Source organism: Leiobunum rupestre, chromosome 10 (assembly GCF_980474605.1).
Source record: "Leiobunum rupestre chromosome 10, qqLeiRupe1.1.hap1, whole genome shotgun sequence".
In the NCBI taxonomy this organism is placed as follows: Eukaryota; Metazoa; Arthropoda; class Arachnida; order Opiliones; family Sclerosomatidae; genus Leiobunum; species Leiobunum rupestre.
In genome coordinates this window covers 45,038,294-45,110,382 of record NC_143393.1, presented here as the reverse complement: position 1 = coordinate 45,110,382, position 72,089 = coordinate 45,038,294, and the positions used below count along the sequence as shown (strand labels likewise).

Sequence of the window (72,089 nt, the reverse complement as noted above, 5' to 3'; positions counted from 1 at the left end):
AAATTTATAAGATTTATCTGCCGAATTAAAATTTGTTCGGGTGGGGATTATTTTTTCCCGTTGTTTCTTTGTTGGTGTGGTTTTTTCCCGAGGCTTCCTTTTTTGGGGAGGGGGAAGATGTAACGGAGAGCTGTTTCGGGAAGCCTCGGTGGGTTTGTTTAAGTTTGCAGTGCTTTCATGAGTGGAGAGGTGGCGCCACCAGTCCGGTGGCGGTCGGCTTCATAGAGATAGAAAATAAATAGAGGAAAGATTACCGCGTTAAGGCAACCCTGTTTTTAACCGGGGGCATTCATCCCCCCACGCATGTATGAAAGCGGAGATGGGCAGAATTTGCAACGCCATCTATCCTTCCTTTGTTTACATCAAATGACAGTTGATTTTAAAAAAGGCATAATGTATTTCATTTCACCGCGCGTCGATGGCGCCACGTAATCTGCCCATCTCATGGCTTCGTACATTGGTGAAAAGGGGGTCGTCAACTTCGCCAGATACAATAGTGCCACAATTTCTTTTCTATCTCTGTGGTTGGCTTATCTGGGGTTCAACGGTCATAGACGGCAGGCACTTTCGGATGGCATATAAGGAACATGCAGGAGAGGCCGCCGGTCATTGTAAATCCGGAGGCCGATCAACGATTCATTTATCTCCAATATTCTACGAGTTTTTAAAAAGATAATTATTTGGTAAATGCGATTTTATTTCGGTTCGACACAACGAAACTCAACAGTCAAACCTTGACTCCTCGTACCTCTACCATCTAATAATTAATCATTAACGAACTAAATTAATTAATATAGTACAACAGCAGAGTAACAATTCCCAAAGGAGCAAAATTAACAAACCAGAAGAATTTCATATTACTAAGAAGCTTCTATTCGGATCAACATCATATGTTAAAGCTCGAATTACGACGATTGAGGAAGGTTTCTTTAGGAATCATTTTCAGTTTTTAAATAAAAGTGGCATAGAAAAAATGGGGACCATAGATACAACACATCTAAGTGATAATATGAAAGTTAGTTGTTCATTACCATATGAGTAAAGCTTAATATATCAATATTAATTAATCAACTGATTGCGAATCCCGACAAAGTATATTTTTCTGAAAAGTTATGGTAAGGTCACGGATCAAAGTACATTTGAATGTTCATTTGCGGAATTGGTTGTTAAAGAAGATTTTTCAAATGCTATGGAAGAGTCATTTTATAAATTACCAGTACTTGTTAGCCATTTTTTTAGATTTGAATTTTGATATTAATGTTATTTGTAATGAACAGGAATTTCAATTATTGGATGAAAATGAAAAGTACCAATTTGCTCATTGTTTGGCGAGGAGACTATTAAATGACGCAAAGGTGAAAAAAGTTGAAATTGCCAGTAAATGATTGGAGATTTAAATGGCTCAAGGAAACATTTTTGGGCTATTTCGATGAGATGAAATGACGAAGCCAGTAAGACAACAACCTAGGCTATACCCACTAATGACTATTCAAAAATCATTTGATAAAGAAGAAAAAGTTATTCATTACATTGGTGGTTATGTTGCACATAAATTAATCTTAAAACATGATTTTTGGGCAAGACATTTCGTAAAAAGCTCACTGCAGTTGGACAGTGCAAAGTCAGAAGACTACGCAAAGTGGACTGAAGAGCTCAGCAATGGAGGGTTATGATCTACAAAAACAAAGCATACCAGTTAATGAAAAAAATAAATGAACTTGGCAAGTTACACTTCAAAAACCAAGGCAACGTACAAAAAGATAGAGTGGAAATTGCCCTTAATAATATGGTAAACAACGTAGGTATTAAAAGTACGTTTTCCGAGTTATGGGGTGAGAATGACCAAAAAGATAGTGCAATTAAAATGACATCCAAAATATTTTTTAATTGTTTGGGAAACGGTTTTGTAAACAAGTGTAAAAGCGAAATGCAGGATATAAAAAGAGCTTCCTTCAAAACAGCTAGTCTCTGCAAAGAAATGAAAACACAAAAACCATACCAAAAATGCCATGAAAAAGGGTGCGAAACAAAAAAGATAACCTCACTAAAGCAAAAGTTCCTAAAACTAGACAGCCCCCAAAGGGATTTCTAGCATAAACCTCAACACAATATCAGTGTAATATGACTGTGATAGGTTAAGACTGATGTAGGGGAACTTGAGAGAGTTTCAAGGCTACTTTTTTATAGAGGCTTAGCCTGCCTGTCGTAATAAGATACTCTAAAATTTTAATAGTTTAGGCGTTGTAGTACAAATTTACACTCAATTTCCATTTTAGTACAAATAATGAGCTTCTCTCTGCCAAGAAAAAAATTAAAAAAACCTCCCAAAAAGGGTGCAAAACTCTTCTCTCTGCCAAGAAATAAAAATTAATAAAATATCCAAAAAGGGGTGCGAAACTTAAAAACCCATTAAAGCCTAAGTTGATATAACTATAATATGACTTGTGATATTAGATTGGTTTAGACTGAACTTGAGCGAGCTTCACTCCTTGAATCGCCAGCTAGTTTTCTAAGCCAGACTTAACCTCCCTATTGTGATATGATATTGGATAATCCTAATAGTTTATATGCGTTGTAGTACAAATTTAATCAACTTTCATTTCAGTACAAATAAAAGTGAATTTTTAATGAAAAATATTATCATGGGTTTTATCAAAACGGATTAATCTTGGGTAGTTTCCACCAACAGCCCTCCTAAAACTGTTACTTTTTTGGACTTGGCAGTAACCAGTGTTTCTTTCAGGCATCTCTCTACCGCCACCCCGGAGCTTCCCCTTTTTCCGACGCCACTGCCAGGCGAGCAGGCAGCGCTTCGCTCGCCACTGGATACCGGCACCCTCGAATGTCTGAGAAACCACCCCCCGAAGAAAATTTTCTGAAAGAAACACTGGCAGTAACATTTCCATTAATGGGAGCCTTGACATGTTTTCCGAGATACTTTGTTGATAATTCATAAGATTAGGATTATCATTTGATCCACTTGCTGCTCGCTGTTTCCCAAAGAATCATTCTAAAGGGTCTTGATTAAAGTGTTCAGTATAAACGAACTTTGCCCCTTTAGTGAGTAAAAATTTGGTGGCTTCAATGATGGTATTTACTGTAATTCTTAACCCTACTCGAGTTTCTCTACTTAACAACATTTTAGATTTATCAAAACCTTTAGGTACAACGAGATTTTCAACTTCGGCTTCCCACTCATTGAAGTAGCCCAAAAATGTTTCCTTGAGCCATTTAAATCTCCAATCATTTACACTTCGATATGCGTCTTGGAAGCTGTTCCTGTGATATTTTCCAGATGTGGAATTTCTAGCATTAACGGGGTCGAAAAAATGGTTAACCATCTCAATAAATCTCATCGTTTCGGAAGCGCTTTCTCCAACGAGTCTTTTCATTGCTTAAGAAAATGTCTTGCTCAGGACCTGAGCCGCATAATTTACCTTCATTATTGAAAATAAATTTAAGTGGATGTGATCATATCTCACTTTTGGAGCCAGTTTTAGTCCCGACTCTAGCTCACAGCCTTTCTTAAATGTTTCCGTTACGTGTGACAATAGTAAATGTTTACCTTTTTTTAAAAGTCTGGAATTTTAGGAGCTACCACTGGACTCGAGACCATTTCTTAAAGTTTTGATTAGGTGTGGCACATCAGAGATAAAATATGTATAATTTTATTTAAAATACCAACTTTTGGTCTTGTAACAAACTTCATCATTGCAACACATTTTAATTAACTTTTGTTTAATACCAGCCTAATCACAAACTACAGTTAAAATCTTGAATCCTCCTAGCTCAAAATTTTCTATCGCTTCCCGCAAAATGCTGTAAAGTTCATCAGCCTTCATCTTATCACACGGAAAATATGCATAAGGAAACTTAAAATTTCCAGTCAAGCTCCTTACCATAATTTGCATGACATGTGTTGCTAATTGTGGGGGTTTATTTATTGGGTAGTCGTTCAATACTTCAGTCAGTTTTTAAATTTTATTTTGGCTTTCATTTGAATTTGTGCTAACTTTTTAATTAAATCTTGTTTGATGCTCATTTCATCTATCATAATAGAAAAGTATTTTTGATGCTCACTTAGAGTGTCATATTTGATCAAGTTTCTCATTTCATGGATTGTCTCTTTTTTAAATCCGCTTTCAGTTTTAAGATCCTTCGAGTCAGAAGTGTGAACGCTTGTCTTAATGTCTCATAAGTATTAGTAGTAGTGGACATGTAAAATCCAAGATGGCCACCAAAAGGTTGTCTTCCCCCAGGGGAAAAATTAAAAAAAAATAATCCTGAATTTGACATTGAAGATGACTTTTGAACTCGACGCTTGACCCCTGACCACAACCCCTAAGCACAATCGGGCGAGACCGGAACGAGATATCGGCACTCGTGTCTGACCTCACCGTTACTGCTACTAATTTACTTCTGGATACACTTTTTTTTTCATTTTTCGCAATTTAAAATGCTAATTCCTTAATAACGAGATAGGGAAACAAATTCTTAACCTTCGATTTATAACCTTGGCTAATGTGGCCCCACCCAAAAATACTTAAAATATGATAAACGAGTCTAAACTGGCGAAAAAAAACTATTTCTATAAATAATAATTTATTTTATATTTAAAATCCGAACGGGATGTGTAAGCGCAAGACGTCTCAAAAGTCGAGCTCTTTAAAAGTTAAAAACAATGAAATTGTTTATTGGGAAACCAGAACTAAAATACAAATTTAAAGCTGACAATCCGTGTCATTTTGAACCAGCATGTCGTAAACACGCTTTTAATTTTTTTGATAATTCAAAGTTTAGTGTTAAATACTGGGTTTGTCAAGCTTTATTTCTGGAACGAAGAACATTTAAGATGCACTTGATGAACCATTTGACATCTAGTTATTCTAATAAAACACTTCTTGATATTGACGTTTGCGATTGTTCTCATTCAAAACAACCGGAACACACAACCGAAGAAGAGATATTAGACGATCAAACTATTGATTATTTGAACGAGTTTAACGTAAAAAATCAAGAATGGTTCGACAACTTTGTTAATGAGAATGGAACTCGAAAAAATCTACGTAAAAATAATTCGGCAATTACTATTAAGACTGAAGATGATTTAAATTCAACAATGAAACCAAACATTGTATTTCCACCTGACTTTAAAATGCCGTCTGAGGTGGAACTACAAGCGCTTATTTATTTTCAACAATATTGTGAAAATAATCAGATATTATTCCCCAACAACGAAGCGGAAACACCCAATGAAGTATTGGAAAATCTTGAAAAAAGTTGTAAAATGCTCGAAAATATTTGTATAAATCTGGTTTTTCTAATAAATATATTGTTATTATTTTTTCAATTTAAAATAGTTATTTTAATTATAATTATATCATATTAAGGTTTATCGTGGTAGATCGGTCAATCAAATGGTTTAAAGTTCGAGTCCTGAGCGTTTCGATCTAACACGCTGAATCTTTTATTAATATAAAGAGATGTCGCGCCAAGTAAGTTATCACTATAAAAAATGTCAAGTTTCGTAGTGTTTCTTCCTTCGAACGCCTCACCCGATATTTATCCGGAAAACACACCTTCCTACTTTAAAGTGCAGTTATCGAAGCCTTTAAATTTTAACAATGAGAAATGGTCTTGTGCATTAGCGGAAATAATTTTACCAGATACATATTCAAATAGAACAAAGGAATATTTCTCTTTTTTTATATTTTTTGTATAATTTATTTTTACTGTGTCTTTTTACTGTTCTTTTTTTCTTTTGTTTTGTTGTTGTAATGATTTGAAGTTGTCGTGTAAACCTAATATCTACGTGGGGGCACAAGTCGCAAGCTGACTTAGCCCCTATAATACCGCCTCATTGTATATATATTGAAAAAAAAATAAACAATAAATATTCGCATTTCCAAGTATGGCACGTGTCAGATATTATTTCACCCGAAGAAAATCAATGGGATTATATTAAAATTGAAATTCCCCCCAAACGTGACGAAGGTGATTTAGATCGTAATAAAAACCCTATTCCTATATCTCTTCAAAATAATATACATAATGAGTTTGCTAAATGTATTGAGGCAAATCAATTACTTAAAGGAAAAATTCCAATAAGCACGGTAAAAATAGATAAAAACGAGCCTAATTAAAAATTAAAAATACAGTTACAAACAGATGTTCAAATCAGAATTCCACAAACATCAGCTTTAGCATCTGTTGTAGTAGAGTTTCGGGAAAATGATTTTGTTGACAGTGACTATATTTCCAATTATCCACTCTCAAATCACACAAAAAAACATAGCATTGACCTACGCCACAAATTTTATTGAAGTTGGAATGAAAAAAGTTTTAATTGTAAATAAATTCCAACAAAAGTATTTGCCACGACAAATTCCCGTAGAAGAATTGAAATCACAACCCAGAAGCAAAAAACAAAAAATTAAAAAAATTGCAACTGAAACCAGAAGTGAAACTAGAAGTAAATCCAACAGTATACCCAGAAGATAATCCAGACATTATTCCACCAACAGACCATTTAATTACAAACATTAATGAAAATAATAACCAACCAGAAACGCCAAAACCTTCCGAAGATAATAATTTACCAATTAATTTTCCAACACAAATTAATCAACCTTCTCAAACTCTCAATAAACAGATACAATGGAATAATTTCCGCGATTGTGTTTGAGCCAGGAAGGTACGAGGGAGAAAGACAATATAATAATGAAATTCCACCGTTCACATTACACTTAATTATGCGTGATTTATTAGAACGATGTAAGCCGAGACAGTTTGATGAATTAAAAACCGCAATATCGTCCGATAATGAAGACAATTTATATTTTAATTTGGAAATACATGACTAAATGGAAATTTAATTTCAAAATCCATTAGTAGACCTTTATAACATTTCACCAGACACTTATTTTACTCGTATCCAAAAATTCGGCCCGTTAACTGATTATTTAAATAATATTACTTTTACTTCGCGTACCAATTTTGTCGACATACGTATTGAAAATACAAAAACACCACAATTTGAGCAAGAAGATTGGGCTTTCTACTCCATATCAATTATCCAACCCTTTCTATTTGAAGGTCAGAGAGATGATTCTGGAAATCTTATTCCATTATCTCTGCATAGGCAATTAAAAAATGAAATTCAACAAGTCACACACTTTCCTCCTTTAAACAGGTTTAAGATTAACTATGTTAACGAAGAAATAAATCGAGGTTTTTATTTAAGAATTTCCTTCCCTCCAGACATACAAGCGGCTTTCACCGGCCCCTTAGCGGATATTTTTAATATAAACGCGCCGGAATTTCAAGATGGTGTGATTAGCAGTCAAAAACCTTTAAAAGTGTGGGAGGAAAAATTTATGTCAACGAAGATTCGGTTATTGATTTTAGATATAATAAAAACATTCCAGTTGAACCTCCTAATTGGGAAAATGATAGTTATACATTTGAACGAAATTTTTATGAGGCTGATAAAGATTCAAGCGGGAATTTTGAACCGTTATCCATTAATTTTAAAATTTTAGCTGGATTTTTTTATTTTTAAAGAAAACGGGATTTTCAAATTGAGTTATTGAGTGGGGTGGAGATTAAAATATTTGGACCTTTATCAGAGCTCTTACAAATTGAGTACAAAATGGATTATATTTCCTCAGTTTATACAAGCAAACCACTATATCCCCTTCAAATTAGATTAGAATTAGATAATACAGTTAATTTTATAATTTTTCGAAAAGAGTTTAGCAGACTTGAGGAGACTCGTCGGCAAAAACGCGATATTGATCTGCCAAATTATCAAAAAATTGATAACAATAGACTAAATGTCGTATATAAATTCCATTGTCGAATTCCAAGTGGTGTTTATCACACAGTAAAAGATCTTTTGGGGGCTATGAAACAATCATTACCACAACAAAACTGGGCTAAATTCACGTTTAATTTTAATCCAAATTCGACAGTTTCTGTTAAAGGTTTCGGTGGAAACAGTTTTTTAACCTTTCCCTCTGAGTATCCCAAACTCGGCCAAATGTTAGGTTCGGTTCAAATCAAATAGGGAGACCACTTTTTAACGAAATTGGTAGCTATCCCGCAGATTTAAATCATGGAATATCCAGAATTTATGTTTATACAAATATTATACAACCTGTGATTACTGGGCACACTAACACACCTTTGTTAAGAATTATAAAATTTAAGGAAAATAAGAATCAAGCCCAGGTTGAAAGATTTCATATTTTAGACTATTTTCCCGTACTTTACAGACCATAGAAATTTCTTTGAGGTCAGATTACGGTGAGCTATTAGCCTATAAAACCGGAAAAAACATCATTAAACTAATATTTAGAAGACTTAATTCTTAATCTTAAGTCCACTTAAAATGGAATGGAATGGAATGTTTTATTAACGTGTACAACAACAGTTACAAATTTAACCAGCAAGGTTGAAAACGGAAGGTGTGATATAGTTAATGTTTGTTTTAACATAGGTTCGTAGGTTTAAATGGTATTTTACAATATTTTCATTTTAACAGTTTTTTAGAAGGTGTTAAAGAGCTATTTGTACAAGATCATATCTATAAATAGACATTTTATACAATATTAACATTTAAACAAAAATTTGGAAATTTGCACGAAATAAATAATAAATAATAATTCAATTCAATTCAAACTTTTTTTATTCTGTATAAAAACATGTTAGTACAACTTTTAAAATTTATACAGAGTTAGTTAGTTTTTTATATTAATATGTATTCTTACATTGAAAAAAACAAAATACAAAAACAAAAAAAAAACATATATAAAAAACAATAATATAAAAGTGAAATTGCACAAAAAGTGTTGCATTTGCTTGTCAGAGATTTTACTTAACAATAAGTATTTAAAAGTTTAAAAGTTTAAAAACAAGTTAAGTTTTAACGTTAATTTCTTTTAGCCGGCCCATTATGTTAGATTTAAAGGAGTGGAGGTTTTGATTATACATGTCTAAGGGGACGTTTTGGTTATCATTACACAATTTGTTAAAATTAATTTGAATGCGAGTGATCGGGTTAATAGATTTTAAATTTGTGATATAAAACATTTCCTTGTTACGCGTGTTATTCTTAGGTATTTTGAAGTTTAAACATGATATTAATTCCGAACAGCAAACTTGATTATTAATGAGTTTATAAATAAAAACAGCTTCTTGTAGGTTAAGTCGGTTAAATATCGTACTAAGTTTACATTTTAACAAGGTTTTATCATAATTAGTATCACTCGATTTACAAAAGTTTTTAGTATATAAGTAAGCAAAGTTTCGTTGGACCCTTTCGGCTTGTATTTTAATGTAATGACTGCATCCCCCCCAGATTAATGAACAATACTCTATTTTTGAACGGATTAGCGAGACATACAGTTGGATACATAGTTTTGGAGAGTTAATCGATTTAGCTAGTTTTAAAATCGCATTAGATGTGCATTGAGCTTTGAGATTATTAACATGAGTATTAAAATGAAGTTTTTTATCAAAAATTATTCCAAAGTTCTCTCTTTTTATTAGTACGTTAGCTAGATTATATGAATGATTAACTGTGTTATGTTTTCGAGTAAATGTCATTTGAGTGGTTTTAGCGCTGTTCAGGGGGATACGGTTGTTAATGCTCCATTTATTTACTTTTTCGAGATCGCTGTTCAGTGCCAGGCTGTCGTTAATCTTATTTATTTGTCGGTACAGTTTGTTATCATCAGCGAACCCCTTACGACCATCGGTGGTGGTGGTGGTGTTAACGTTGTTTATCTCCAGGTCCCAAAAAATGTCGTTAGCGAAGATTATGTACAGTAGTGGTCCCAGACCGGACCTTGGGGAACTCCCACTTTGGTTACGTAATTAGTGTTGGTTAGGACGCCGTTAACTTTCAAATGATTAGTTCGGTTAGCGAGATAAATTTTAATCCATGATAGTATACTCCCTCCAAGGCCGTAAGCTTCCATTTTGGTTAGTAAAATAATAATAATAAACAAATAAATATAAATAATAAATAACCTCAGCATGGAGCGCTATTATAATCATTATGTTCGAACGGGGCGTGGATATAACGTGTTTAGAGGAAGTCAATATCAATCGGGGCGAGGTTTCGGTTCAATTTTTAAAAGTTTAGTGAGATTCGTGGACGCATATACTAAAATTACTCCGGAAAATATTTTGTGAAAAGCAAATTATTAAAGTTTTGTACTTTTATCTTTTTCGAACCCTCTTGGTGGCCCTTGTAGGCTTGGCGCCCTAGGCCCAGGCCTTTTCGGCCTATTGGTTAATCCGGCCCTGATCAAAGGACCTCAACGCACCCAGAGTGAAGTTACCCAAGGTCATAATATGAACGAAGCGGGGAATAAGAAACATCCGCAGAACAGTGCTAGTCCACTACGATCAAAGAAAACCAGTAACGTTGGCATGTGGCGGTCTTATCTAGTGTTGTTAATTTTCCGAAATAATATAATGCGGAAAAATTTCCATAAACTTTTCCACAAATAGGAAAAATAAACAATTGAAGCATACATTACATTTTATAGGTTTTTAACGTTTTTAACTTTTTATCGATATAAAATGTCTAATAACAGTAAAAATACTACAGAACATTAAGAGTGTTACAATATTAATCAGTTTAAACTATTCTAGAGGATTAGTTTTACTTTCAGATCCCAAAAAATTCGGCGAAAATGCCGCTTTATTTAAATTTGCAAACAATATATTAGACTAATCATGGAAATGAAACTTATTATTTTTTTCGGAAAAATATGGAAAATTTTCCGGAAAAAAGGGAGAGGTTATTTCCGTGGAAACGTTTCCGACTTACAACACTAGTCTTATCACATCAAGACAAGAATTGGAACAAGTAGCCGATTTCATTTGTATCTAGAATTTTCACTAAAGCTTAGAAAAACTATCCACAGACAGAGCGAGAGCCTCTGGTCATTGTATCTGGAGTTACCAAGTTCCGAAAATATCTACCTGGAAGAAAATTCAAGCTGTTAACTTATCACGAAGCCAGCAATGTATAAAATTTCGTTAATTCGGAAAATCGAGGAGTTTTCTTGCTGAATATAAAATTCGGAATCTTCTTCTTGACCTTGTATATCTTCTGATCCTACACCCTGTATTTCTGAGCTGTCATATTCCGTGTAACTGCAAAGACTAGGAATTTGTATCATCCCGGGATGTGAAATTTCCGGTTATTGTTGGAGAAAGACGGGTTGCCAGAGATCTTTTGTATGCACCCTCAAACTGTTGTACTGTTTTGAAAAATAACTCCAAGTTTTCTCTTGAGAACTTGTAAGCTAGCAAATAACTTTTAAAATAAAAATTGTTAAATAGTTTTTTATTTTGATGACATTAACACAATTGAAAATTACTTTAACTGAGTATTTGATGTCGATAGGTTTTCTTACAAATCTCTAATATGCTTGTAATTGAAATTGCCAAACCCAATGCACCTGTCTACCGTTTGCCTTTAACAATAAGTTTACCCTCCAAATCGTTCAAATGCAAAACAAGTTCTTTGGCTTTCTCCAAACAGATACAAGAAGCATCAAATTTGTCCTTCCTAATAGCGGCTTTGTAGCAAAAGAGGATCGTGAGTTCACGACATCAATACACCTAAATTCTAAGTGATAATTATTGGAAATTTTTGTTAGTAAATGAAATACCTATCTATTGTTACAATGAAATTTATAGTTATGTAGCAACCTTGGAAAGTTGATGCTCCAAGAACATCTGTGATTTTCCCACCGAACTACCTAACACCTGTTCAGTCAGCTTTAACTTCATCTTTTGTCTTTTATAGCTTTTATGGAATTTCGATAGTTGGTTACCGGCCGTTAAAATTCTTTATTTTGGAAGTTATGTAGCAATTTTATAAACTTCCAGGCATTTTCCTGTTCCAGTAATTTAGAATTTATAAATTTATATATTTAGTTAATGGAAGTTTAAATTTTCCCTTACCTCATCAGTTAAGCCGTTGATTATTTTTATGAAATCAGCCCAGAGGTTGTGCAAAACTTCGACCATGTGGCATACATCCAGGATGAGGACACTTTTATCTGGATCTGATGGATTGGCAGGGTTAGGGGAAGCTGGGTCAAAGGCCTCTGGCTTCGAGTTAGCTCCTAGAATATTTGCCATGGTAAGGTTTCTGCTTAAACCATCACATACTAAAGTAATACATTTTACTCCAGTTTCTTGAATGCGAGAAAAACCTTCCTTGACTGGGTTTGTTAACAGCGACCCTAGGGTGTCATGCACCAAAAAATAGCCCAAAGGAATTTGACAATTCCAATTCACTGCCACTGACATAAACACAAGGACTGAAGAAACTATGGTTTGCTCCTCCTGTGCGTTGTCTGAGACTATTCCGTGGTTAACAAAACCAGTGTATTTATCCCCAAATCATGCCACATGTTTTCTAATTGACATTTCATCAATGTCCAGTGCCGCTTATGTTGAATAATAATTTTTATTTGCCTTTTGTCTTCGAAATTCGAAAGATTGACCTGTGATTCCAGGCTCCCCGTCAATTCTATTTGACCACTCTTGAATAGTATTTTCATAAGCCAAGCAAAAATGTTTTCGCAAGTATAGATATGCTTTTGGTGAATAAAAATGAAATAAGGCTTCTTCTTTCGGTTGTTAGAACGAAGCTCACTCAGATCGTAGAATGAAGTTTTGGATGTTCATGAAAAAATTTCATCGATTACTACAAGGTGCTCTTTCACTAATTGATTTTGATTTTATGAAATAATGCTATGAAAAACGCCCACATTAAGTACTACAGATAACTATTAATTACACAAACTAATCAGAGTTCTACGTGGAAAATTCTCAGTAACCCCTTGGGGAAAAAGCGTCAAAATTCTGATCCCAGAAATGCCATCCCAGATACTAAACAACAAATTACAATCCGCACAGTAGCCTCTCAAATACAAACATGAACCGTGAATACGAGAATTTAAATCAACTAACCAGTCTCCCAAATTCCTTGAAAACGAAATACTAAGTTGGGTTTTGTAACCTATAGGCCAAAGTTTTCTTCTGCCTGTCACCCTTAAATTTACTTTCGTTACAAACAAAAACCCTGGTGGTAGGCCAACAGCAGAACACGGCCTACCACCAGGGTATTTGTTTGAAAGGAAAGTATATTTTTAAGGTTGACAGGCAGAAGAAAAACTAGGCCTTTAAGACTAATTCAGCCCCCTGGTATAATGGATTATCAGTTAAAATTATTAAAAAAATAGCACTATACATCTACAAGCCGCTAACATCCAGACGCACTAAAAAACTATATACCAATATGTCTTCTGTCAATATTCTCTAAATTGTTTGATAAACTATTCTTCTCACGACTTCAAAAATTATGTGGATTTAATATTCTATCTGATAAACTATTCGATTTCTGCGGAAAATCAAGTGTTGAATCGGCTCTAGCCAGTGTTTATAAAAAAATAAACTAGCTTGATTCAAATAATTACGTCCTAGCCTCTAAGGTGTATTCTTGGACTTTAAAAAGGCTTTTGAATATGTTAATCATCAGCGACTCCTAGCCAAATTCATTAAGCTTGGAATCAGAGGTAGAAGCCACAAATGGCTAAGCTCATATCTATTATATATAGCACAATCGGTTTAGGAATATTTATATTTAGGGGCGTAACATCATTATTAAAAAAGTTGTCTAAAACGATATTTGGCGTTTCTGGCGGAAATGGAAATGCTATACGTGAATCAAGACATAGGTATGAAAGATATTAGAAAAATATTAAAAATAAAATTGGTTTCAACTTGCTATCATTCATAGTTTTTGAGATAATCGCAAGTAAGTGCCAAAATCCCAACGGCCGAAGACTTATTTAACAGACTGTACACCTTTTGACAAGAAAATACACCTGTTTGGAACAGAAACTACACCTTTAAATGTATGCAATTACACCCTTTGGCGGCAGAAACGACACCTTTATATGCATGCAATTACACCCTTTGGCGGCATAAAATACACCTTCAAAGAGTAATTTTGCACTAAAGAGTAAAATCACACCCATGAAGGAGTTAAAAACCCTATTAAAATAGTTATATAATACCTTTAAATAAAAAATTATACTTTTAAAGGTATAAATTGCACCTGGTAAGAGTTGCATATCACCTTTAGAGGTGTAAATAGGTTCTTTTAAAAAGTATAATAACACTTTCAAAAATGTAAATGCTCACTTTAAAACAGTGGAATCGCACTTGGTAAGAGATAAATAACACCTACAGAGGTGTAAAATCACACTTTTTAAGGTGTTAATGCACACTTTAAAACCGTTGAGTTGCACCTGGTAAACTTAAATCACACCTTTAGATGCATTAATATACAACTTTAAGTACTAAAATCACATTTTCAAGGTGTAAATACGCCACTTTAAGAGTGAAATCACACCTTTAATAACCAATAAACAAAAAAATAATGAAATAACACCTATAAAGGTGTTCAAATGTCCTTTTGAATGGTACATGACACCTATAAGAGCTCACTAACAATAGTAATTACGTCATATTAAAGTGTTCAATAAAACCTTTTTTAGTTAGAAAAACACCGTTGAAAGAGTGTTAGATTAATTGTGTTTCTTACAAATAATATTTTAAACACGCAATTAAACATTTTGACCAGGTATGTGAATATGCACATTTTAAAGCTGTAGAAAGTTATATGTGCAGTTATTCGATTTTTGATTGTCATTTAATCCATTTTGGATAGAAACTATCTTTCTAGGAAAACTATTTTTGGGGTTAACTACACCTAACCATGTAAAATGGTAAACAATTACAGAATGTTTTAGTTAATAAAGAGTTATGAAAAATCCCTAGTTAACTATGTGCTTAAACGTGTAGTATTAAATGTTTTATTTAACTCTATAAAAAGGCGTACTGACATGTTTAAAGGTGCTATTTAACTCTTAAAAAGGGTGTATTAACCCTTTTGAAAGTGTGATTTTACTCTAACAAAAGGCCTATTAACACCGATAATGGTACCATTAACTCTAGATAAGGGCGTTTTAACACTTGTAAAGGTGTTATTTAACTCTAACATAAGGGCGTATTAACACGTTTAAAAGTGTAATTTAACTCAAAAAAGGGAGTATTTACATATTTAAATGTGTTATTTAAAACCTAAAAACGGCGTAATAATTCTTTTAAAGGTGTGATTTAACGCTCAAAAGATGCGTCATAACTGATTAAAAGTGCGTTTACACACTGTTGAAGGTAAAATATAACATGTTATGGAAAATATTTTGTTTCCCAAACTCAGAAGAGTGCCTAAAAGTGTTTTATTTTTTTTAAAAAGTGTTGAATCATGGTTCGAAGCATTGAAATGTTTTATGGTGTTTGAATGATGTGAAGCGAACCCCAATATCTTGGAATGTTTATCTTATTTAAACATTTGTATAGTGTCAAGTCACACTCTCTTAACACCTTTTAAACACCCTTATTTCTTAGAATGTACCTTTTGGAGTTTTAATAATTCCTTTAGCGTAAGACTAAGGCGTTTCATAAAACCTTAACAACACCTCATGCGAATTTCAATTCCCTCTTTAGTGTAACATTAAGGTTTTTAAAGAATAAATTATGTTCTACAAAACAAATCAAACCTTTCTAATTTGTTACGCATGATAAAATTTGTCATAATTTATTGAGCCATGAGGTTTAAACCAAGGGGCGGCTCTACTATGCGTAATCGGTGTACAAGCCTCTAGCTTTGACTGTGAACACCAAAAGCTGTACTCTGTACTTGGTGTACAGAAATTTCCGAAGTGGTTAGCTCCTCTGTTTATATAGTTTAAAACCCCGAAGTAAGAAATACGAAAAGCAGGAGAGTTCCATCGGGAAGATGGGAAACGTAAGAATTATCAAATACATACCTCCTCCTCCTTGACATAAGAACTCTAAAATCTTTACAGAGCATTCCGCCCTCCCTCGTGACTCTGTGAAAATTGTGGGATTCAGTTGGTCAATCGGTGTTAATTTAGATCCCGAGAGGTGTTAATTAGTAACATAAACGGTGTAATTTATCATTAATGGGTGTCACTTCGATCTTCAAAAGGGAGTTATTAACAGTGTTTAAAAAGTAACTACACCTTCTTAAAAGGTGATTGTAATACCCTTTATGATTCAATATATGTAGTATAGGGTGTAGAGGTACTCCTTTACAAGTGCGCTATTAACGGTGTTCTTAAACACCTTTTTTAAGAGTGTAAGATAAAACATCTTTGCCATATTATCTTTTAACACCTTACTTTGCCCTAAAGGGTGTAGTGTAACTCGCACAATAGGTGTAATAACGGTGTTTAAACCTCTCTCACTCCTTCATAACACCCTTCGCACACTTTTTTCATTCCTTAACAAGAGGCTAAACACCATTTTCACACCCATTTTAAACCATTATAACACCCTTAAACACCTTTTTAACGTCTTTGTTTTTTTAGAGTGTAGGCTGTATAATAAAATAACGAAGTTCGGTTGGCCATCATAGAGCTTCCACAGATTTAAAACGTCAAGATAAACGAGGTAACTGTTAACAACTAACATCATTCAAATGAAGCTCGTGTTATCGCCGTTGAGACCCAATTGTGAATCATAACATTACAATTACTCGTTTTTCATTTACTCGTTCACGTGTGAATGGAAAAAAATTAGACAAAAGCTGTCATAGTTAAACCACTTACCACATGATTCTACTTGCGAATGAATTATTGAAGAGACGGGAGGGGGTTTATTTTAAAAATCTAGTACCCAAAAAAATTCGTTGCCTTCTTGAAATCTTTGCATTGCCTTTCAAAGGCAAATTTATAATATATCCCCAATTATTGAAAACCGAAGAATATAAAGCACAATCTGTTTAGGAATATTTATTGATTTTTGAAAAGAAGAGAGGACCTTTTTCTATAAAAACATTCGAGAAATGGAACCGCGTGTAACAAATATTTTCATTGCGTGTGCCCTTCCGTACATTTGTTGAATAGCGCAGCATACAGTTCTGGCCAATAACAATGAAGTGTACGTTTTACGTTCGAAACTGATTCGAATATGTCATCTCGCATTCAAACATGATCCATATGCTTTGGCGCGTAGTCGATATATTCCGCAATCACCTCTATGGCGTTGCACGGCGACTATTCAAGCCTAGATTAAACAATATTAAAAAAGCCATCTTTAAAATCGATAACAAATTGTTATTTTAAATTTACAAACAAATACAAATCAAATTTAAATGGTTTTATCGCTGATTTAACTTAAGCCAGTTCACCATAGCTTTCAAAGTCTGCTATGTTCAATTTGTGAGTGTAATGGAAAATTAAGCTCGAATTTCTCAAATTACGACACCGCCGGCCAGCAATGAGGAGTTTGAGCTTCTTAACTTCGCGCCCTTAAAAAATTTACGAAAAAACTAGTTTTTTTTTAAATTAAAATCTTAACATTAGGCTTTCGAAAAAGAATCAGGGAGAAGTTTATAAATGTAGATCCAAGATGTCTCGAAGAAATGTTCTGTCTTACCCTTTTTTGTTGAGCAAACTAAAATTAATAAAATTAACTAAGACCTGATTTGCCTTAAATTATTTCGTGACCCGGAACAGAAAGATGTCCATCAAACGTTTACTTAACTTGATCCTCAGAAGCGAAAATTGCGTGTTCGAAATTCCGCAATTTAATTAAAAAAACTGACACTCAATTTTGCGTTCAGTCATGTCATAACGAAGTCAGTTATTCATTGGCGAAATTATGGGTTTCTAGAGTTCTTGCAATGTCATATTCTGATTGGACGGTTGATGTAATCGCATGATAGTCTTTCACGAGCATAAAAATGACTAGTCCTTATACGAACACGTTCAGTCGCTCGACAAGTTACAACGTCCGTCAGTTATCTTTAAGCGAACACCTCTCCGTTCAAATCTGCGCTTTTTTCGTAAGTTAATATTTTGTGATCGAATTTCTTTGGTTATAGAATTTAATTAGTTAATAAATATCAGTTTTTATAATTTTTTTCTTTCATACGACAAAGAAAATTTAAATACACTAATGCATAGTCTTTTATTTAGTTCTCATTATTTAGCAAAATGGTAAAGATAACATTTCAAAAATATATAAACCTTTTTAAATCATATTTCCTGCCACAAATCTTCAGAATATTTTAAAATAAATTTGATAAAATTTAATTTAATTTAACTAAAATGCATCGTAAATATTTAAAATTTCGCATTACAAAACAGTTGAATTTGAATTAAAAATTTATGCGACGACTAAAAAATCAATTGTTAAACACAATTAAGCATAAATACCAATTTTATTATCATAAAATTGAATTTATTTAGGAAATTTAAGCTACCAACAAATTTATTTTACAATATCGTATTTTCATAGAAAAAAACTTACGTTGTGAGTAAGGTTGTTTCCAAATACAGTTAGTTTAAAACCGTTAAATATGATTGAAAATTATTGCTCTTCTACGACCATAAATATGACCTGTTTTCATTATACCCAATTGAATATGTTATAGAATTTCCTTCTGATATATTAAGTTAAAAGTTTGTCATCATTAACACATGAGCCCAAAACCAGCCTTACAGGCGTAAAACTCTCTGAAAAACAAAACAAATGGTAGAACTTACAACTTTTTTCTTTGAGCAAAAAAACTAGAACGCATATGGTGACGGCTGAAAGCCAAAACTACGTAACTTAAATTACTTGGTTTTATCTAAAACGAGTTATTTAAATACAATTAGTACTTTGGATATCTATAACGCTGTGTTTTATCTTGAATATCCGACAAAATATAAATGTTCTAAAATGCGCGTAGCTCAAGGATATCATAATATTTCAAATGTTAAATGAATATTTCTTAAAATGCCCACCGAAAAGGTACGTTAATTTTAATTTCCACCGACGAGTCTTTGAAATAATAAATTCGGTAAGGCGGTTAAGATTTGTGAAACAAATTGATAATATAATCGTATATGTTTAATTTTTTTACCAAGGTTTTATAAACTAATTTAATAATAAAATTTTTCCAATGACGGATACTTCATGGTGCTATTTTTACTTTTAAAACATTTAAAAATGTACGCAAGCTTTCGGGCCTTAGCCCCTTTTCAAGCGTCTTGCCACTACAACATAATGTGTATACATGAATTGTTAATATTTAATACATTTTTTCCGGTTTCATTCCTCTTATCAATATAACATTTTTTAGAACATAATTCTTAATTTACAGTTTTTTTAATTTTTAGCTCCCCCAAATTTTTTATACAAATTCTACCCATATATAAATTTAATTTACCATCCTTTTTTATAGCTACAGTCTCTTTGAAATCGCGTTGAAAATATTGTGTTTCTCTAGTTATTATCTCTCCATTATCAAAGTCATTATTGTGGCCTTTGGTTTTCCATACCGTTATGTTTTACACCTAATTTATACATTTTTTATGTTCTTCTTTAATAATACTAAATTTTCTTTTTGTTTGTCCGATATATGATTTATTACAGTCGCATGTTAGTTTATATATAATTCCTGTTTCGATATTTTGGTCTATTTTGGTCTAATTTTAATCAGAATTGAACTCAAGGTATTGCATTTTTTACTTATTAAATTTATACCTATATTTTTTAATTGTCTTTTCTTTTTTTCTTTGATACTTTTTTGTATGGAAGTACAAACCATGCCGGGAGGCAGAGTTTGTTGATGGCCGTGTGAGGACGACCACCAATCTCCCAACGGGTGGTCGGAATACTTCCGCTACGGGTGTCCCCACCCCTGTCCCCGCGTATCCCCCCGTTGGCGTGGCCGTTACACATATCTCGCCCTGATTAATCAGATGGACGAGAGGACTGAATTGTCCCACACGTTACAATCGAATAAAACAAAAAGAAGTACAAACCACGTATGGAGGACCAAAGGCAACAATATTGACTTTGATAATGGAGAGATAATTACTAGAGAAACACAATATTTTAAACGCGATTTCAAAGAGACTGTAGCTATAAACAAGACGGTCAAGCCCGTAATACTACCTCTCCTCAGAGGGAAGTTAGGTCATTCCCCACGCTTCGTCCCACAATACTATAACTACGCTTAGTCAAAACTGTTTTAACGGCGATACATTTTTCTAAAGGAAATAAGAAAACGGGCCAAAAATTTAAAAATTGAATATGTTTTATATACATGTATTTCATTAATATATTCCAAAATTTACGAGCTTTTAATCCCGTTGCTGCTACATCGAAAATGTATTTGGTACTAGGTTGTCAATTCGGTTTGTAAGGGTGAAAAAAACCCAACACAAAATAGTTTATTGTTCTTTAGACCAGGTTTTCCCAACGACTTAAATTTTATCAAACACTTACTTAAACAATTATTAATTATCACAGCGATAATGTAAAATTATTTAGAAATTACACAAGTCTAAAGGTTTTACCACTTTAGTAATTAAGGTGAACGAGAATAGGGTTGGTCTGGATAAATGCAAATAAAACATCGTACACAAATTTTCGTTCACATTATCAACACTTTTGGTACAGTATAAAAGTGCGAAAAACCTAACAAACAGTATTATAGGTCCATAAAAATGAGATATATACGAAAAAAAATGTTAAGCGAAAACTTAAATTATAAGCGGAAGCTCTTAACAAAATTACGTCGATTCATCACGACAACCCAACGAAGCATGTACAAGTAAATCCAAATACGAAAATTTGATTTATTATAAACTATCAATACTTTCGATAAAATTAAACAACAAAAATAACCAATAGAAAAAATAAAAGAATATTCAATCAACAAACAAGTTAATCCAAATACTTTGAAATCAGGAATAAATAAACCCAATAGGAACTTGGCAGCGCTAAGTCAGCAAATTCTGCAATACTAATTTAGTGCCATCCACGGCATCTACGTGAAGTATAAAAAAAACGACCGCCATGATGGTCATATTTTCCTATAATTATAATGGCTCAAAGATGTTGTGTGAAGGGGTGCAGAAGCTTAACCGGTAATTTAAATGAAAGTGGGGATAAAATAAAATTCCATAGAATACCAAGACCAATAGTTAATCATTGCGAAAAAACTAGAACTTTATCGCAAGCTAGAAATAAACAGTGGTTTAGACAACTAAGGCTTAGCCCTGAACTAGCCCGAAATCATCACCGGGTATGCTCCACTCATTTTTACTCAGGTATTTGTTTTTCTTTATTTTTTTCTGAAATAAGTGAGTTTGGAAAGTTATAAAAGCTTATTTCCAGGAGCTCCAGCTGCTCTCTTTGATGATTCTAATCCAGACTGGATTCCAAGTAAACACATGAGTTTGGATGAAAGTATAAATTCAAAAGAGGAGGCAAAGCTTTTGTCTAGGGTTAACCGTTACAAAAGGAAAAATAACAGATCAAAATCCAAAACCAGTAAGTTTGAAATTATATTAAAATTGGGATTGAGGTTCTGTTAATATTCTGTAGAAATATTTACGTAACTTATGAACTTTATTTAAGATAGCAAAGTACCTTCGTTTGATGGGAAACAGCATTCAACTATCCTTTCATCAACCATGTCCTTAGTTAATGAGGAATCATCGGATTTAATTAACAAGGAGTCTTTTACTACAGATGTGGAAATGTTTAATACGATTGCTGGGGAATCATCAAATAACGTCTCGGCGGACATATCTGCCATCCTAAACAGTACCACCATTGAAGATACTGAATTTGTTTTTAACAGATCAATTGATGTCAGTCTTGGTTTGAACGAAGTCAGTGACGATAGTCAACTACAAAAATCCCTAGAATCTAAGAGTGTCTCCATTCAAACGGATTTGAACAAGAAGATTCTCTTTTCTAGTCAAATAAGAAAAAAATATCCGGAAACTAAAAGTGTTTACGTTCAAACGGAACATATTTTTTTCTATTAATGTAACGACACAAACTGATAAACTAGTTGAAGATGGAAGCACACAAAAATTTGCCAAGTTGTGCGATTCATTTCATTCAGAAGAAGCTATGATAGCTTTAGGAAAAGCTGAAGCCCAAATGAATGAATTAATGGCAACGTTAGAAGAGAGACAAACACTTCTTTTGAGTTACACCAATGAGATTCAAGACACAATTTCTGAACTAGAGCGGTTACGTCACCAGTTGGAAATGAAAACCTTTTCCGAGAATTACTTTGTTGGAAACAACGATAAAGTAAAAAATTTTACAGGTCTTGAGACTTATGAATTTTTAATGGAAGTTGTTGACGAAGCAAAACCATATCTATTTCATAACTCATAACTATCGTGTTTTCAACAATGTGTTTTAACCCTATTAAAGTTAAGGCTTGCTCTCACGAATAGAGACTTGGCTTATCGTTTTGACGTATCTGAGAGAACGGTGTAAAGGGTGTTCTATAATACCTTGGATGCTTTGGCAACAAGACTATCGAGATATATTCACTGGCCAGAAAGGCACATTTTGCAAGCGACAATGCCAATGTCTTTTAGAGAACATTTTGACACGAAAGTTGCGGTAGTAATTGATTGTTTCGAAATATATACGGAAAAACCATCTAGTGTAATCGTACAAGCCGAAACGTGGTCAAATTATAAGCATCACAATACTGTGAAGTTTCTTATTGGCATCACACCTCAAGGCACTATCAGTTTCTTATCCAAAGGATGGGGTGGCAGAGTCAGTGATAAACACTTGACTGAAAATTGTGGATTTTTAGAGAAACTAATACCTGGGGATGTAGTTTTAGCCGATAGAGGGTTTAACATTCAGGATTCTGTTGGGCTTAATTTTGCTACAGTAAAACTCCCAGCCTTCACCAAAAATAAGAAACAATTAGACCCAAAAGCTATAGAAGAAACATGAAAAATTGCGAATGTACGTTTACACGTAGAAAGAGTTATTGGTCATTTACGTCAAAAATTTTCTATTCTGCATAACAAAATCCCAGTTGAACTATTACATGGTGCCCCAGAGGAGGATCAAGCTAGTATCGACAAAATAGCTTTAGTAGCATGTGCCCTTATAAACCTTTGCCCGTCAGTTGTTCCATTGGAATAATTTAATTTTGAAGTAATTGAACGTTATCAGTCTTGTGATTGTTTAAGAATAAAAAAATTTAAATGACTAAGTTGTAAAATTTATTTTTAAAAAAATTTGGCTATTTTTTTATAAAATCAGGTACTTAGGGGATTAAAATCTGGTACTTTTTAACTAGTTTATTTCAGTTTCCTTTTTTTTGGGATTGGCGAGTTTTAACGCAATCTGGACAATACCATTTCTTTTTCTTCGGTGGAACTTTTATTTTCAAGCACGTGGTGTGAAACCATTGTAGTTTACAGTTCTCCCCATCACAGGCTATCATTTCAGAATCATCATCTTTTTTGTTGCAGTAGCACCATTTTTCATCACTATCACTGTCTTGGTTTTAACCGAAACAAAGTTTGCGTGGACTTAGAATGTTTGACTTTTTATAATTAACGAGAGATTTATCACAATAACTTGTACTTTGATAATTTAGTTTATTTGAAGGCTTTTTGCCATTTTTTGAAGGGCTGAACTAGATTCTTTTGAAGTATTATTTGTAGGACTGAAAAAGAGACTAGTGGCTTGACTAGGAATATGTCCTTGGCTATTCTTTTGGAAAGTTACAAGGCAAGTTGGGGTGGAACTGGGGTTAACTTGAATTGTTGAGCATGACTTAGAGGTGCTTCTAAGGTTCCCTTGACTATTTATTAGTTGCCTATTTGCTGGACTAGCAATATTTACTTGGCAAGTGGTTAAACATGTTTTGGAAGGACTTGTTATTTTTGTTTGTCCGATTACTGGGATTATCTGGTCAGGCACTTTTACTTGACCTTGACATTGACATTCAGTGTTGCTTGATGTGTCCTGAATGTTTTCCACAGGACAGTTCTCTCTTGAGAAATATTTTCCTAGCAGCTCAGGTAATATAGCACATTTGAAAAAAATTTCAGCCATTGGAATGTTAAATTCAGAAAATTCTACATCTGGCTTAATCCTCTCAATGTGGCAGTCCACTGTTGTCCACACGCAAAAATCAGCATAGAGCGCAGCTGTAGTAAATATTTGTGTTTGTACCTGATAATAGTACGGATGGTTCTTTTTCAGTTTATATCCCTCAATTAATTTTCCTAGGCATGAATTAGAAGACTTGTCTTTAAATGACATATTTTTCATGCTGAAGGGAGCCTTGATTTCAAGGACTCCCTTACCGCAACAATCGCATGAAATGCTCCCATCAGGAGACGCTCCTAAATAAGGGAACTCTTGTGTAAGAACAAGGCCCGAGGCTTCTACCACAAAATTTACATGGTTATCTTTTGTTAATTGAGAATATACTTTTCTAGCTCTGTCTTCGTTCTCCAGGCCCCATTTAGTAGCTTCCGTTGAAAAAGTGTGATTGGCTGGGTAGCAAATAACTTTTAACAATGATAAGGAAGGCATGGACAGATTGGAATTACATGCCCTTTTAAAATTGGATGCGGTAATCCTTCCTGCGCGTAGTCGCTGCCAAAGTTTGCTTTTTGATTGTAGCTTTGTTTCACTTTCGGCTCTACTAATTTGCTGATCTGTGAGAGAAATGTTTATATTTTCACAGGCAATCAAAAGTTCATTAAATAGCAAAGCCACGTTTTTTTTTTCAGAGTACAGGCCTGGTAAATAGGTTGGATATTTTTCATCAACACATTTGGGTTTGAAACTTTCGTAAAACTCAGGCAGGGTACGAAATATCGCAGCTCTGGGATCCTTTTCAAAAAGTCGACGATTTCTCACGTTGAATTCCTCTAGGCTCATGGCAGGAATTTGTTTATGTTTCTTAATATTTGATTTTATACTTGAGGACTTTAAACTTGTACCAGCTTGGGCAGAAGCTTTTGCTTAGCTCTGGCAGAAACTAATTCCAAATTAACTACTGGTCCATATGTTATGTCTTTCATCGTTGGAACTTTCCAGTACGCTTTTTTACCCGTCACTGTCACAATCTCTCTGTATCTAACAGCATATTCCACATAAAATAATAGAGCTGCGATATGAGTGCAGCACTCATTGAAGCCAGCCATGCACGCGCAATGCCCTGATTTTATTACCCCAAACTCATTTGAAATTATCCAAGTTTTCAGCGGAGTTTCTCTCAACCTTTGAGAATGTAACACCTACAGAAGATAGTAATTATTATAGGTAAATCTATACGTACCTATGAAAAAATAAGTCAACACTTACCCTGCATTTAACTACAACATTCTTGGACTTTTCAATTACTTTAACTGCAACTTGTTGTACGAAACCGCAAACGAATTGATTATAGGCGTCCAAACCTTTAAATTTTTTAGTTGTTCGTAAGTGAACGGTGAAATCCCATAAATTAGAAAATTATATATATCTGGGTAAAGAATCGGTGGGAGATGCTCGAAATTCGTGTTTGTGCCTTGCTCTACGTTCTCCACAGTAGAAATACATTCACTCTTTTTTAATTTATAAGGGTCTAAGCCATTTATATGAGAAATCTTCTCTAAATATCGTTTTTGCATAACGGGCGTTAATGAATCTAAATAGTTTTTACTAGACACTTTTCCAGCAGGCTTCATTTTTATTTTATTCACGATTCCACGTTTAAAAGGAAAAAAAGATGACTACATGGCCGCCGTGTTAGTTGATAAAATTTCCGCTAGAGTACGCTTTAAAAATGATACGTATAACCTGACGTCACACCTGTGCGACCCCCGTACCTTTCCCCAGCTGCCAAGTCCCTATTACCGAAAGTTGAAACAATTATGTGAAAGAAAAAATGAAAATCACCTTACCGTTAGCAATACAGGGCTTACAATTTACTATCTTAATCCGTCAAGGAAACGTTTAAAATAAATATGCAAACCACTATAGAGATAAGTGAGTGTGTCTACCGATAAGGGGCCCCTGCGGACGGGGGAAACGGGCCCCCTGTAGGGGCCCCCATTTTGCGTACATTTTCGGCGGGTCAAAAGGTTAGATCAATAGGTTAGATGATTTACGATGTTAAACCACCTCATAAAACCTAACCCCCCATTGTGGGTCAATAGGTTATCTGCCCCTATTCGACAGGAGGTGTGGACAACGATGTTATGCAAACAGCTATAAACCGTTAAATAGTGTGAAACGGGCCCCTGTAGGGGCCCCCATTTTGCGGCAATATTCGGCGGGGTCAAAAGGTTAGCTGATTTACGATGTTACCATGGGTCAATAGGTTATCTGCCCCTATGGCGGTGTGGACACGATGCAAACAGCCGTTAAATGGGCCCGTCATAGTTAATAGCTGGCGTGGTAACCCATTTTAGGTCAAAAGGTTAGCTGATTTACGATGTTATAACCCATAAAACCCAGGTGCTAACCCATTATAGGCCAATAGGTTATCTGCCCCTATGGCGGTGACACGATGTTATGCAAACAGCCTACCCATCATAGTTAATAGCTGGCGTGGTAACCCATTTTAGGTCAAAAGGTTAGCTGATTTACGAGGTTGATTTACGATGTTATAACCCATAAAACCCAGGTGCTAACCCATTATAGGTCAATAGGTTATCTGCCCCTATGGCGGTGACACGATGTTATGCAAACAGCCTAACCGTCATAGTTAATGTCGGGCCCAGGGCACAATTCGAGTTGGTTTTCGCCGACAAACACTTTCGGGCCCCTAAGCGTACCGTAAAATAGCGGGCGGTCATAGGTAAAAGTGTTTTGGAAAAAAAGAGCAGAATGTATACCAATTATAAGGTTTTATTTATACATTCAAAGTTACAGTACATTAAGCGGATGAAAACGTTTAAAGATAAAACAATTTAGTTTTAATATATTTATGGTGTGTAGATCCAATAGTAAACAAATTGTAAAAGTTAAATACACAAAACATATTTTGGTTGGCCACTGTTTCTTTAAAATCTTCAATAATTTTAAATGCTGTTACGTAATTGGACGCGTAGCGGACAACGGTATCATACCTTTCATGTTCATCCGATAGAAATAAATTGTTGGGTGCACATGGTTCTTTATACAATATTTCGTAAATTTTACGATAATTATCGGTTATAACGTAACCCATTAATTCAAAAAGTTTTTGGTTCACTTTAAGGAGTTGAATGTGCGAATTAATGAAATATTTGAGTCTGTCCAATTCTCGAGTTTCAGTCGCTTTGATTACGACCGACGCTTCGGATATCGTACTTTGCAGGGTTAATTCTTTTTGGTCAGACATGGCGGCGGTCACTAGCGTATCAGATAGCGGGAACGGTGATCGAAAGGGCAGCCTTTGGGGATCATTTATTTGTTCCCAGTGCCCGTATAAATCGTCCCAGGCGCGCGAAGACATTTCAAAGACCTGGTGTGTGATTTTATTGCATAGAGCTACAGATATATCGAGCTCAGACGTGAACCCCGTAGTAACGAAAAGCTCGGATGAAAGTGAATACCGAGGGTTAACTTTCCGCTGAGTCGGATCTAATTTAGACATTTTAGTGGGCCCAGGAACGTTATCTACACAGCTTCGTTTAGACATGATGCTCGAGAAACGGTTTGTAGTGTAGTGCCGATGGATCCCTTATATAGCGATAATAATTTGATGACGTAATCAGGATGACGTAATGGGTTGACTCAATGACTCACGCGATTAGTCAAATTTTGCGGTGTTATGTGTATAGCGACGGCCATATTGGTAAACCAAAGAGATAGAAATTCTACAAGTCCCATTAAAAGTAAAATCAACGCGATTAGTAATGCGTTTTTAGGATTGTTCGCGATGAGGCGGGATCGTCCCTATTCGGTAGGGCTGGTGGAATCATCTGACACGATGTTATGCAAACAGCCAGTAGCTATAAACCCGAGTAATGGGCCCCCTACGGCATCTGTCAAACACTTTTCTCCACGTGCGAGTGGTACTGTTATGAAATAAATCCAAATAGTTCAATGGATCGAGCCTTTTGTGTATCTATTCATAACTATTTTCACCGACAAACACTTTCCCCGTGTAACATTATTTTCAAACACTTTTACGATGCGCAAAGCTATCCGTCTTACGGAATATCGGCCCTAAGGGGTAAAGGGTAGATAGAGGATGGCCCTTGCCCCCCCCCCCCCCGCGCGTAAAATAGACACAGCGGGTGTCCCCTCTCGCTAGCTAAAAGTGTCGTTTGTACATCAGGTGTGGATTCTTCGCGCTAAAATGGTTATAACAAACGATTGTTCCCACCAAAAATGTAAAATCCATCTCCGCTGTTCTCGGATGAGGACGTAGCCATTTAAGTTTTTATCAATTTTTATATTTTTAGCTTGGTGATGTATTCCAAAATTAAATGGTAACCACGTATGCGTAACAATTTCAAGATGCAAGATACTCGAGAATGGTAAAATAGTCTATATTTAAAGTTAAAATGCGAAAACTATATTTGTATAGTCGAAATTTATTTCAACGTATTAAAATTAAAATTCGTCTTTCTGACAAGAGTCTTACCCATCATACATACACCATCTAATCTGGAATCTATGTTTAACAATTGGAGGAATTCGTGTTTACGATAGGCTCTTTTTTAACGTAACTTAGTACATTGAGTATTTTGAAATATTTTAATATCGGAATTTTTTTGATGTATTAAAAGTAGAGTTAAGATGCTTTTGTAGTATTTTCTATGTATTAGCATATCTGAACTTGCGGTTCAATTTTGGGTACATGGACCACTTACACGCTAATGATATTAAAATGAAGTTTAAAAATATTTCCATTTGAACGAGTCTCTCTTTTTATATCCGCAAAGTACTGAACGATTCTATCTTATGGATTTAAATAGTTCTAACAATAGTACAACTACAACATTTGAGAAAGACACTTTTCCCATTGTGAAAGTGGAATACAAAATAAGAATTACTTCAATTTAAAACGCACTTTAAATTTAAGTATAGACTATTTTACCATTCTCGAGTAACTCGTTTTTTCTTTAAAAGCTGAAGAAATATTAGAAACGACATCAGTGATCAATTAATTGTTTCCGAGTATGACAGACGATTTTTGATATTAAAGAATCATTTTTCAAAAGTAAGATTGTTTTCGGTTATTTTTTTTTAAAGCTAGCTTAGAAATCACAGTATTTTTATATATAATTATTTAGTTGTAATGTTAATTCTTAATTACTGGTAGCCTTCACTAGAAACTATTATAAGAATTATATATGAATTTATAACCAAGCGTGTATTTACCACTAGTGAATGCAATATCAGTCGAAGAATTGAAGAAAGACGGAATCACGTCATTATTAAGAACTGGTGACTACTTCTGTATATATTGTGACGGTTCAGTTTTTCATGTTCCAACTGTCGGAGGGCTAGCATGGTACTGTGACGGATACTCAATCTGTTTGAAGTACCGTAAAGCTGTTTATTTCCAATCACAAATAATTCTAAGTATAAGAATTCCTCCAGGTGTATTAAAAGCGTTACCACGCATATATTTGTGTTTAAATTGTGATATGTTGGGCACTAAGAGAGCAGCCAATTTGTCATATTGCGAAGTAACTGGTGGATGTTGTGTATTTCCAAAAATTAAAAAATAATAATAGTATGTGTGTGTTTTTCTATTATTTTTCCACCTATATTTGGCGTATTGAAAGCTATTTTAACGTATTGAACGTAGAGTCAGGGGTTTTTATAGTATTTTACTACCTATATTTACATTTTGGAAAGCTATTTAAACGTATTGAGCGTACAGAGTATTTTGCATTATTATAAAGGTAATTATTGTAGAAAATAAAAGATATTTTAATTAAAACATTTCGGTGATCTATTCCAAAATTAAATGGTAACCCCGTATGCGTAACAATTTCAATATGCAAGATACTCGAGAATGGTAAAATAGTCTATATTTAAAGTTAAAATGCGAAAACTATATTTGTAGTGTTCAATTGAAAAGAAAATTACTTCAGCTTTTAAATAAGATTTTTTTTCTGTATCTACCCTATATCATTTACATATTAATTTTTTATTATAATTTAACCATAACTTTAAAAACGTTGCACGTCTGAATAGCTGTGTAGAGTACTATTAACAGAGATAAATATTTCTGGGTTCAGTTAATGTGATGATTCGAGCGAAAAATTTGCATATGTTAAAGTTATTGGATTGAAGGAAACTTCAGTGTTTTCAGAGTGATAATTAAGGGAAGTTCCCGTACAATATAGTTGAAAATTATCTTTTTAAGTCTGTGTCCACCCATTGATTATGTTAGGAAGTGAAAAAATTTCATTTAGCAAGCTTTTCTTAAATTTCGGTATCCACCCTGTATCATTTAAAAGCTCAAGCATTGTTTTTATCAAATTAATTTCAAAAATATCTTAAAACGTGCTTCCCTAAGTCTGACTAGCTCTGTAGGTTAATAATAAAATAGCTAAATATTTTTTGGGTTTAATAATTGTGATGCTTAGTGAAAATTTTCCATATATTACAGTATTAGGTTGGCTAATTATTTTTTTCACCTGCTACCATTCTCAACGGGTGAACATAGAATAACAAAGATAATTGTCCACTATATTTAAAGCCAACTTCCCTTACATTTCACTACGAAAACACTGAAGCTTCTTTCAATGCGATAACTTTATTACATGCATTTTTTTTTTCCAGAATTACAATTATTGAATCGAAAAAAATATGGATCCACCCTAGAATTAACCAACACAGGTATTCAGAAGAGATGGTGTTCAATTTAAAAAAATTAATTTTTTTGGATCCACCCTATATCAGATATATAAAACCTGAAATTATTTTTTTTTTTCAATTCTAATTTAACCATCACTTTAAAAACGGTAACTTCCCTTAAATTTCAAACTGAAAACACTAAAGTTTCATGCAATCCAATAACTTTGACTTTTGAAAATTTTTCACTCAGAATCATCACATTAAATGGGAGCTACTCTGTATCGTAAAATTAAAAACTAGAGCATTGTTTTTATCAAGTTAATTTTAAACATATCTTAAAACACGCTTCCCTAAGTCTGACTAGCTCTGTAGGTTAATAATAAAATAGCTAAATATTTTTTGGGAGTCAATAATTTTGATTCTGAGTGAAATATTTGCATATACTACAGTATTAGTTTGGCTAATTATTTTTTTTTTCATCTGCTACCATACTCAATGGGTGAACATAGAATAACAAGGGTAATTTTCCATTATATTTAAAACCAACTTTCTTTACATTTCACTATGAAAACACTGAAGCTTCTTTCAATGCGATAACTTAATGATATGCAATTTTTTTGCCCAGAATTACAATAATTGAATCGAAAAATTATCCAACTCGGCTTATTACGCGGATAATACAGAAATATAAATTACTTGATCAAAACGTTTTACGAATAATTTTGAGAGCTTTATCTATTGAATAAAAGTTAACCGTCCCCAACCTCAAAGGTGGTATCGCGCTTAGATAGAAGACCCGATATGTTCGCGAATTCCGACAACGACCATAATTTCAAACTATGTTTTTTATATTTTTTATTTTGTCGCGGTTAATTTAAAAATCAAATGAAAACATAGATTTAAGCGTTTTGCGCGGTTAATTTGAATTTGAAATATGGATTTGAGTGTGTTGACGTCATAGAATATTCGTTGTTAAAGTAACGTAGAATGGAAATATTTTTAAACTTTATTTTCATATCATTGTAGTACTTAAATATGCTTGACACTTGACCCTATATCACGAGTATTTCTTAAAACGACTATACATCTAAACTCTACTTTTAACGCGGCAAAATACAATTCCGATATTCAAATATTTAAAAATACTTAATGAAAAGAGACTTTAACCGTTTTTAAAATTCAAAATATATTTATGCCATCCCGATTCTCTTTGAGCTATGGAATAATATTTCTGGGTTTAAACCCCCCAAAATGACGTAATCTATAAAAATGACTCACTAAAGATTACGTAATCTACACCATGAAACGTAAAGATTACGTAGATGCGTTGTGGTTTTCATAAGCCAGCCGCTATGGGAAAGAGGAAGATGTCTCCGCTTAGGGTACCCAAGAAATGCTGGATATGCGCGGAAATATACCGGTCCGTGAGAGGTTTCAAATGACACATTTATCGTGTAATACAATGAAAGAAGATTCGGATCTGGCGTGTGATTGTGATGCGAGTGAATCGCTCCATTACACGGAGGCCGAGGAAATGTCAGATGATAAAATTATCGATTATCTTAATGAACTAATTGTGGCATGTAAAAAGCGCGGTGCCACAATGGAATCAACCGAACCAACTACATCTAACCTGCCAGCCGAATTAAAAATGCCGACTGAAAAGGAAAGGGCTGCTTTGATTTATTTTCAAGAATATTGTAAAACTAATCAAATTCATAATATTAAAACCGATGTAAAGAAAATGTGAATAAACGTTTTTATATTGAATACATTGTTATTTTTAAAGGTGACCGTATAAAGTAAATTGACACTTAATATTTTTAAAATTCTAAAATACGTTTATAATATTTTTCCAACGTGGGCGAATGAATGGACACAATGACCTATTAATTACGTAATCTAAAAAATGACGCGAGCAATGAGAAATAACGAGTCGGGTTTATAAGATAATAAAAAATATTTATAAGATGATATACTACAAAAATTATTTTTCTTTAGAGAGGGGGGTGTCCATCTGGTGATTGAGAATTTCATTCTCAATCCCCCTGGTGATTGAGAATTTCATTCTCAATCACCAGAAGGACACAAAGCTGTAGCTTGGCTCCCGCCGTTCACCCGCGCCTCTCCCCCTCAATCACCAGAAGGACACAAAGCTGTAGCTTGGCTCCCGCCGTTCACCCGCGCCTCTCCCCCTTAATCACCAGAATTTCTAATCACCAGATTCTCCCGTTCCTCCCTTAATCACCAGATTCTCCCGTTCCTCCCTTAATCACCAGAATTTCTAATCACCAGATTCTCCCGTTCCTCCCTTAATCACCAGAATTTCTAATCACCAGATTCTCGTTCACCAGCTGCTTTCCCCCATCCCCATTCTCCAGAATTTGTTTTCCTCGCGCAGATTTCTGAAGGATGGAATTTACCCCTCTCTACTCTTAACCCCACACCTCGTTAACCATAATTTCCCCTATCGCTTCCGAACCCCTTAATTTCTAGGATATAAGCAATAATAATAACAAGTTATTTACATTTAATTTTTTATTTTAGAACTTTGTTTACATGTTAGTAGGTACTATCAGATATTTCATTAGATGGTTATCTTGTGCATTACACAATGAAAACAAATTAAAGTAGCTAAGTTTAGAGGTTAATTGATTATCTACAAGTAAATTAGTAAAACTTGTAGTACTTCCGAGGGTGATTTAAAACAGCCAAAATAAGATTTTACTTGATGGTACGAATTAAATTGATCTGGGTACAAAAATAAACCCTCGAAAGGTTTTCCATATAATAATTCGTGAATTTTTTTAAGGTTTTTAACAATAGCTAAGTACATGCATTCGATAACATTTTTATGTTCGTTTAAAAGATTTATTTGAAACCGAATAAAATCAATTTTTTTTGGAACTCACCGATTTCGCGAGCTCCCAGATCCAGAACATGACCGTAGGCAGAGTTCAATTTGATGTTGTTGCTCGTGGCGACGACGGATACGTTGTTGTCATGATAGTCGATGATGTTGTGGGTTAGAGACGATGCTCCGGTTTGCGTAGCGGCGAAAAGATCTCCCAAAAAGAGAGTAGATTGGTGAAAGCTTCGGAGGTCAGGAACAGAATATTTTCGTTCGATTTTTTGAAGAAGAGAACTTGTAATTTTGATCCGTCGAAACCAAAAGAAATGTAGACTGATCCTCCTAACGTGATTTTTATGTTGATACGTCTTTCTTTGCCCCTGCGTTTGGATACGGTATGCGTCTCGGCTATAGAAAATGAAAATGTTAAGCCTTTGTCTATTGAAATAGTAATAGTATTAATAAAATAATGCTTACCAATAGATCGTTTTTCCATGTTTACGGTAGATGACGAGAGCAAAGCGGATGCACTTCTTTTCAGTTCAGCGTCTCAGAGAGAAATGACGCATGGGAGATTAATCAGTTCCTATCTTGTTGAGATTAATTCATCACGTGATCTAAACTTCAAATAACCCTCAAATTCTATCGGCTCTCTCTCTGACATAACAGTTCTAGACACTCGAAATTAAACCGTCCCGTGCTCGAAACTGCCTCTAATTATTCACATTGACGTCACATATTAATCCACTTGGAAGAAGAAAAAAAACTCATTGTAGTTTCCTCTCGAGAGCTTGTGATCCAATCATATCCTAGAAAACAATACAATTAATAGAAATTAACATAAAATTAGTATACTTTTAATACCATTTTGTGAACTACAGTGAAAAAAGATACAATTTTACGGTAGAAACGTTTTCAAAATACCACAAAATGAACTCAAATAAGAAAATTGTAATTAAAATAATCACTACGGCTATAATTTTAGAAGGTTGTTTCAGGACGGTGATTATGGCTAATGTTTGTACTTCAGTGTCCATATCGGAAATGAAGTTAAATGGAATATTTTGCGTAAATAAGTATAAATTTTAGCATAACCCTAATATATTCTCGAGAACTGAACAAGTTCTTTGGGAATAAGAGATAAGCTTACTATCTTCCCCTAGGCCCTATATAAGGGGGTGCCAGAGCCAGGGGAACGTCACTCTATTGTTGTTCTTTGAGCGTCTAGTACCAGGATTTTTGAAGCGCGCGCTCACTCTCTCTCTCTCTCTACGTAAGTTTATTTTGATTTTTTTTTATCGTAATGTTTTTGAATAAGGTTTTAGTAAATTGGCATAAAAATGAAAGGTGTACAATACCCAGAAGTTAATTTAGTTGATACCCCGGAAATGATTATAATCGACTCCCCAGAATTGATTGATATAACTGATAACGAGCTCCCGGAAGTACCCATAGTAACTTTACCCGATTCTCCAGAAATGGAAATAATAGATTTAACTGATACCCAAGATCCTACCCTTTCCTTAACTACAGTAACTGATTCGCAATTGGAACGTTTAAAAGAAATGACAATGGTACGAGATTATCTTAGAGAATATCAACTAACCCATCAAATTTGTTCGCCCCCTATCGTTAATTTACCTTCACCCCTTTTAAGACCTAGTTCTATCCCACCTGACGAAGTACGTTATTCGCCCTCGTATACGCCTATGGATGCTCCATCACCCTTTCTAGAATCAGATGACACGTGCCACTCTTTATCTTTGGAAGATAATTTTATCACGTCGTCCCCCAGTACGGACAGCATTCAGCGTTTAGCTGAGAACGTACAAGTTGCCCGACGGGACGCGGAGGAACTTGCAGCCGCAGCCGCAAGAGCAGCCGAAATGTTCGAGGAAGCTAAAGCGTTGTTAGCTGCTCGTACGGCTAGTAGTAGCAGGCCACATCATAATATTTCCCCTCAGCGTAATAATGACCCTATAGCGGTCGCTGGCCCCTCACGAGCTCCGCAGTATTCACCTCCACCGTCTCAGACTCCGAGAACGCAAATTTGGCTGCCCCCACTTCGTCTCCTCCTCAAGTTGGAGGTGGGCTGGTTGACGTTCCAATAACGCCTCCATCCTTTCCTAATTTACCAGGTTCTATTAAAATATTAAATAATAATATCCAAAATTTCCCAAATTTCGGACTAATGGGACGAACTTTAAATGTCAGACTAGAAAATAATATAGAAAACGGTATTTATATATTGATGGAAACCCTATTGGAGGACTGTTTGCCTTCAGATATGGTTTCGGTTTCATTCGTGAACGTCACTAACCACGGCTTTCAAATTCCCGTCAGTTTCAGGCGTCGGGACCAATTAGACTTGCAATGGTTGATGATGTATATCGATGAAAAAAGCTATAGATCCGAGAACGATGGTAGTTTTTTTAAGGAATAGTTACGGTTACGTTTAATCGAGTCAGATTACCGCAAGGAGGAACTAGATCAGTTGGGTTAGGGATTTCCCTTGAAAAAGAGTTTTCTTTTTATAAAAAATGCACCATAACGATAAATAACCCTGATAAAATTTGTTTAGCACGAGCTCTTGTAGTAGCCATAGCTCATAGAGAATACATGGATAATAAAAATGATGTAGAACTTAAAAGAAAATATACTACTATAAGACAGTGTAGAGGAAAAAATATTGAAACGCTATTACAGACCCGCGAAGCTAGGACCCTTTTGGTATATTCTGCATTAACAGACGAAGAATGCGCTGGTCCGGACGCTTTAACTCGCTTCCAAGAAATCTTGCCTGAATACAGTATTATCGTTTTTCGATTACACGATCCCGTACCCTTAGTTATTTTCGGCGACATCGAAGAAGAGAGGGAACTAGAAGGGCCTCTCCGCAAACGTCTTTATCTTCTAAATATTGACAGACATTTCAACGTAATTACTAACCCCAAACCCCTTTTCGCGTTTAATTACTTTTGCGAAAAATGTTTAGTAGGTTTTAATCATCTCAGTGAGCATAAATGCATTCTTTTCTGTCACGCTTGTTGTAGAAAACAAGATTGCAGGAAGGACGTAGATAAAATAACTTGCCAAACATGTTTAAGAGTTTTCCCTAATCAAAATTGTTACGATTACCATTTATCAGGACCCGAGCCCTTATGTAATAAAATTTACGTTTGTAATCTTTGCGGAAAATTTATCAGTATGTTTAAGCGTAAGGCAGTACACGTTTGTGGAGAGACCTATTGTCTTTCGTGTAGTGAGTTTAACCCCGCAGGTCATCTATGTTACATGCAACCTTTAAAGACCGTCCGTAAAGATTCTGCCGATAAAACTACTCGTTCTCGAATAAATAGCAATAATAAACGGGTCCACGACTCCGACAATCACCACTGACCAAGAGAAGTACTCCAAAAACGGAAGTCTTTGTTTTTTATGACTTGGAATGTAAACAAACAAATCGTACTGACGCCAATGCTTTGATTCACGAACCAATTTTATGCGTTTTGCAAAAAGCGTGTAAATGATAGTCAGTACGCATGTGCTAAATGCGGTAGTGGTCCTCGGGAGAAAATATTTCTCTCAAAAGACCCCGTCGGCGACTTTCTAGAGTATCTTCGTACGCTTAACAGAGTGGCTGATAAGATAATATGTATTGCCCATAACGCTAAAGGTTACGACGCGCAATTTATAGTACGTAAAATGATCGATTTAAAGTGGACCCCTAAAGTCTTGACAGACGGGACCAAATTCATGTATGTACAGTATAAAAAATTAAAATTCTTAGATTCCTTAAATTTTATGCCCTTTGCCCTTTCTCAATTCGTTTCCACATTTGGTTTAGATAATTATTTAAATAAGGGACATTTCCCGCATTTACTGTTTAATACCGTAGACCATGAATTTGATCCAGCCCGTTCGAACGAAACCAATTACGTACTACATAATGACATGCCTCCGATTGACGCGTACGACCCTAATCGTTTAAGCGGTAAGGCCTACGATGAATTTATCCAGTGGTATAACGATTCCCGGTCCGAAGCTTGCAGTTATTCGGACCCCAACTTTAATTATTTTGATTATAAAATAGATTTAATCCGGTACTGTCGCCAGGACGTAAACATTCTTTTGCAAGGCTGTTTATCATATCGTTCTATTTTCATGGATAAATTCGAAATAGACCCGTTCTTAACTGCGATAACGATTGCGGGAGTATGCAGTTTTATCTTTAGGAAACACTTTTTACAGCCCGATACGATTGGTGTAGTGCCCCCTTTCGGCTATCGTATGAACTGCAACCAGAGTTTTGGAGCGATCGAATGGCTTGAATGGATGTCTGCTTTTAATGGATTTGAACCTAGAATTCTTAACATTAACGTGGACGGACTTCTCGATAACGAAGTCTTTCAATATCACGGTTGTTATTATCACGGGTGTAAAACGTGTTTTCCTATCAATAGAAACTTAGCGTTATACGGCGACCACACTCAGACCCATAATTCGCGATACGCGTCAACCATTGCTACCACTAACCGCTTGAAACAATTGGGATACACGGTCCATGAAAAATGGGAATGTACCTTCAAAGCTGAGAGGAGTACTAACTCCGTCATCGACGCATATCTTTCTACCGAAAATTTAAAATTTAAAATTAAAGAACCAATCCGCCCCCGCGAAGCCTTTTTCGGAGGACGTACGTCAGCCTTGAAATTACATCACACGTGTAAAGAGGTGGAGGGAATTAAATACATTGATATTTGTTCACTCTATCCGTGGTGTAACAAGTATTGCAAGTTACCAGTGGGACACCCTAAAATACATGTAAAAGCTCCTTTCCCGGACATTTCTACCGTAAACGGTTTAATAAAAGCCACAATGTTATCGCCTCAATCTCTCTACCATCCCGTTTTACCCCAAAGAATAGGATCGAAACTAGTGTTAGAGAAATAGGCCTGGCCAAGGATAAGCAAGATTATAGAGCGATTTTATAGATAAGCAGAATTATAGATAAGCAAATTTATAGAGCGATTTTTTATAGAGCCACCGAATTTATAGATCCAAAATTATGGAGCGATTTTTATAGACTCACCGAATTTTTAGATCCAAAATAATGGAGCCCTCTAACTTCACCTCATTTTATGGATACCTCCACTTACCCATCTATATGGATACCTCCACTTACCTATCTTTTTTTACCTAAAATGTATTGGAAAAAAATAACGAGACGAATATTATAATAAATCATTTTTTATTACACTTTTCTGTACATGTTTTAATAAAATAGGCTGTAAAATATTATAAAGTAGGGAGATTCTTCTTTTAAAATGGAAATTATTTAATAAGGAATAGTTAGTTCGATCTTCTACATCGAGGAAAAAGAAAGTTACGGGAACGAGGTCAAATTTTACGCGATGTTGAGCATGAATGATTTTAAAAAGACGTTCCCGCAATAATAGTTTTTTGCAAATTTGAAATCGGGAAATAGTCTCCCGTGTTCCAGAAAGGCATCGTCTTCCGCACCCCAATCTCCGATCTCACCACCGCAGAAAAAACACTTCACGTAGTCCGTAAAGTTTGTGTAGAAAAAACCCGCGTTGGTGAGTTCCATATGGCACGGCTTTTCTAGCGGGAAACTAGTGAAAGTCTTCAACCGCTCGTCCGCATACCTCATAGGGCCTAGTTGGGCATCGTAGGTCTCCTGTAGCTTCGCGAACTCGAGCTTGGCGTACTCGCACTCGGGGAACAAGGCGGTGTGGCAATGTAAGGGGTTAGATCCCAGCTCCCAATCCCGCACCAGACCGTCGCACCAGAAGCAGATAGTGATATCCTTATGTCCTACGAAGAAGAAGCCCGCCTGAGCCAGTTCGAGAGTGTCCATATATTCCACCGGGAACTTTTTAAAACTAGCGACTCGTTTCGCCAGGGTATTCATTTTTTTAGAGGAAGTTAAAAATTTAGTCTGACACCTTCGTAAACTAGCGATCGAATGATTCCTACCGAACTAAAATCCAGGGAGAAATCTCTAACTAGGGGGGAGAGAGACCCCGAATGAAGGAATTTCTCAAACCGTGAGAAAGTTAGGGAAAAGAGAGAGAGATTCACACGGCCTCCAAAACCTATTATCCAATTGTGCAAAAATGTTTGGTTTCCAGTCGTTTCCGTTTATCACCCTCTAAAATGTCAACCACCTCTTTTAAAAAACAGTATACTATGGCTTTCTCGGCAGTCGAAGAATAAGGTGGCTGGTTAGTTTCTACAATATCCTCGTCAGCTATAAAATGAGCTACGTTTCCACATTCTTCCCCTAATAGAAATTTACAATGGGGGAAATATTTCCTATGCTCACCGAAAGGACTATCGCCTTTTTCCCAAGCCATAAGTTCACCCTCACACGCGAAGCATTTAACGGAATCTTTATAATTTAAATAATAAAACCCAGCCCGAGCTAAGGCTCTACCATCTACGATATTAACAGGGAATCCCTTGTTAAACGAACGAATTCTCTCAAGCTCATGGCGCATAGGATTTAGCTCCGTCTCATCCGTCTGCTCTTTATCGTCTATCGGCAGTGTTAGGACGGGGACATTCCCCGTATTCTCGTCATTTACGAATTTAGATAAGCGATTCTGCTCGATATGTTTCAGCAACGGGACGTCATTAGTCATCCACCCCTTGACGACCCTCTCGCAAGAGAAGCACATGACGTTATCAGTGTGCCCGGTGTAGAAAAAACCAGCTTTCGCTAGCTCTCTCGCGTTTAAAAACTTACATGGAAACCCTCTGAAACTAGCGATTCTATTTTTCTCAAAATGCATCTTTTTTAACGGAAGCCGAGTAAAAAATTGTGTCTTTCACCTTCGTCCGCGACCGATCGAATGATCCTTAGAACCGAGGCGGGGGGTAAATCCCTCTTTCCATCTCTCGCTGAGGGGTGAACGGCCCCCCCTAAAAATAGTCTATTATCACGCGGCCCCTCTCGAATTCCTCGGGAGAAATCTATTATTCCCCGGGCATGTCTAGACCTCGTCCTTCATCTAAGACTTCGACTATTTCGTTTAAAGAATCGTATATTAATCGTGATTCGGGGTAAGTCAAATAATTCAACTGGTTGTCCTTTTCTACGATATCCTCAGCGGCTATTAAATGCTTTACATTTCCACTTCTTGCCCTCGAAATAAGAAATTTACAATGAGGAAAATTTTCCCAATGTTCCTCGAACGGACTATCTTCCTTATTCCAGTTCATTAGTTCCCCAGAACAGGAAAAGCATTTTACGCAATCTTTGAAATTCGTATAAAAAAAACCAGCTTTGGATAAATGCCTGGCTTCCCTTAAAGGATCAATCGGCAAACCTTCCTTATTAATAATATTATTCTTAATATAATTATTATTAAATCCCCTAGTAAAGGAACGAATTCGCGCGATCTCGTATCGCATCGGCTTTGACCCTTCAAGCTCCATCGACAGGGCTGGGACATCCCCCGAAAAATCATTTCTTATGAACGGACAAAAGTTACACTCTTTTTCGTGTCTTAGTAACGGGACGTCGTCGGCCGTCCAGTCCTTGACGACACGCTGACAGGAGAAACACATTACGCTGTCCCGGTGACCTACGTAGAAAAAACCCGCTTTCGCTAGCTCCCTCACGTTTAAAAACTTACAGGGAAAACCCTTGAAACTAGCGATTCTGTTTTTCTCAAAATTCATCTTAAGAAAAAAAGCGTCTACCTCTTACTTCTCCGACTTCCGGAATGACCCAGGGAATGATCAGGTACTAGACGACTAAAAAAACCTCGACTTTCTCTTTCCCCCCTTACGAGTTTAAGCGTGTATGTTGAAAAATAAAACATAAATTCGAACGAAACATTTATTAACGCAAAGGAAGATATTACAAAAAATGATAACACTGAATATAAGAAAAATGATACGAAATGAAAATACGCGCGCGAATTGAGAAAATTACGTAATGGTTTTTTAAAAACATAAGAGTTCGAAAAATAATTAATTGTTTTTTTATAAAGAAAAGTTTTAAAAGAATCCTTCGTCTGCCTCGAGGAGCGGCGAGGGAGCCGTCTGGTGATGGGTCTCCAACCACTTGGCAAAGCGGCAGGCCTTCTCCCGCGCACAGAGAAGCGTCGGGCTCCCTCGTCGATGAAACCGACACCGATAGTTCTGGTCGATGCTGATGTCCTTGGCCTTGGGGCAACCGATTTCCCCGAGTTCGATCACCTCTTGGGGGATGAGTTTCCTGAGGACGTGACATTTCTCCTCTCCCTTGCAGTAAACGAATTCGGAGTCCTCGGTTAAGGCCTTGAGCCGATGTTGTAGCTCGATGTAAGGGGTATCGCCGTGGTTCCAGAGGTAACCGTTGATATGGGTAAAGACCCATTGATTTTGCCGGGCTACGTGGTACGGAGGTTTAACGAATAAACTTTAACTAGGGGAAACTCCCCGACGAACGCGACGGCAACTTCTTTAACGACCGGTTCGTATTTCGCGCCGAGTAAGAATTCAAAATCGACAACTACCAGCGGTCTTTCCATGATGTTTCTGTTGGCTGATACCCCCTCTGACTCAAGGTAAGTTAAATCCGCTTCTTAAATAGGGTCTCCACGCGATTGTCATTACTCCATTGGTTCATCGTGAACCTATCAGCGAAGAAGGTCAAACTCCGCCCCCTATAGCGATGTTCCAGATAGAGCACGCAGTATTGTCCGCAAACTTTGCTTCCCACGGCCTGTAGACGACGTCTATTGTAGAGTATTTTCGAGGAATTTTTTCTCAGGAACTTTTTTATCGTGGGGAGGGTCACCGGACGACCCGCCGAGTCAAAGTACCTGGTCCTCCTGAAAGCGTCTAGGTAAATAGCTACCCAATGAGTCCCGGGCCCATCGTGAGGATCGAGGTTAACGACCAGGGAGGCGGGGAAGGAAGGGATATATTCGGGGAGTCTATCGGAAGCAAAGGCACCTTGATACCCGGGTAAATGCCCGAGGATCTCGTTTATTTCTAATGTGTTCATTTTAATAATCAATCACCACGTTGCGGTCTTTGTCTATCTGCATTAAACTATGGAATTCCCCGTAAATAACGACCGAAACCGATTCAGTGAGCGGGGTTTCGAATCCCAACTCGATACGTAACTGTCCCCGTCTTACGGGATTCCAATGAGAGTTGTCACTCGCGGAAAGATCAGGCGTGATATCAAAGGCATATAGAGTATACCCCCTCGGATATTCTGAGTGCGATATACTATTCCCATCATCTTTAAAGTGTATATTCGTCCCCGTAAACAAGGTGTAATATTCACGGGCAAATTGATTCTGGGAAAACTTGGGCTGGAGAGGTTTGCTCGGAACCGCGTCCGAATCAACGTAGAGAGATAAGAAATTTAACCCGAATGGTTGAAAGTTATAAGGATTTTTATGAAAATCGCCCGTGCAAGCCGTATGCGAGACTAGGCCGATAATAACGCGTTGAGGGAGCGGTCCCAGCCACACATTGTCGAGACTCGTATTTGAAACGCCGGTGAGCAGTACGTGGCTTTTCACTTCGGTTCGGGTAAAGGGGTACTTCGCTGTGGCGCCTAAGAGAGCGTTTTCGTGAGCCAGAATGATTTGAGGACTTATCTTGCATTTCCGTATTTCCAAAGTAGCGTCCGTTATAGCGATCTTAAAATTCCCCACGTTTAAGGAGGGGTCTCCCATAAGGACAAAGGCCGTTTTACTCCTAGAAAGTCGAACTTTAATTTCCACCCCGCTTAGAAGGTATTTCGGAATGTTGAAAAGGTCGGCGTATATTGCCCCTACTAAGGAAATTTCCTTTGAATCCTTAATAGCTGCTTGACGAATCTTGCTCCCCGAGTTGGTAATTATATCGTCACACTTTCCGGCAGCGTCTTTGGCGTAGAGACACGAAGTCAGGTGAGAAGTTTTAGCCTCGCCGGAATAGTTCAAGAGCGATTCTAAATAGGCTCGGTATGAATATCGACTTGCCGAGGGCGTGATTAAATTGTCGTTCAAGTAAATTTCAATTTGATCGAAGAGACTATGCATTAGGTTATTACAAGTTGATAATTTAACGTCGGGGTCTAAATTAGCCCCATTCTCCCGCGTTACTTTACATTTAACGTGAAGGAGACTCATCGCGAGATCAGTATACTCCGGGCTTTTAGGGATACAAAATTCAATTTGAGAATCATCTCGTAGCGTAGAGATCGGTCGATAGAAGTTGGAGTCGCGCTTTCGACGCTAGTTTGCACGGGGGTGACCGAGAACAGGTCCAATTCCGATTTCAAGGCTTCAACTTTGTACATTTTGGTTCTTTTTAGTTGAGGGAAAAAATGTCACGAACGTGTTTCGTGGACTTCCGACGAGCTACTGTCCCGATTCTGCGTTTAACGGTCCTTTTTCTAGTTTTCCTCCTGCTCGTTGTTTTCTTCTTCTTGCTTCTCGTTTTAGTTCTCCTACGCTTTTTCCGCCCCGAACCGCTTTGTCCGGTTATCCCTTCTAGAGCTTCACCGAAACGTTTCCTCGCCGAAGATTTTATATTCTCACCTGCCACGGCGTCATTGAGAATTTTACTGCCGACCCCCAACGCTTGTTTTCCTATATACTTCGCCCCTCTAACTAAAAGAGGGGAGGCCCAGCGGAAGAGCCCCGAGAACAGACTTCCGAGACCGTGCCCTTTCTGATAAGCCGCTCCTTGATAGAAATTAGACCCCCCAGTTTGCGCTTGATTAAGATAATAATTTCTATAGGGACAGGACCCCCGCGCGTCGAGGACATCCGGCTTAGGCATCTTGTTTCCGTAGATGTAGTTTAACCGTCAGAGACCCGAAGGCAAATGGCGCCGGTTTCCCCTGAGGGTTCATTATATGTACTTGGATCGTGTCGAAATAGCGTTTGGAGACTCGCACGTAATGAGGCACGTCATATATTTTCCCGACGTTATCCCCGAACGAGCCTTCTACGGGGACAATCCTAACGAGAGGAACGAGAGTGTCACCCACCATTTGATCTTCGACGATATTAGTATAAACGTAAAGTTGAGGGGGGATTTGAAAACCTATAAGGGCCGGCCTAGCGCCCCGGTAACCCCTTTCCAAAGATTGAATCCCGGGATCGAAGCCCAATGTCATGGCTAGACCAAAATGAAATTGCACTAGTACGTTATGACGAAAGGGGCTTATTCGAACTCGGCGAGTGATCTCGTTATATTGAAGAGACGTCTTCATATCTTTAATAATTTCGTTTATTATCTTAATTAAATGTTCGATGGAAGAATAGTATCCTATGGGTACCCTATAAACGTGGGAGGTCCCCCTGGGTCTTCTAGGCTGAGCCGCGCATTCGGCGATCTGAGCTTCACCCGTAAGAGTTTCTCCGTCTTTGGCGACATCGAAAATCTGCTCCGTTTTTTTCCCTTTCGGATTTTTTTTCCCCGGCGTGGTAATTTTAAGTGTTATTCCCAAACTAGGTTGATCGGCTTGAGGCGGCTCTAGGTTTTTTTCGATGCTAGTCTCCGGTTCATTTTGCTTGACTTCGATTGGAGACGGGTTACATTCGACAGGAGGGATTTCGTCGACAACCATGAAAACGATAGTGTTTTGTCCCTCGAGGACGTTGAAGAACGCGCTAGTGTAATTTATCTCAGCTAGCCCGCACTCCCAAGACCCCGCCAATTCGACAGGTTTCGGTAACGCGGAGGTATAGGAGGCCATCGTATTGTCGGCGTAAACCCGCATGCTAGCGTTTGAAGGTAATGTCAGATACATCTTTTTTCTTGACCCACGAGTTCGCGTTCGACGGATATCCTACAAAACTGACAAAGTATTCGACCTGATTTTTGCGTTTCCGAGACTTGAGAATTTTATCGATCTTGTATAGTCGAGGTTTAGCGACTAATTGCAGTTCTTCCTGATAGTAACGTCCCTTTATTGCCTCCCCCGTTAAATCTTCGATCGTGTAAAGGGGCGGGTCTAAATTTACGAGGTGGGTGATTTTAAAGACTTCCTTCGACCAAGTACCGGGATAGGCTTTATCAAAGACCCCCCTGTATTTGCTGATACGACAAAAGTCACCGACTTTAAGTTTAGGTTGACGCCGGCTTTTCACGGGGATTTCCTTGTAAATTGTTTTAAATTCTTTCAGGATATTATCCGGTTTCACGTCTAGAGGTGACATTTTTATCGTGGAATGTTTAGTGGTATTGTAGCTATGAATTAAATCAGGGAGGACGTCCAAGTATCGATAGGTGTTATTAGCGGTGAAATATTTATACATTTTAGCCTTTAGCGTACGATTTAGTCGCTTGACCATACACGCTTTGATTGTATCGTTTTCGCTAGTAAAGAATTTAACTTTTTTTCTTTTAAGGAAATCCTGATATTTTTTCCCCGTGAACTCCCCCCCTTTATCGGTTTGAACTTTAAGAGGCGTGAGATCCTCGAATATTTTCTCGGTCGCGGCGATTACGTCTTCGGCTTTCTTACTTTTTAAAGGGACTGCCCACGCGTGTCGCGAGAATGTATCGATACATACTAGTAGGTAATTAAAGCCGGAATTGTGTTCGGAAATGTCTCTCATGTCCGCCAAGTCCATTTGAAACTGGTCGCCAATATTAGTTACAAAAACCTTGCTCCTTTTAAATTTCCGATAGGCGGTCTTATGTAACGTGTACGATTCTTGCTTCGTTAACCATTTTTCTACCGTTTCCCGGGGAATACCTCTGTCTTTCACGGCCTGATAAAGTTTTTCCAATCCGTCGAAACTCGCGGGATGTTTTGGATCGTAATAAATTTTTTTCAAGACTGCCTCGGGGTTAGAAACTCTTCCCATATTGGTTGTTCCGTTTTCCTTTTTTTCGCGCCTCTATTGATAACCCCTTTCGATAAGTCCCGGGGTTTAAATTGGAGCGGAGTCCGAACGACCGATGCTTTTCTAGGTTTCGCCGAAAATGTAATTTTTTTCTTCTTCACTCGCGGGATTGTTTTCTTGAATGATACCGTAGGCGTGAACAAGGCGTCGAACTCGTTCCAACCGGTGGGGGGAGGCGTTCGTTTTCTGTTTATAGCCCCAACGGCGTAACTCACGAGCGTAGCGATATCTGACCCGGGCACGCGCGTTTGATCTATAAACAACTCGCCTTCACTCGACCACGAAACTTTATCGCCTAAGCTAATCAATCGGCTAATTAAGTCCTTCGCACTCGCTCTAAACTGAATCGGAACGAGATTTAAGAAGGTCGTGTCCTGCCCGGTTTCTTTTCTATTTTTTGGCTTCGTCGCTATATCCTTAATGTTTTGATATCGGTGGAACATCTGCTCGAATAATTTAACTTTATCCCTAATGTCAAGATTGGAATTGAGTACGTCGGTCATGCTATTATTTAATTCATCCACGGAGGACCCTAACGGATGTGGAAACGAAAATTGGGGGGTATCTCGAGAGGGGATGAGAACATTTTTATTATTATTATTATTATTTTTCCTAACGAGTCGAGGGGGACTAAGGCTAACTTTTGAGCGTACATTTTTTTATTTCCTTAAGAACGACCTAAAATCCCACTAAGGGCTGAAATAACGGTGGGGATGAGAATACTTAGAATCCCGTGACCTTTTTGAACTAAAATTAATTTCTTCTTACGCCAGGCTACTTTTTTAGAGGCTATCTGTCTAATGAATTTCTTTTGTTTAGCTAGTTTTCGTTTCTGACAAGGGTTTAACTTTAAATTCCCTTTCAAAGTATTATCGCAGCATTCAGCAATAGCATCAATTAAGGGTTTTTTAGCGTGATGGAGAATAGCGCGTCGCTGTTTAAAATTTGATCTACCTAGGGCCGAGAGAAAATCTTTGTGTCCGGCAACCAGGGCCGGCATTTTCGAACTGGTTAGGGACTTCTTCCTCTCCGCTGACTTTATACTCCCTACTTTTTTTTCTTAGGGATATAAACCATTTCGGTTTCGTCGGGGAAAATATCCGTTCTTAAACGGAAGTCATCGGGGCACTCCTGCCTATTGTCGATAAGAATATAGCCGTGAGGGCGTTTGGTCGCGTCGAGATAGGCCTCGATAGCGAACCGGTAATTGGCGCCTCTAAGTTGACGGAATAATATAGCGGGTTGAAGTTGATCACGAGGGTTCTTGAACAAAACAATGTAATTCGCGTTCAGCGAAATTTCGCGCGCATCCTTTGTTTTTGGGAAAATGTTCTGGGTTATAAATACGAAGCTTATATTACGGTGGTGAACGCCTTTCGTGAAGAAAGCTCCGATTTGACCATTGTTCTCGTTCATTAAATCGTCGGCGATGAGGAGAATGTGTTCGCCTTCTTCACCAGGGTAATCATCGAGATTGGGGACTCCTTCTCGGAACACTACGGAGTCTTTTAAAGTGTCATAAAGTGTTTGCCACTCGCTATAATGCCAAAATATTTTTGTCGGCGGGGGGGAAATCATTTCATCTTTATGAGTTTACCGGTGTTCTTTACTTAATACTGATGCTGCCATTTTAAGTGGGACTTATCGTCTAATATGGGTTACATTATAAGTTAATAGCTTTAAAGCCATAACGACTTATCTTTCGAATATGATGGATAAAAACAGTTAATACCGAAACTCCGCGTATAAGGGTAATTAACCAATAATTCCTTTTACAGACATTCTATAAACGGGTTATACCCGAATATTAGGATATGTTTTTTCATTCTGAACTAGTCATTTTTTTTAAATATTATTCTTTATAGCCGAACGGTAATGTTTCGAAATTATCGATAACGCGTAATTTATTGACAACTGGCCTATATTTTTTAACTTGCTTTACAGTTACCACTGTATGATCATTTAACCGACAAATATGATGGGGGATTTCGATTTCTTTCTCGAGAGTGGGCGCGTCTACGTCGATTCCGAGCATCCCTTTCAACGAGTCCATAGAGATGGAATTTCTAGTGGAATAGTTCTGCCTGAGACCTTTAGCCTTGACGACCTCCTTAATTTCACCAGTATCGCGGTTGAGTACGCGGAAGGCGTAATTTTTCGGGCCGCCCGAGCAAAATTCGGTAATAAGACAATTTGGACCAAATTCTGATAATTGATCCGTCATATCCCCAAGGAATGTTCCTTCCTGCACTAGCTTATTGCCATCGCGTGATCTATATATTAAACTATCCGTATCGTGGTATAGTATACTATCCCCTAGAGCCTCTAGGTGAGTATAGAGCCTCATTCGGGCAAAAGCGGTGGTATAACAGGCTAAAACTACGTTTACATGAGCCAGAGCCGGATCGATTTCCTTGAGATGTTCCCATTTGACAAGCAACGTCTTATCGTTTATCGCCAAGACACTTTTCCTTTCGATATTCGGGTCGTTGAATAGTTTAAAGAATTGTTCGCGGTCCTTAATGATCTCAGTTTTTACGAGGTTATTCCGTTGTCCCCACTTACCGTAAAAACTATTTAACATTAACTTCGCGACGGCACGTTTACCGGGGTTTAACGCGATCTTAGCGGGATCGAGTTTAACGCCCTCGTGGTCCTCGAAATCCGAGACGTATTTGTTTTTTTCGTCGGGGGTAGTGATCCCAGCTGGAAACCCCGAAGCCTCGGCCTTCATTTTGTACATGGTCTTGATGTAGTCCGAAAACAAGCCCCCCTCCTGGGTCTCCTTGTTATACTGCGTTGTTTGATAATGCCAAGCTTCGTACATTTCAAGCACTTTGTAACCTCTGGAAACGGCTAGTTTCAGTTCGTCGGAAACGAATGTCCCCACGAATGCCCGCTCGGGATCGGAATGAGGACACCGTCCTTGAAATCTTAGACGTGCACATGTACCACATAAAACGAAAAGAAGTCGCGAATTACAGTGCATGGGTAGAATAGGGTGAAAAAGTCTAGGAGGGGCGAGAACGCGGCACTGAATTAACCCGTCCAGCGAATCGAGATCTCGTAAATCATCAGCGTCTAGTAAAACTTTCGGGTGACCGACGGGTATTCTATCTAGAAGGTTGACAGTCGGGTAAAGTGAAAGCATGTCGACGTTAAACGCGCGTTCATCGCCTTTGGCCTTGTAGTAAAGGACTGTCGCGTTAACTCTCCCTCCGAAAAACGCGTCTCGAGGATTCAAGGGTGAAATTATCATGGCGCGTACTTTTTCGAAAAACGCCTTATCCTTCGCTTGACGGCGAAGCTGGTAAAAATCGCATTCCCAGATCTCTATAACGTTTTTCTTAAGTTTCCGGAGTTGAGCAACGACTCTGACTGTTTGTTGGTACCTGAGGTTGAACGTTTGTGAGGGATCTGACCATAAAGGTCTGTCTCTTCCCACTACTTGACAGCGAACACACCCATGAAAATAGCAGCCCTGGAACATGTAAACGTCATTTCCGTCAAGACCATCCACTTTAAATTTACCTACCATAGCCTCCCGCCCCCGCATAGCTGACACTATTCTTATACCCCTGCGTTTTTCTTCCCAGGCGAGCCATTCAAAAGCCGCGGTTGATTGTCGGTCCCTATTTCTCATCCCTCCGGGGGGGGGGAGTATCCCTATCGTGTCAGGAATGAGAAAGCGTTTCCTAAAGACGTAATTGCAGGCGCCAGGGAGCGTGATGGCAGCGCGGAAAGGGTCAGTGTCGCAGATTTCCATGAATTCACGTCTAAACGTTGCGCATCCCAGTCGGAGTATATTGACATCCGCCGTGCAATACGAAATCGCGTCTTTTAGAAAGTCAAAGTGACCGCCCGCGGCTATTTGCTCTCCGTGCCATTTAAGAAGGGCCGCTCTTTCCTTTACCCCTAGATAGTTAGCCCCGTACGCTTCGAGGGGCGGAAATTTATCCCCCTTCTCGGTCGAATAATTAGTGGTTACGGGGTCAGCGGGAACGAAATTATTTTCGACAAAATTAAACAAAAGGTGAGGGAATCTACCCTTATCCATGGAAGGTCCTAGTCCAAACGTCTTCCTAAACGCGGCGAGTCCCATGGGGATGAACGAATAGGAATCGAGAAAATTGAAATTAAAACAGTTAAAGAAGAGAATTTTAGTCCCGTTTACTATCACGAAGGGCACGAAGGTCTCGTCGATTGATAGAACCGCTTTGAAAACGAATTGGAGATCATAACATTTCGCGGCGTGTGCGAATAAGTAAATTTTTTTAATATCCGCTAGAGTTCTGATATAATCCACAAACTTCCCGACAACATTTCCCCCGTAAAAAATTTTTTGTCGCGAGCTAAAGCGGATGCAGACCCCGCAATCGAAGTTGGAGTCTCGCTCGTCGATACACGCGGGGCATACAATTTGAGATATTAGAAGGAACGGCTCATGCTCGAACGCCCCCTTTTTATTTACGTGTTGTTTATTCTGAATCGACTCGATGTCATAAAACACAAAAAGATAAGAAGGGACGCCCCCTAGTGCTAATCTTCGTTTGGTCATGTCAGGCTCGGGGTGGTCTTTAATTCGCTGGACGAAGCAAAGGTGAGGATGCGGCGCGTGCTTTTTACAAATACGACAGAAAACTTCCGAACAAGAATGGATAGTTTCCCTAGAGCGATAGTCCACGTATTTGTAACAGTCTTTGCACACTTTAACCTGACTACAGAGGGAGGGAACCGATTCGCGATGGCTTTGGAAGCATTCCAGTCCGTGGAAGGAGCGAAAACAATCGGTGCATTTGACGAGCTCGCCGGAACATTTCTGATGTCTGAAACAGGATTTGCAGAAAATCGCGCATTTGTGGCGTTCCAATTTATCGTATCCGACCAAACAGATGGAGCACGCATAATTAGTGGCGAAGAACGACGTCAATTTCGCGATTACGTCATAATGTTTCTGATTATAAATTAAATAAAGTTTATTTTCGGAGTTCCCGCCTTCCCCTTGGAATAATACTCTAGGTCTGTCGTTATAAACCTCAAAAACGATTATTTGATAGTCAGAGAGAATAAATTGGAAATGCACTAAACTCGTGAAAGCCCCGCATTCGCGTTTCGAAACGCCCGCCTCGACGCGTAACTCTTCGGCTTTTTCCCTTTGTTTTCGCGAAGAGGCCTTGTACAAAGCCTTATACTCCTGGAAATATTCTTTATTTCCGGGGTTTCGCGTTTTCTTTAAATGAGCGATAGCAATAATTAAAGCACGCGGGAGACACAATGAGTCTTTGTTTTGGACTGAGATAAAACTCCTTTTATCGCGTATATAATCGATATGCTTTTTAAGTCCGCGTCGCCTCAGAGATCCTCCGTGAGGTAATCTTACCACGTTTAACGTGAATAAAATTGGCGATTTCCAGAAATCATCTTGCTTATCCAGATAGATCTCGCCTTCGATTAAATCGAAAACATCACCGGGCTGGAGTTGCGATTTCTGGCGGAAAGAAATTTCGAGCACCCGCGCCGGGAAAACTTCCGAGGTACAGGAAATTTGAACTCGGTCATCATCGAGAAGTTGATCAAAAATAAAGGTCACGAACTGCGTAATCCCGAGCTCTACATCCGCGGTGAAGCGCGCTTCAACGTATCTTCCAACGAGATTGAATAGCGGGTATTCTTTCGTTCCATCTTGGATAATTTCAAAATTCGCGCGTAGTTCCAGCTGAAGACCCTGGCCATCTTGTTGAACGGGCGGATCCTCGATGACTTGAAGCGGAAGTGGCGGGAGCTGTAGATGATCCTCTTCTTGAAGAGCAGGAAGGTCTTCAGGCTGGGGTGCTTGAAGAGGCTGGGCGATTTCCGGCTGATTAACTCCAGCTTGAATCGGGGGTGGTTGGTCGATCTCTAGTTCATCGAGTTGAAATGGTTGAGGCGGTGGAACGTCATCATCGTCCGCGGGGAGAGGCGATAAAAGAGGAGGAATATCTTCGCTCGAATACCAGTTAAATGATGAAATCGAACTTTCGCTATCCCACTTCAAGATTTTATGTGATGGCCCCGCTTGATCTAGAAAAGGGTCCGGGATCTTACGCGGTGAAGGCGAAAACACCGGGCATGGAGAAAAAGCGTCTCTAACAAATATCGCGTTAGTGGAAGTCCCGGCTCGCGGTGAAACTTCCCCGGGAACCGTTAAATTAAGTGGTGGAAGTTGCGATGAAGATCTCCTTTTTCTAGAATGAACTAGGTTATTAACGATTGGCCCCTCGTGAAATTCTGGCGTAATATTCAAATCGAGGGGTGGGGTTTCTACTTCCGGATTCAGACACCTAATTTTACGAGTAAAGACTCGGGAATGCGAATCGCCGCGAGAAACAGTCTCTCTAAGAAATACAGCGTTAGTTTGAGGAAAAGTCCCGGGTCGGCACGAATCTAACCCTAAATCCGCTTCAGGAACCGAGTTATTATGGGTTAGAAGTTGTGAAAAAGATCTCCTTTTTCTAGAAGGAAGAAGGTTATTAACGCTTGAACCCTCGTGAAATTCCGACGAAATATTTTTCAAGCCGAGAAAAGTATCTACTTCCGGATTTAAAATTTTATTTTCCTCCTTATTAAAATAGTTAGCGCCGTCGACGCCAGATGGCGATAGCGTTCCTATATTTGGCGAGGCAAGGAGCGACTCTCTCCTCTCCTCCTCGCGCGCGGAGGATTCCGGAGAACCGAGAGCTGAAGCTAAGCCACGTGTCGCGGGGCTGTCAGCTGGGAGTTTTGACGTCTCGTTTAAAGGGAATTCCGCTAACCAATTTTCTTCTTCAGGCGGTAAAAATAAGTCGTCATTAAGCGAGTCTAAATTGTTTTCCGGGGCTCCCGTTTCATCATTGTTTTTAAAAATATTCGTTCCTTCAAGCTCAACCCCTATTGTTTCTCTAATAATATCCGCTAGTAGGGAAGTCTTTGAGGGCTTAAGGTCTCGTGCTGAAGGACATTTATCGGGAGCGCTAGGGATAATATTTTCGAGGTCTACCGAATGTCCGCTGGTTTCGGCTTTGCCGTTAATTAGTAATGCTTTTTCAAGCTGAGAAAATTGCGAGAACGGGCTGAAGTGCCCCCATTCTGGGCTTTTTTCCGGGGAAAGTCGAGTAATTTCTAGAGGGGGCGTCGCGGGACTAGACCTGATTAGTAAAGTTTTTTCAAACTGTGAATATTCCGGTGGGAGTGAAAAATCGTCCGTAAATGTTTCGGAATTCGTAATCTCTTTTTCGGGTGATTTTTCCGAAGGGTTAAAACATTTTATGAATTTTATCTCGTCACTCGAACTGGAAGAGCTGTCGTTATCTGATATCTTTTCAACCGGAGACATCCATAAATTATTTGAGAACGGGAAATCGGCGTCTAGCGAAATGTCATCAACGGGGGCGGGGTTAACCGGTAATTCACGTACTTGAGTGACCGTTGGATCGTTTGATTGGCTAGACCAATTGTAATCGAAGTCGACATATTCCTCGAATTCGTTTAATACGTCACGTTGTTTCTCGCATTCAGCTAAGAAGGTCGGGGTTTTAATCTCGGATGGGACATTATCGATTAGCGATTCCAATTCTCTTAAATTATTACAATTTCGCGGGGCTAGAGGTATAAGTTTAAGGTAGTCAATAAGTTCAATAAAAACGCGTACCAATTCCAAATCTTTCAAACATTTAGGTAATTCATGAGGGCAAAGGGTTAACGAAGTCAAATATAAAAAAAACCGGTATAAGAAATCAAGGCTTACCGGGCGTATATCCGATTTAAAATCGCGGAGTGCGTTAAGAAAATTTAGTTCCATATTTTTCGGTTAAAAAAATTCGAATGGGACTTTTTAATCGGGTCCCGGGTCTATTTATGGTCTCGCTTTTAAGACCCCCCTTCCCATCGGGGGATGGTATTCCAGACATGTAGGGGGGTGGAATAATGAATCGTGTCTTTCCAAGGCGTAATATTATTCAGGTATAATATTTCCCACGGTTTTTTGAAAAACAAGGCCATTACTCACAATTTGAACCGCTCGTAATATCCCCCCCTAAATTCATCGATAGCTTTTCTGATTCGTAAAATCTCGCTTTAGAAATAATAATCGTAACATCGTACAAGAATAACATTCCTGTCTTTTGTATTTTTTCCCCATCCGCTATAAAAATTCCTCCTTTTATTGAAAGTTAACCTTAAGTCGTAAACTCCCCGGTTGTATTCAATAACTTGGAGGCGATTTTATTTGGTGAGGAAAACTGTCTAGATTTCGTGACAATCTCTAGCGGTAAATTAAGCGTGGGTCCAATGAAACTCCTTAGAGGGTTACCCCTAGAGGTCATCCGGGTTTCGACCCCGCCCCTTAAAATGACCGGTATATCTAGCCTCGCGAATTTACCGATAGTCAGAACAAGTCCAGTAAAAAAATATGGCCTCCGGGAATTCCCGAAAACGCTGGTAAGTTTTTTCAAATTTTATTTCACTTGGTTATTTTAATTCTAACTTTTTAAATTTTATCTAGTCGTACACTCTCTTCATCATCCTCCAATTCCTCCTCTATGGAAGAGCTGGAGGCTCTTACCTCTATTTCGTGAGTTTTTTGATATTTTATATATTTTCGTTATTGTAATTTATATTTTTTTACCTAGTTATTCACCTGCAAGCCCCGTTCCGGGTTTTTCTCAATGGAACGATAACATTCTCCTTCCTTCGTCACCTGATGTGGTGATAATTTCTCCCGAGTAGGTTTTTTAAAAAATCTTTAACCCCTTTTTTAAAAAAATATCCTAAATCATTTTGTTTTTCTAAAGCCCGCTTTCATCATCTTCATCTCCCTCATCGCCTCCGCTGGCTCTTTCACCACCACCGGCACTCCTTGCTCTCCCCGCCGTTATTCCGGGCGACCACCGTTATGTGGCATCTTTAATCTCCTTGGCCGCCGTGTTACGCGGTGCATTTAATGCGACACGTAACATGGGCGACTCTCTTAGGCTTTTTTCGGTTGATCACCATGATTCGCCTTCACTTCAAGCCACCGCTCTGGACTTCCAGGTGGTGGTCGATCTTGCCTGGGCGGCCCAGAACGCCGCGATTGCTCATGTCACCTCGGTGGTAGCGGGCGATTTCGCCGAAACAGCTTTCGCTGCTGATTTGGGGTAATTGATGTTAATTTTCAGATTAATCGCGCCGCCGCCCATCCCTAATTTTCTGATCGACCCCGAAGTCGCCGTTCCTTCTCCCCCAATTATACCTTCGTAAGTTCGTTTTTTAGAAAAAGTATATTTTTTTAAAAAACTAAAATGTTTTTTTACAGCTCTGACCTCCTCAATTCACCGCCTGTTTCGCCTCCCTGGATTTAAAAAACTTTATTATATATTTTCTTGTAAATTTTTATCAATAAAAAATGTTTTTTCGAAAAAAGTGTCTTTTTAAATAATTCCTAGTAAGCTTATTTTTTTACATCTATTTCCACCATTTTACTCCTTTCTATGGAAAAAAGTCGGGTATTGTCCCCTCGCCGTTTGGCCCGCGGCAGTTTCTACTTGCAGGTGTGGGTGATTCAACCCCTACGGACACCCCCCTTCTCTCGACTTGCTCATTGTCATCTTTTTTTGACCGCGAGTGCTAGAATTCTCTGGCTTCATTTCCAAAAATGTCATCCGAAGACGACCAGCAAGAGTCAATGTAAGCTAAAATTTGGCCTATTTTTTATTTTACATTTCTTAAAAAATGATTTTCGTTAGTCCCAGAGAAGCCCGAGCGCAATCCGCGGGGAATGTCACCCCCTCCCCCCCATTCCGGCGGCAGTGTAAGTTGAAATTGGTCAAATTTCTTTTACAATTCTTTAAAAAATATGTAAATATCATAGCCCCGCTGGAGGTCGAGGACGCCTCGAGATTATTCGAGGTTGGGTGGCGCGTGGCCAATTTAATGCCCCCATCGCAGAAGCGTGAGTCGCATTTGGTCTAATTTTTCTACATTTCTTAAAAAATATGATTTTCATTAGTCCAAGACCACCCCCGCAAATTCCGGGGTACGGGCGGGAACTAATCTAAATAAAAAAAATAATAATATTTCTTTAGCCTTCAGCCGCGTTACCTGATGTGGTCCTGGACGCGATACCACCTCCGGTGGTCCTGGACGCGGTACCACCCCCGCGAATTCCAGGGTACGGGCATGCCCGTCCCGTCATCCCCGACCCGTAAGTTACTATCCTTTTAAAATTTCGGTTATTTTTTTAAATATATTTTTATCGCTAGCGTAAGAAGAAATTTAACTAATCTAAAATAATAATATTAATAATAATGAAAATAATATTTCTTTAGCCTACCGCGGAGTTACCCGACGTCGTCCTCGACGCGGTCCAGGCCATTCTAGCCGCGGCGCTGGCCGAGAGGGCACATTAATGTCTTGAGTATGTCTTACTTTTTAATCGGTGCTCCGGAAATTTTATTAAAACCTATTTCTTTTTTCCAGGTAAATTTTTTAAAAAATCAAATACTCGTTCTTATTCCACCTATAATTTTTTTTTGATACAATCAGTGATGGAAGGGTAAAAAAGAAGCCCCCTAATATAGTTAGAAACCCTTTTAGTACTTATACTAGCTTCTTTTTTTTTGAAATTTCAGCAGTATATTTCGGAATTTACTTAATAAAAAATCTTGCCCGGGCGCGATTTATTTTTTTCCCCGGGGTACATGAGTCATCCGAGAGATATTAATACCGGGGGGAGCTCCCGGGTCTGCGTCATTTCGTATTCGGGTTTCGAAGCGTTAAGATGTCTTACGATTTGGGTAGCAGGAAACAAGATGCCAACTTTCATCGGAAAATCAATTTTCGCTGGCGTTTAGGAAAAAATTCGTGTCTATCAATTGGCTTAAAAGGTGAGGACCTGGAAATATTCTTTTTCAACGACGTTACTTTCCAATCCTCAATATGCCTCCCGCCTGTAGCTTTTAATAAGATGTATCAAAATTGGTATCTCATTGAATCACATACTAGAGAAGTTGAGAAAAATAAATTTAGTCTCGAGCTTGCCAAAATTGGGGGTCGTACTTTTGAACTTCTAGCTAGTAAAGGAAACGTTACTCTTTTGGCTTATAAAAGTTTCGGTAAAAAAGAGGAATTCCAACTTGGGGAAGCGGGTATCCTAGCTTTAAATTTATGTATCCACGCCGTCGACAAACATTTGACTGAAATTGAGAAGGAGAGGCCCTGTATTGAAGCGATGTTCGAAGTTCTCAAACTTCACGTTCAACGCGTTGCCGGCTACCCTGACAGCGAAGATTTTGAAGAGATCCATTTCGGCCAAGGAGATTCTGATATATTTCCAGACGTAATGCGTAAATTTGGTTGTTATTCAAGTCCATTTACCATTATAAGCGACTATACTAATCTAATTGAGAGGCGTAACCTGACATCTGCTCTTCAAGCGTATAACTTGTTCTTCTTGTGTTTTACTCAGTTACCTAGTCTGGTGTATTATCAAAATTAAAAAATAAAAAATGAAAAAAATATATGTCTTGTTATTCAACTAATATTAGGCAATTGAATGCGCGTCGACTTATTCCTACAAAAAAGAGCAACATTGTCGGAAAAAAAGAGGGGGACCCTGGCGCGTAGAAGTCAGCGGCTTGAACGGTCATTGTAAGTATCCATAAAAGGACGGGTGGTGAACGGGGCTCTGAAAAAACGCCGGAGGCAAGGAAAAAAGGCGAGGTTAAGTATCTATGAAAATCGCTCCATAATTTTGGATCTATAAATTCGGTGGCTCTATAAAAATCGCTCCATAATTTTGCTTATCTATAAAAAATGTGAGACCTTATCTATAATTCTGCTTATCTATAAAATCGCTCTATAATCTTGCTTATCCTTGGCCAGGCCTATTTCTCTAGTGTTTGCCAACTGCCAAAAATGTAGTGAGTCTCGAAACCAGCAGGATTGTCCCCACGAAGACTCAGAACGACAAATAACTGGTACTTGGTTTGCAGATGAGGTACAGTTGGCAATCGAAATGGGTTACAAGGTCATTTCTATTCACGAAATTTGGGAATACGAGGTAGTAAAATACGACCCGATATCGAATGAGGGCGGTCTTTTCTCCGAGTACGTCAACGCGTTTCTTAAACTCAAACAGGAATCCAGCGGCTTACCCACGGGAATAGAGACCGATGAAGAGATCAAGAAATACGTTGACGAATATTACGAAAAGGAAGGAGTAAAACTTGATCCTACCAATATTAAAAAGAACCCTGGACTTCGTACCATCGCGAAGCTTTGTCTTAACTCTTTTTGGGGTCGTTTTGGTTTAAACCCTCGCAAAGACCAATCGGCTATTATTAGCGATCCCAAAAAGTTTTTCGATTTATTCTTAGACCCCGACATAGAAGTTAAATCGGTTATTCCCTTAAGTCAAACGCATTGCGTGATCAAGTGGGCGTTTTTGAAAGATATTGATCTTGTTTACCCAAACACGAACGTAGTAATTGCAGCCTATACGACCGCAATGGCTAGGATCAAGTTATACTCTTATTTAAGGAGATTAGGCCAGCTTACGTATTATTATGATACGGACAGTTGCATTTATCTAAAAGAACGAGATGGAATAGAGATTGAGACTGGAAACTATCTCGGAGACATGACCGATGAGTTGGAAAAGTACGGAAAAGGCTCGTACATCCAAGAATTGGCAACAGGTGGCGCAAAAAATTACGCCTTTAAAGTACTGAACCCTACGACCGGTAAAGTCTCCTACGAAATGAAAGTCAAAGGGTTCCGTATAAATCAAGGCATTAAAGATTTGGTTAATATGGACACGCTTAAAAGATTGATAGGTGTCGACGGAGAAACGAACGAGCCAGTAACCGTACCACAGCCGAGGCAGATTTTGCGTCTACCCGATCATACGGTCGTTTCCGTCGACCGTACTAAAATCTATAGACCCGTCGTAGACAAGGTACGGTTACTGGACGACTTCACTACGGTACCCTACGGCTATAAAGCGAATCTAATTGGTCCTGAGGACTGGGACGTAGAGCCATCCAATCGCTAATTCTCGCTAAAAATTAGTCTCTCCACTCTAAAGTGAATATAGGTTTCAGTCTTACGACTCTAAAGTAAATATAGTCTTGCGACTCTAATGTGAATATCAAGCCTATACGGGGTAAGGGATGAAATAGGTTATTCGATTATATTTTTCCTCCGCTGAAGAGTCCCATAAATTTAACCGAATTTTAATTTACATTTTCATTTGTACGCTAGTACTCGAAGAGAGATAACCATGCAATTTATTCATCCGTTTAATTGCGTAACGGCAGGCCCGAGTCAGAGTGGCAAAAGCTATTTAATTGAATCTATAATTAATCACGCAGGGGAAATGTTTGTTCCGGGTTTCAAAGAAATACATTGGTATTACGGAGAATGGCAAGCTCTATACGATAAAATGAAGCACAGGGTAGTTTTTAAAGAAGGATTGCCTGTTTTATCTGATTATGACGGAAAAGATCCTATATTATTAGTTATCGACGACCAGATGAGCGAGAGTAAAGGTCAAATTGGCGATTTATTCGTGAAAGGGACTCATCACCGTTCTCTAAGCGTTATTTTTATTACACAGAACTTATTCCATCAATCAAAAGATAGCAGAACCATTTCCCTGAATTCGCATTACATAATTTTATTGAAAAGCCCCCGAGACCGTCAGCAAGTGGCTTATCTCGCTAGACAAATGTTCCCTGATAAGTGGCGTTTTGTAGTTGACGCCTACGAAGACGCGACTTCGAGACCTCACGGTTACCTAGTATTCAATTTAACTCAAACTTGTCCCGAAGATCAAAGAGTCGTAACTAATATTTTACCGGGAGAAACGTGCTACGCTTATCTCCATAAATAAATAAATAGAACTTACATTTCGTAACTTCAATCAGTTATGAATCATGTCTCGTAGAGTACGTATCGAGAGAGACGCTCTCCGATATCTCGGTCGTTGCAAACCCGTTCAAAGAAAAGCCATTTTAGCTAAAGCCGACAAATCCCTCATAGACGCTATCAGTGAATGTATTCATAACACTTTAATTGGTAACGTAAAACTATCAAATACCCAAAAAACCAGGTTATCTAGTCATAAAAACACCCTTTGAAAACTAGCTAGTAAGCGGGTAGCTTGGAAAAGTAAAAAGAAATTGTTAGTTCAGTCTGGGGGCGGATTTTTCTCGTTTCTTCTACCCGTCGTTTCAACCCTTCTTGGTTCTATATTCGGTAGTAAACAATGAAACACGCCAGAAAAATGATTCTCGTCCCTAGCGGCGTTTTAAAGCCCGACCCGTTCCCGCACCCCCTCGCTCTGACAGTCTCTGAATTAGACGTTAAGATGGACCAAATATTAAATATGAAAGATTTAGACGACGCCTCGAAATGGATTTTATACGAACAAGCTTTAATGAGACACGGAAATCTACGTAAGCAAGCCTCGGCTCCTAAAGAAATCGAAATTGCCCCCGCACTCGACTCGCTAAGTAGGGACTGGATAGACGATTTGCCTTTGATATATTACCAAAAAGCGCAAAGCATGGTGGATCAGTTGGAAACTGTACCAGAAAGAATACGGTGGGATGAAAACGGGGAGCTCGTAATAAACGGTCGACCTATTAAAGGTTCCAATATTAGCGAAATTGCCAAAGCGTATTTAAATCCTAAAGCCTACCCAAAACCCATCGGATATTTCGCGTTTATTTCCAATTTGACCCAATTTAACTCTTCACCGGCGATCCAAGGCTTTCCATCCCCGCTAGCTCCGAGAACCCGGCAACGACGTTCTCCCGTTAAGCGCGAGTATCCTGTTCCTCAAAGAGGACGAGCGCGCAGGACAGATAAGCCCCGCCCCACTCGTAGCCTCGACCGAGATCACTCCACGTCCGACTTTTCTCTTCACTCTTATAAACAAACAAGGAGTCGCGCGCAAAAGTCGAAAATATGGGCGAAGCTATTTTAGAAAAAATATATTTTAACCCGAAGCATCCGGCGTCTTTCGGAGGCGTTGAAAGGTTATTCCAGTCTGTAAAGTCTCTCGGATTAAGTAGGGAAACTGTAGAAAAATGGTTAAGAGGAATCGACGCTTTTACGATGCATAGGCCGAAATATAAAAAGTTTCAACGAAATAAAATAGTAATTAGTAATATAAGGGAACAATACCAGGCGGATATTAACGATATGCGCTCGTTAGAGGCAGATAATGACGGATACAAATACATTTTAACAATTATAGACTGTTTTAGTAGAAAAGCGTGGGGGTTACCTCTTAAAACTAAATCGGGGAAAGAGGTTTTAAAAAATATAAAAATTGTTTTTAAAGACGGAATTCCAGATAAATTTCAATCGGACAAGGGCACGGAATTTAGGAATAAAGAAGTACAAGGATATTTCAAAAAGAATAAAGTTAAATTTTTTAGTACCGAAAATGACGAAATAAAAGCCTCTATCGTAGAAAGGTATAATAGAACGTTAAAAACAAAAATGTATAGATATTTTACCCATCACTCCACAAATAGATATTTGGAAGTCTTACAGGACTTGGTCGAAGCGTACAATTCCTCTTATCATAGCTCAATTAAAATGGCCCCTAATGACGTTTCGGAAAATAACGTATTACGTGTGTACAATAATATCTACTCTAAATATTATGCCGAGAAACTGAAAATGAAACCGCAATTCCAAGTAGGGGATTTGGTTAGAATAAATACAACTAAAATGATATTTCAAAAGGGTTTCGAAGCTAATTATACCGAAGAAATATTTAAAGTCGTAGCTATAGTTAAAAGACATCCCCCCGTTTATAAAATAAAAGACTTAGCAGAAAGCGATATAAAAGGGACGTTCTATTTTCGAGAGCTTCAAAAGGTCAGTGCGCCTCGTTCGTTCAAGTTAAACAAGATTTTACGTCAGAGAACTAAAAACGGAGTAAAACAATTGTACGTTAGTTGGCTAGGATATCCTCCATCGTTTAATAGTTGGGTTAATCACGATGACGTCTGGGATTTACATAACTCTTCCTAGTAATACTAGAGATAAGAATAAGAATAATTCAGAAAATACTCTAGCCTCGTATTCTACAACGTTGGCCAAACCCATTAGTTTACGCGGAGATTGGGAAATTGCTCTGGTAGAAATTATTTATCCTTTATCTTTTTATAACGTAAGCGAGCCAATGGGATGTGGAATAGAAATTAAGGAATTACTATCGAAACCTCCAGCCCACATAGTAGATTACAAATATACGTACGACTTCCGCGAGATACCTCAGGGCTACTACAAAAATCCTCATGAACTTTTGGCCGTACTTAATGAAAGTATTAAAAGTTTGAACCTTGATTTAAAGGAAAGCGCTAATTTAGAGTTCGATAATGATTCATTAGGAAAATTTGAATATAGTTTAGAAAGCGGACACGTACAATACACTTCCTATAGTAAACATTATTACCAACTCGAGTTAACGCCAAAGTTGAGGAAAATTTTAGGATTTAGAGATAATGTTACTAATATTTCACCTAAGGTAGCATTCAGATCAGATTCCCCTATGCAATTAAAAAAAAGAATGGCTTATCAGTACGTTGATAGAAATTGTCCCTACATGCAATATTATTTAAATCAGGCGGGGGGCGGAGTAGATTTACCTTATTTCTCTGGGATTGCGGGACAAAAAGGACACGGAATTGGTAGCTTTTTTTCAGGGCAAGCTAGGTTTGTATTCCCATTCCTAAAACAGTCTGCCAAATACGTGGGAAAAAGGGCTCTTTCTACTGGAAAGAAAGTACTCGGAGACGTCTTGCAAGGTCAGGACTTAAAAACGTCAGCCAATAAACGAATGACAGAAACTGTGGACGAAATGGCAGCGCAAGAAGGTTCGGGTCGTCGCAAGAGAAGAAAAACTACTAAGAAAGCATTGAAGAAGAAGAACCTCCGCGCAAAGAAAAAGAGTTCAGTTAAACGCCGCAAGTTCACGCGTACGGTTCGCGATATTTTTTCTCTCTAAAAATGGAAGTACTTAAAAGCGAATTAAATATTTTCAACGAACTACCAACTCAACTCAGCGTTGAAAAAGGTCAAACGGTATGGTGTAAGCCAATTTCATCTATCGACAGCAGTTCTATCATCGAATTCGTGGTACCGGGTACGGGAGACTCTTACACAGATTTGGCAATGACAATGATATATTGTAAAGTCAAAATCGTCAAAACCAACGGTGACAACTTAGATGCCGGGTCTAACGTTTCGCTCGTGAACAATTCTCTGCATTCGCTATTCAAACAATGCGAAGTGAAACTCAATGATACGACGGTTTCACCATCGGCCTCAAATTACCCCTATAGGGCCTATATCGAAACCTTGCTCAACTTTGGGTACGATGCAAAAAACACTCACCTTGCGACATCTGGATGGTACGATGACACGGCTGGAAGTATGGATCTGATAACAAACGCCGGATTCATAAAACGTCAGACTCTAGCCGCTGAATCAAAAGAAATTGAACTTTACGGGAACATTTTTTGTGACATTTTTAATTTCAACAAATATTTAATTAATGGCGTACAACTTAAGGTTTCACTCACTAGAAATAGCGATAATTTTACCCTTTTTAGCGACACTGTCGACGCGTATAAAGTCGAATTTATAGACGCTGCTCTAATTGTACGTAAAGTTAAAATTATGCCTAAAATTTTATTAGCCCATCAGCAAGGATTATTGCGTAGCAATGCCACATTGGCTAGTTCTATTCAGAACGATAGTTTTGACAATATATTCTTAGGTCCGATGCCCAACAGAGTCATTATTGGTTTAGCCACCAACAAAGCGTATAAGGGCTCCATTAAGTCTAATCCTTATAATTTTGAAAATTTCGACCTAAATTATTTGGCTCTATACGTTGATAACGAACAAATCCCTTCGAAAGCGTTGACCCCTAATTTTAATAGTAAACAATTTACGCTAGCCTATCATTCGCTATTCTCGGGATCTGGGATACTCTACCAAGACGAGGGAAATCACATCGCGTTGGCTCACTTTCCTCTAGGCTTTGCCCTATATGCTTTTGATTTAACCCCCGACAATTCGGCCAGTGACGTCACGTTTTGGAACCCCGTAAAGAGAGGGCAACTACGTTTAGATTTAGGATTTGGTACCCCTTTAAAAGATTCTACGGTCGTTATCGTGTACGCTGAATTTCAATCTTGTTTACAGATAGATAAAAATAGGAACATTATTCGAGACTATTAAAATGACTACGACAAACGTGGACTTATCTCAGGCACTGTATAAAACACCGAACTTTTTAGGCGTTTTTTCTTCAGATAATTTAAAACCCATGGTGAAATATCCGCAATCGCTTATCATTAATTTTGATAAAAGGGGAGAAACAGGTTCTCATTGGATTTGCGTCTACGTCGATGGCCGAAAACGGGGGTTCTATTTTGATTCAATGGGGCTTCCCCCATTTTTACCCCCAATCAGAAAATATTTAAATTCAATGTGTAAGACGTGGACATTTAGCAAAAGACGATTGCAAGGACTAACTAGTAACGTTTGCGGCGAATATTGCGTAATGTATATTTTGCATAGAACTAAAGGACAGAGTACAAAAACGTACTACCAAAAGTTTTCCAAAAATTGGGAAAAAAACGACAGCAAGATATTTTTATCTTTCGCAAATCATGCTAGAAAAATCATCACATCGAATTTGGCGAATCCATTAGCTAGAGAGAGAGGTATGGTGACTGACTGGAAAAAATCCGGTTCCAGAGGATAAAACAATATATTCCCACGCTATCTGGTATCTTTTAGAGATATGACCCGACCTCTCTCGAAAACATGCGCGCGATTCTACGAGCGCCAAACTATTTACTTTCGAATAAAATAAACCATCCAAAAACAAAAAAATTCAAATAGAATCAGAAAGTATTGGTATACTAGTTAGGACAACGGGGGTGGTTTACGCAATCTAGCATGAAAACAAAACATTGGTAGAAATATATTATTCCTGTACGTTCTATTTAAAGTACTTTCTAAAAGTCATTGAAATCTGTTACCGTCTTGAACCATTACCCGTCATTAACAAAATATCTTTAGTACACGCAAAATAAGATTGGTGAAAAAAACATTGCCTTAGATAATTTAACAGGGATTTAGTTAGCTTTGGGTCTTGTAATGATAAAAAAGATTGAAATTGACTCTGCCATTTTATTTAATAATATAAACTCATGTACGCGAAAAAAAACAATTGTAAACAATTTTTCCTATGTAACTTTTTCAATCTTAATAAATACTTTAAAACGTAACAAAAAAAGACTCTTTATTGAAAATCGCTTACCCTTTTTTTTTCAGAATTTCGTTAAGTCAACCAGTTCGATGCAAGAACGTACTACAATGCGGACTCTTATCTGTAAATTTGCTAGACTTTGCACGAACCTAAACCATCTTCTCGTGACGTACGCTAAGAGGAAGATGGTGGAAATTCCCAGTCTCACGAAATTAATTATCTACGAACACTATTTAACCAATGGAAAAATTTACCGACTTTACCCACTTATTTACACACTGAATAGATTCCACACTCACTCACTCACTAACTTAGATTTCATCACGGAAAAGAAGGAGATAGGATATAGGAGCTAGGAATTGGTGGGGATGGAAAATGGTATAAAAAGGGCGTAAAAAAATTATTCCAACCTTTTTCTTTGCTTGGAGCAAAACGAAAACGAAATCAAAAATGAGGTAAATATTATTTTAAGATTTAAATAACTTTTAGAACAAAAATTTTAGATTTTAATTTTCTTCATGTAGAATTGAAGAATTGAAGGGGATAGTAATGCAAAGCGCGAGCGATGATTCAATTAAATTTGAGATTAGAATAAGGTAATAAATTAAATTTCACGAATTATTTATACTGTACTAAAGTTAAAATTTTATGTATTGTTCTGTTAGCCTTGAGGTGGGAGAGCCCAGGATGCTTCTTCAAGTCTTGGAACATCGATTATATTGGGACGATGAGGGCGAAATACATTCCAGTAGGATACTACTCATCGTCCCAATTATTTTATAATAAAAAAATTAACATTTATCACGATTCTTTTATTTTCCTATCCAACAATAATCATTTCAGTATATATCAAACATTACAATAACAAGGATTATATGCAATTGCAATTGCTAAAATAGAGACTATTAACTCGGTAGAATACACTAAGATTTCCTCCTGTGGGTTCCCCCGAAACAGGATTAATTTTTATCAAAGTTGTATCAGAAGTAAATTAGTGCGAAGTAAGCGCAATGTATTTTCAGCTATTCTAATTTGCCTTATTTAACACGTGACGAATTTTTTATCGCTAACCGATGAGCAGTAACCTCTATTTTTGGTTACATTTTACAATCTCCCGTGAAATCAATTGGTTTCAGCCAATGAGAAATCAGGATTTACTTGAAGTTTCGAGTGTTATTTGATCTCTAGATATACGACTCAGCGTTCTTTTAGTTCCTGGACCTCATCGAGAAGAGACACGTAGATTTTCTCGCTCCTTACCCCGCCTTCTCGACTCTATTTACAGGCAAAGGCTAAAGGATTTCCGTAAAAGTAAGTGACTTTATTATTTTACTGTAGTAGGAAATTAGGCCTTGTTTAAATTGAAGTAAATAGACTTAGATTCTAGTCAAATAGTCTTAGAGTCTAACCAAAATAAATAGAAAAACATTTATTGAAATTTAGGCTTAACCAATTAGGCTTAAGAATGTTGGCAATAGCTTATAGAAACTATCAGTTTACAGTATGGACATCGAAGCGTATCGACTTGAAACTTTTTGTCACTGGAGAAATCCGCACGTTACTAAGGAACAACTAGTAAAGGCCGGATTCTACTATATTCAGCGGGGCGATGAAGTACGATAGTAGTTAAGCCCCCTCTTTCTGGATACGCGAGGGGGGCGCAGCGTGCTTTCCCCCACGCGTCCCCAGCTGCGTGACGGGGGGGAATGAAGCGAGGAATCGCGATTCCGCCCCCCCTCGGGCGCGTGTCACGCGTGCACTCGTGCGTAACGAGCACAGGTGTTAATTAATTAGCCTAGTTAGTCGACCTGTTCAAGGTCAATTAAAAAAGGGTGAATATTAATGAGCGTGGTATTGTTTTACCGTTAGGGGTCATTGACCTGTTAGATAGTAACATGTGTTTAGGATCATCAAGTAGTTATATTATATGTTTGAATATTAATTTTTGGCGGGAAAGTGTAAGCGTCGATCAACAAGTGGTTAAACTCTATAGGTCTATTACATGTTTGACATGATTTTGGCGGGGTAAAGTTTGTACCTTTAAAATAAACCGTTAGGGTATTTGACCTGGTAGCTATATGGTTGTTAAAGTTTTGGCGCGAATTTAACATGCGTTTATGATGATGTAAGCGCGAAAATGAACAAGTGGAGGGGGGTAAAGTTTGTATTTACTAGTATAAACGTTTGCATGGTTTAATTACCTGACAACGGTTAGGAAGCGTCTTTGGGATTATGGACCCGAACAAGTGATCTCTTTTAGTGGATGTTATATGGCTGAACTCTTAGCCATTTGGCGGGTAAATCAGTATATTTGTTTATAACAGTTAGGCAACGTCTTGGGGGTTAATCAACAAGTGGTCTTAAGTAGTAAATATTAAAGAGTTTTATAAGCTGTGTTTTAACGTTAGGAAGCGCGGTAAAAAAGACTTAACAGAACGGGGTAAAGTTTGGAGGCTGGTCTCTCTTTTAACGGTTGTTATATGAACTCTTAGTAATTTTGGTTGGAAATTCACGTGTTTTGGCAGACATCTTTAATGATTCATATTTAAACGGGTTCTGTGTATTGAAAAGGGTGTCCATGTCTGATATTTTTAGGAAATTTGCCATATATACTTTAGATCAAGTTTGTGTTTAACAAGTTGTTGCTAACAATTTTTTATATATATTAACCTAAAACGTCGAATTTAAAGTCGCTAGGCCTAAGGTAGTGCCTTGGGTGTAAGCTGATAAATATTATGACAATGCATCATGTGTTAATTTTATATTACCGTTAATGAGGACGCGCGATAAACATTGTGCATTACGTGGTAAAGTTTTATTGTTAAGCCTGGCCATCGTAAATAATAAGCCTAAAATTTATGAAATGTAAACTGTGTATTCAAGGTTATTTTGGGGTGAAGAAATTAGGGAGTTTTTTATTGGATATTTCAAGTTTTTAACATAGTCAATACGATAATAACGGGATAAAGATAGTATATCCTGTCGTCCGTTAGGAAGGGTCTTTGGGGTCATCTCACGTAAACATGTGTTGAAAATGGGGAATTACATAATGCCAAGAACACGTTTTCCCTAGATAGTTCGATCAAAAAGCCGCGTCACGTGATCATCTGATTTACGGTTATTGAAACGGGTCTTCCATAAATTAAATTATTATAATCATGCAATGCTGCCATTTTTCGCCACTAGGCTGGTATATATGGATTCGGGTACATGTTTTCAAATATAAGTCACCCCTAATAGGGGTCCCTTTTAAAGATTTTATAGGTTATTAATCTAACATTGTCTTTAAGCACATAATTCGTTTTGTCTTACACAGTGTATTCAAGGGTATTTTTGCGGTGAAGAAATTAACTAGGGAGTTAAAGTTTTTAGTGGCCATCTTGGATATTTCAAGTTTTTAACTTAGTCAATGCGTTAATGGCATCTTACATAACGGGGTAAAATTTGTATTACTTGTCGAGCGTGGTCATCGTGAATAATATTTTTAATAAGCCTTAGAAAACTAAGTTCAATGTTAAATTCGTTAACCTCGCAGTTTGAAACAAGTTGTCCCTATATTAAGAATAAGCTTGGTCTTATTAACAACATCTGCAGCTCTGGCCTTATAAATGTTTCATTGTATACAATGTCTTTACGCACATAGTGTACATTTCCTTCAAAAATATTAGTTTACGTATATCCGTAACATATACCCTTTTAGTTTTACCAATCGGACATGTTTTAGTTATGGGACAATGATAGGAAACTATCGTCTTTAATCATATAATAAACAAAGTATTTACTCTTAGGATTAGCGCGGGTTGAAGTACCAGACTTTTGTTATTATCTGGATATGTTACTATTGAAACATTAACGATTCTTCTAAATATAATGCATTTATAAGTTCGCGTATTGAATACATAATAGTATTAAGAACTTATGAATACGTGGCCACTATACGAAATATTTACATAACAAGGTCGGTTCGCACTCACAATAAACGTTAAAAAATCCTCTAATCTATCGTATATTATTATTCCGTGTTAACCAAGCGGCGCGAGTAATGTTTCCGCAGCGGTTTAATAGACTTTAACATGTACGGTTCGTTAATTTTCGTAAGTGGCAGCCATATTTAGAACCTTATTGTATTTAATGGCCATTTTTCACCACTAGGAGATTCATCCTTTTAATAGCATTAACATAATTTCTAAATGCAGAGCTATTTAGAGGGTGATTTGTTATCTTTTTAAACTTATAGGTGTTGTGGTCAGTTATTGAGATTTTCAATCCTATACGGTTCAATGCGAATTATTATTAATCGATATTGTCAATTATATTAAGATTTCAAATAGAGTTGCAATTTATTCCGAGAGGGGGTAATGTAGTTTTAAATTATGACATACTTTATATAGTATATCAACTTATATATTATACGAACAATAAAAAGTACAGCTAGATAAATGGCCAAAGACTATTTTCTTACATAAGAGCTTCTTTAAAAAATTTACACAACAGAAATACTACACAGACATTTAATAACTATTTTATTTAGATTATAATATAACACTCAGTTAATCAAGTTAATTTTTAACGAAATTGGCAAAAAACGTAGCAGCCTATCGATTTGATATTTTAGTTAATATTGCTTGCAATTAAACTTTAGGTTTATTTCGCAGAAAATCATGTGTAGTTATACAACAACTTAAACACAAGTTTTTTTGTTTGATACCTGCTTAATGTAAAAGTCGCTTCACGATTTGGTGGCGCTTTGGGTTTTAGCCTGGCTATTATTTAATAGACTAGTTTCTTAATCTTTCAGGACTTTTTTGTTAGGAGATTTCAATATCGCGGCAAAGAATACGTTTCTTAGTATAAAAAGCGAATATATCATAATTTTTTAATCTATGTGTCTGTAATCAAATTATTCCAATGAAATTTAATAGCACATTGAATATTTTTGCAATGGAAATAAATTCTAAAAGTACATGGTTGATATAGAACACTACGTGACGTTTTTCAACTTTAAGACAGGTTACTATCTAGCTTTGAAGTTTTTGAAACGTGAGATATAAAATATGAATTCAATCCAATCTCAATAACTGACCAAAATAGCTCTCATTAATTGTTTTTGAAAGTTCATATTCTACCAGAAATATTAATAAAATATTTTATTAGAAATTTAGGTAGTTTACGGTTATCAGATATTTACAAAGTTTTAAATCTGTTTAGGTCTACGATTTGTATTACTTTTTGTTGTACGAGTTGATAATCGGCTATTTTGTATACTAAACCAATCGCGATTTTTTATTACCAACACCTACTAAGTTTTATTTATAAAAAGAATAAAAATCCGAAATGAGATATTCAGATCACGTTTTTCATGAGCTGTTATTCCTCCGGATGTCATGGACATTTAAGTACAATCCCCCCGATGTTAAAACCAATGCTCTAATTGTATTAGAGTTTATATAACGGTTGTGAGATATTTTAATAAAAACGTTTTTTTTTTCCCGTAGAATGAGGAATGTGTGTTTTGAATAACTTCACCGCGTGCGTAACGCCTCCCTCTGTCTTCCCTCTCGCCAAACCGCCAGCGCCGAGATATCCTGCGGGCTTAGACAGGGCGGATGGAGAGCGTTCGTTTAACGTATAGAGCTAGAACGGCAACAACTTTCGCTTTTTACACGCCAGCTTGTCCCAGCCTTTTGATCAGTGTCTTTTTAAGAGAAACTAATCATTTTCGACACTATTCAGCGGCCCCATTTTTCGAAATGAATCAATTTTTATAGATACATTTTAATTTATTAAAAAACACAAATAATTTATACAATTAAAATATTTTTAATTACATTCAAATTTATTGAAAAACTCAATGCATATTTTTATAGATACAATTAATTTTAAATGATATTTTTGTAGCCAAAAGGGATACTGGTACCGTCGCTCTTGAAGATTCGCTTGTTAGACGTAAATCCAACGAGTTTTTCAGCTGGTTTTTGGAATAGCTGCCCCGTTTTTAAACGTTTCACGTTAAATGGGACTTCGACGCTGTATTTCAATTGTTGGTTGCGTGTAGCGAGGTCTTTTAAAGCTTGAAAGTTGACAATTGACTGATTTTTTTAGTCAATGTAATGCCCTTAAGTTTAGTGACAATCTTTCCAGATTCGAATAAAATTGAATAAGCTTTACATCCCAAGGAAACAAAGGCTTTTATATTTTCATTGGGATACTGGTCAGCTAATGTACCTAGGGTAGTCCCTAGCGGAATATTTAAGTCTTTACTCATATAAAGAAAAGCAGAATCAGTATCGACGTAATTTAAATTAGAACCAATTTGAGCCATTAATTTGTATAATTTAATACG

The 72,089-nt window shown here is 37.4% G+C and overlaps 1 long non-coding RNA gene across 1 annotated transcript; it reads right to left on the bottom strand.

Annotated features, from left to right (window-relative positions):
- Positions 1–33,412: 33,412 nt before the first annotated feature.
- LOC149926033 (uncharacterized) lies at positions 33,413–63,986 on the bottom strand. The gene is made up of 3 exons (XR_016476974.1): positions 63,856–63,986; positions 34,040–34,371; positions 33,413–33,970 (listed from the first exon to the last, which is right to left on the bottom strand). It is a non-coding gene; the product is annotated as an uncharacterized LOC149926033 (long non-coding RNA).
- Between the last annotated feature and the right edge of the window lie 8,103 nt (positions 63,987–72,089).